This window comes from Apteryx mantelli, chromosome 2 (assembly GCF_036417845.1).
Source record: "Apteryx mantelli isolate bAptMan1 chromosome 2, bAptMan1.hap1, whole genome shotgun sequence".
Lineage (NCBI taxonomy): Eukaryota > Metazoa > Chordata > Aves > Apterygiformes > Apterygidae > Apteryx > Apteryx mantelli.
This window is the reverse complement of record NC_089979.1, coordinates 3,779,258-3,851,346: the sequence shown is the minus strand read 5'-3', so window position 1 is coordinate 3,851,346 and position 72,089 is coordinate 3,779,258.

Sequence of the window (72,089 nt, the reverse complement as noted above, 5' to 3'; positions counted from 1 at the left end):
AAGCTATGGATTAATTTAACATGGTTTTAGGGAATTGCAGATATACCCATGACATTAAATATGTTTTCTTCTTCATAAATTATGTAAAGAAGCTAATACCAACTTTAATGGAGCCATCTCTCCAAAATGAAGTAATTTCAGATCATCAATATTGAGCATGTCCCATCAGCCCAATAGACAGATTTTCTTGTTTGTTGTTTTGTACTATTGCTGTTAGGCCAGAGACCTTTTGAGGCTATGAAATCCATCCTGGCTTTGGATTTGCAAACTATAATGGAAAGTGGAAACTTGCACACACTGTCACTTCAGCATAGTGCAGCACTGGACTGATAATCTGCTTAAAAATTAAATAGGCTAAGCAAATGCAATAGACAAAGTTATGAAACTTGTCACAGTTTTGAGTAATCCACTGTTTTCTTCTGTGTAGTGTAACCGTGTATTTAGGGCTGTGGATAGTGTCCCAGTCCTTCTGAAATGGAGTTTAACCTTAGAACTGATCTTGATTCTACTTTTTTAGCAAAAGACATTCCACTTAACCAGGCAATGCTCAAAAAACTTCTAACATTTGGAGCTGTAAGGACATGCAAATCTATGGTCAGTAAAATAGTTTTTAACTTTTTTTTTGTCACCATAGTCTAAAACTGAGGGACAGGATTTAGGAAGTCTTAGGGATATCACTGGTCTGGACACAAAGGCAGTGTAAATTAAACAAGCAGAACCGTACTGTTGATGCTGTTAGATCATCCGAATGGTCCTTGACTACCTTTGGGCCTCACGTACTTCTGAGTCTGCTAAATAACTGCAAGGCAGAGTTCAAGAATCAGCCAGATCCTGGACTAATGGGTAGTCTGGATATGGCCACTGTGTTGGGAGCTTGGAGAGTTTAATAGCATGAGCATAGTGAGACTGTGTGAGAAGACATCAGAGCTAGAGGGTGGCCCTTGGAGCTGGTCAGTGTAGATGCAACTAAGGGGCAGGATTTAGCTCACCTGATCTTAGCTATTTGGGATGATAAGCGTCTCATTTTACCTGCCTTAGACATCTGCTTTTGAGGGGACTAATCTCCCTCGAAGGGTGCTTGGCTCAGTCAATTGATAACAGAGAGAGCCTAGATAGTTTGCTCAGGCTTGACACTTGTCTTCTAGGCTAAGGATAGAGGCGGTAAGTATTACCTGTGCTGGGATTCCCCGGGTTGTCTCACATAAATCCTTTAGCCTTTCTATTCTTCATTTTACCTAGCTGAAGAAAAGGCATAACGTCTGTCAGATTTTGCAAAGCACTGGGTTGAAAGGGTTGTAAAAGGAGACTTTGCTATCACCATCATTGTTTGGGGAAGTTTGTTTCTGAAAGTCCAAAGTCTACCTGAAAGTAGACTTCTGAAAGTCTACCTCCAGGTAGAGACATTAAAGCCTTTCCACATCTAGTTCATTAGCACTATGCTCTCAGTTCTAAAGACTGTTGCTTCAACAGGGAGGCTATCTTGCCCAGATTTCCCCAAAACAAGATCCTCAAAAACTCCAAAATCTATATGTGGTTACCTAAATATGTGGCCTGATTGTCAAAGTGTTGGACATTCACCACTTCCTTTTAAACGAGATGCTGAACCCTCACTGCCATGGGAAATACAAGCATTGGTTTGGAAGGATTTAAATTGATTGCTAAGTATCAATGAAATCAAGATTTCTGAAAGAAATTAATGATTTTGAATACCTTCATTTGTCAGGTGGGGTATTCAGATAGAGACATGACAAAGGTTTTTTGGTTTTCAAAAGGTACTACATACTGTCCTAAGAAGATAAGACCTTTTCAAGGTGTTCCAAGTTAGACATGTAAAATGAAAGGTCACTTTTGACACTCACCAAAGGTACCCACAGGCAATTATAACATACAGAATTCTACAGTTTAATTAGCAGAGAATGAATCATTCCTTCAAGGGTTAGTTAAAAAAAAAAGAAAAAGAGATGAAGGGGGAAAAATGGAAGTAGATTTCAATAATAGACTAACACTACTTCAGGTCCAGAAAATATAATTACTTGAAATCAGACCCAAAATGAATGACAAGAGCACAATGGAATTTAGTTTTCTATAATGCTTTTCAATCCTAAGGTAACCTGAGGCCCTTTTTTAAAAAAGTAAATACATGAAATGCATCCTAAGCCATCATTAAGTGTTGTAAGAAATATTTATGGATTTATTTGTCAGTTAACAGCAGGGTCTATAGCAATTAATTTTTTTTTTTTATATATTTGCAGTACTCAGCACTGATAATGGACAACTAATAGGCAAGCTTAATTGGCTTTTAAGTACTGGTATCTTGTCATAGTTTTTTCCTCTTTGCCCAATGGCAGCAACATTCCTGAGGATTCCAGTGTGAGTTTAATGTGTTGCTGATTTTTAATTACATTTTTATTGCTTATGCAAATGCATGTTCATTTGTTTGGCAAGCCAGGGGTCAATAACGAGGACAGCTCTAGCATGTTTCTGCACTTGGTGCCTGCACTCGACAGCAGCAAAGTTTCTTCCATTCATTTTTCCTGTGTATGGAAGAAATAACATCTCCTCTTGGCCCCTTCTCCAACTCCCTGCACTAAGTACCCAACTAGCAGAAGAGTTCATGTCAGGAATGCAAACATCCCGACTGGTGGACAGTGATGCAAGCCTGGATTGAATTATCACGGTGAAAATTGTTCTCCTTGCAGGCAGTAGCCATAAAACAAGGTTGGCATCACCTTGAGGTACCTGCTTGTGTTTATGAGCTGACCTTGCTGTTGCTGGCAGATGAGAAAGTGCTGGCCAGGAACAGAGACAGAAACTACCATTGAGACTATATACTTCTGTCCTCAGTCCTGAAGGAGTTGGCAGTATTAGCTTATGGTCTATTACTCTCTCCTTCTCTGTCCCTGCTTTCTTCTAAATAAAAATCTCACTGACTCAAGAACAAAACCAAAACAGCTTCTGAATGAAGTGCTGGTTTGGCCATAGTTGCCAGAGCAAGAGGAACCCGCTTTTTCAGGCAGTAGCCAGTGGAGCCTCCTCCACTGAGATGTCCAGTGAGGCTTGTTCCCAGAGTCTTTTGAAACAAACCAAAAGTCTGGACATATAACTAGAAGGGAGAGGAAATGAAAGTTCAGCATGAGGTAGGACAGATATTTGGTATGCTGAATTAGGGATCTCCATGGACAAGAACAATCATCTTGTGCCAGCAGACTCCCAGTCCCTGAAACATGTACTCTGTTTCCAAGTCAGAAAGTTCTTGGGAGGTCCAGCTTTATTGGTCCTCACTAATTTAAGAGAAATATGACTTCTTTTTATGTCAGTAGATGGCACTGTTTATATGAACTACTGGCACACACACGCAGAAATGCAGATGTATCTTCTTCATATATTTTACACAGGAAAAGAAAAACAAAAACAAAAAACACAAAACCCCAAAATCAAGAGAAAAAAACAATAAAACAAAAAAACACCAAAAAAGCAACAGTAAAATAATATTTTTAAAGTTACAAGGTCAGGTACTGCAATGTTTAAAAATGCCCAGATTAATCTAAGGTTGCTCATGATATCTTCACCTTACCCTTGCAGTGCGTATACAGCATGATACAGTCTTCACCTGTGTGACCACATTGTTGATTTCCAAAGGATCTCTGTCTCAGTTAATGCAATAATTAGGACTGATCTGGGGATAAAACAATTGTATAGGATGAAAAAGAATATTCTTTACGAAATGCCAAGTTATATTGGTCTTGTATATTGAGAAACAGATGAAGGTACCATGTTTCTGTGCAGGAAAGGAAGCTATGGATGTTCACTATGTACTGCATGAAGACCGAACTTGCTGCATCTAACATACTCATGCAATGGCTATTAACTTGGTATGTAGCCACACTGATGGACATTTGGAAATCCTGACCAAATAATCAAATTCCTCATACACTTACTGGGAAAAATTTCTGCACAGAAAAAATGAAGATATGTTCAAAGAAAGGGAGATGCATTGGTATCTCTAACAACGTCACCCAATAAGATCCATCTCAAGGTGTCAGGTGGCATCTGTAAATAAGATTTCTTAGCTCTTTACGATGTCTATGGTATGGCTGATAGGGTTACCTTGTTTATAGTCTTTTAATGCATTTTTAAAACATTTTAAGTAAATTCAGAAATACAATCAGTCAAGCACATTAAATAGCTGTCACCGCTCTCCCTGGTCCATCATCCATTGACTGTAGGGATAATGCATCAACCTTGCTGCTCAAACTAGCAGTTGGCTGGAGCTGGTTGCCAGCCGTGGGGGAGAGCAGCACACAAGTGATGTGCTGCACACACTTTCACAGATTTTTTCTGGCCCCACAGGAAGGCATGGCACTGGACTATTTGAGGTTCCTTCTTGTCTGTGAAGGGGAACAGGTTCAAAAGGTTGCAAACTCTCTCACCTAATCCCATCAGTCTCATTTGCTTCTGCTAAGACATAGTTTTTCGCTCCAGTCTTTCCACTCTTCAGGCCCAGTTTCAGTCTTGCTTTGCCAGATTTACTAGCTGAGTCCCTATCTTCTCTTTTAAACAGCCCTGACCCCTACCTCTGGTTCCAACCCTCTTGCTTTTCCCTGCTGAATCCATTTCTTCATTTTCAGATTCTACTAATCCAGGTTCCAGATACTACTAATCTCTTCCTCTACTCATTGTGTTTTATTGCTCCCCACTCACTTTTCTCAGTTTTTAATTCCCCTATTTCCCTCAAGTTCATCCTCCTTTTAGCCAAGCTATCTCAGTCCCGTTTGTCCTGGCCAGACCCTGTTCTACCCTGATATCCCAGCTCCTTGTCAGACCTGTGATTTTCATCTCGTCTCTTCCAAAATTGGCTCCACTTCCTTTTTTCCAAACATTGGTCTTCCCCACTTCATCCCTTTTTTCCCAAATCGTTTTCTAACCTCAAAGTTCCCCCTACACATCTTGAAACCAGCTGGCTTCACATCTCTGGTCCTAGTCTTGAAAATTAAGCTTGAAATCCCTGTAACTTTGTTCAGTCTGTCCCAGCCTCATCTCCTACCCACCCAGCTGCCGGTCCCTTCCTCAGCAGCCCTTGGTCAGATTTTCTCCAATCCTTTTTTTTTTTTTTTAACCTTTCAGCACATTTTCTGGTTTGATATGCTGTTTGGTCTGTTCATATTTATTCTTCTCAGTCCCTCTCCTCTGCCTTTTGTTCCTTCTATACTCACATCACACAATTTCCTCCGTTCATGTCCTTTCACGTCATGAGAGGGTGGAAGGATGTGTGTCAGGAGAATGTGAGGTGCTCTCACTGATGCCCCTGTTGTTGAAGCAGTGCTTGATACCAAGCAGCCTGCAATAGGTGGGGCAGTGAAAGGAAACCTTGCAGTGTCATGTTCAAATAAGCCCAGTGACCCTGTAAGGATACTGAATGTACCACGAGATCAGCAGTAGCAACAGTGAGGAGAAAGGAAGTGGCAACTGAAGACAGAATATATAAAGACTGTAGAGCTTAACTGGTTGAAGAAAGGTTCTTCAGGACATTGACAAATAACAGTTTCCTCTGTTCCTTGACCAATTCAGGTGAGGCTGGGAAAATTAGAGATGTTGCCTGTTGAATTTCGAGTCCGTTATTGAACAACATGGACGTGCTCTAGTGTTTCAGAGAAAAGGAGGCTTCTATTAGCATGAACAACAATGGTCTCAGAAGTTCATGAACTGTTCTTTTGAAAATATTCTAGGACACCGAAGGCAGATTCCTTGTAAGAAAAACATCGTGCCAAATGAGAAAGTTAGGCAAAGTTGCCAGCAACTTAAAATACAACCTTAAATGCAAAAAGTCAGACAGCCTTATACATAAAGTTATAATTTCCTCTGGGAAATGGTAATTTCCCCTGCATTAACAGCCTTCACAACTTCTTGTGAGAATTTCACGCAAAAAGGGAGGGAGCAAAATCAGAGATGCTGAGAGGACAGATGCTGTGCAAGACAGAAAGACGTACTGCTATGGTCCTTCCTAGAAACAGCTCTTATCCTGCCTGCTATAAGGAGCAGAGTTACTTCAAATTTGACATTAAAACCTGTAAGGTGTCTCATTAAAAATGCCTCTTTGCCTTAACCTGTGGAGTGACAGAAACATGAAGGAAATGAGGCACCTCATCTGTGGGTTTCCAACTCAGTGATATTCAGAGACACTGTTTTTCTAAACTCAGTAGTCTAAGAATATATTGGCAACCGTTTTCTACTTACAAGACTTGCTTTAAAGAGCTGTCAGGTCCCCCGCAGGTGTTTGTGTAAACACTAATGCTGGTCTGGATTGATCCAGACTGTTCTTCACATGCAGGTGGCGGGATGATGTTCTCTGTAACAGTCTGTCTGAAAGTATTCACAACGTTCTGCTGTTGGACCATCTAAAATTGTTTTAATGAGATCATTTTCAGTGAAAAAAAAGGAATAAAAATGTGTTTTTTAAGGAAGCTGAAAGCAAATTTATTTATCTACAAAATGGGAGCAGAACCGCAGTGGCACTGCACAGATTTGCCTTAACTGCTTTGGAGAGGATGCCTTCATCCTGGAGACAGCTGTATAGCCTCCAAACTCAGACGTGACTAGCTGAGTTTGGGGTTCTGAGCAAGTTTACAAAGAGAACCACTGGTGGCCCGCCCTGTAAAGCTGTCCTCCTTTTAATAGCCGAGGAGATATTTTCCAATACCTCTGCTAGAGGCTCAGTGGACCCTTCGGAGAACCTGAACGTGTGCTATTAATCTTATCTGGATGACATGTTCAGAAGCCACCACAGAAAATGAGCTCAACACCAGACGGAAATTACCATCTTGATGAAGTGTCCTAGAAACAGAATGGCTTTGGCTGCAGCAGAGATTGAGCACAGTCTTAGGGACTGAAGCTTGGCTGCTTTTGCATGAGACTCCAGATCTGGGATTTGCTTTCTCACTAAACTCAAGAGAGGTCATTCCTGATATCTAGGAAGTAGTATGGGATTCATCTGTAGTCCAGGGGGGTACAGAATGACAGGGCTGATCTTGATTTATCTGAGACCAAATCCTGCTCCCAAAGTCCTGGCTTTCCATATTTTGTATATGTGACACACAAAAGATTTGGGAGAATGTACTTCCAAAACACCTTACTTTAAACTTGTTTTAAATTATTCTGGGGCTTAAATATGTCCTTCAGTGGTAGTGTAATAAACAAGCTTTGGGGTCATTGTAGCTGAACATTACAGTGGCCTTTTTCATTTTTATAATGGCAGGCTGAAAGAAGGAAATGCTCTCTATTTTCCTCCTTGCAAAGCTCTTTGGAATCTGTGGATTTACAGAGTCATAGAAGAGCTAAGTATTACTATTATCATTGTGGATTGCTACCAGGGAAGATATTGTGGAACTTATCCTTTTTTTAATGGTGTTGGACTCAATTACTGCCTGTTAGTCTTTTTCTTTACTGCAATTTTATTTCTGTATGTTTTTAAAAAGCAGGTGAGGGTCTGGGGAAAGGGAGAGGCATTTTCCCTGGTAAATCAATTAACTTCTCCAATCCAGCAAACTGTGAAAAAATACAATAACTCTCCTTAAATGTTCCATTAGGGCCCAGTAACAGCTCATTAGATTATACAAGGTATGTGTAATTGCCCAGAAAAGATGCACTACCTTCCCGCAATGCTTAATTTAATCTCCACTCTTTACATACAACTATAACCACCCACTAAACAAGATTCATGGCCTCATGCCCAACAGTATGTGTGTACGAGTGTGTGTTTTAAACACAAGAATGTGTTTAAAAGTCAAAATTGGCATGACTTTATTTCCAGTTGGTTGCTGCAGTCTTACAAAACAAGGCTGTGGAGGACAGGCATCGTCCATGCAGAGCGTTTTCAAGTAGGTTGGAGATCACTCACTATGTTTTGTCTTTGCTCCAGAAAGGAGTTATCCAGCCAGCTCTCCGGCCCTAGGTCTGATTGTGTGAGGCCCTGAGAATACTGAGCCCTACAGATGAAAGATATGTGGAGAACATACCTATGAAAATGAGATGCCTGTTGTACGAATCATTGTACTGCTAGAGCTCTAGGTACTAGAGGTCATTTTTTCATCTTAGTTGCCAAGGTAGAACATTCAGAGACATTAGGCTTTCTCACAAAGACTTGGCTTTTGCCCCCTCTGGCTGCCTTTCCTCAAGTTTAAAATGAAGGTCGTTTCAAACTTGAGCAAGGTTTGTGAGGAGAGATGATATTTCCTGTCAGACAAACTGATATAGCTGTAAAAAATAGACAGGCTTTAGACCTGAGTAGAGCTCTTCAGTTCTGGAATAAGTTTGAAGAAGATCTTGCATGCTTGAAGTTTCCTATCCTTCCTCTTCCCCTTCCCCTTCTTCATCAGCAGGCCTGATAGAGAATATCACCTAAATCCCCACAAACTTTGCCTTAAGTGTATCATTTAACCATCACAGCTAGGACAGCAGTACCGTCTTTCCAAACAGAATCTGTCCGAACACAAGAAAATGTCCCAGCTCAGCAGTGCAGGGTGGATGGTGTAAAGTCTGCCACCAGATGATTTCATCTGGAAAGATGTAAAACACTCAGGTGCTGCAGGTGTATATCGGAGGAATTATTTGACATCAGGCTGAACCTGGACTACTCGCACAAACACTGCCATTTCTATCATCTTCTGTATTTTGAAGGGGAGTTGATATCCAAAATGCCTAGTCCACCAACACAACACAGTGCTCTCACGGACAGGTAAGGGGCTTCGGTATGCTAACCCGATATCACAAAACCTATCTAGTCTACGGTTAGGTGAGAGTCCTGTTCCTAGAAATCTCACAGGAAAGCCTGTTTTCCTAAGATCACTCTCATAAAAAAAATGGAGAAACAGCTGCAGTTTAGGAGCCTCTCCAAGCAAGAGCAAAACATTGTATGAATTTTTAACAATAACAAACATATTCCACTAAACAAGCAACTACTTTTTGCCGCATCTCCTTTGTGTTTCCTGGCAAGGAGAGAAAAAAAAAAATCATGTTTCATAAAATCTCATTGGCAAAATTTTGAACGGCCAGAGCTCCAGGTCAGTGCAATGAGATGGTAGTGACACACCTTCGTGTTTCCATTCCCAGTCTTCTGAAAAGTTTCTCCTCTGTTGCTCTGTTTCGTTCCATGTTTTCACCTTACTGATACAAGACCATTTTTCTCTTTGTGCCAGACTGCACAGCACATCAATCCTTATTTGTAACTCTCATGATTTCCAGCCTGTTGGTTTATAACAAACAAATAGAGGTTTCAAGCTCTCCCTGATGCAGAGTCTGTTGGACAGTCATTGATTTTGCTGGGATTAAGAATGGTAAAATGGCACTGGGGCAGAAAATATAGTACTTTTTAAAGTGACACAGTAGACATGTATCAGCCATACAAATGGGGAAGGGAAATTAAACAGGCCAGAGAGTATTGTTTTACTTTCTGCAAAAACAATTCTATAGAAGCTTAAAATCTTCCTACAATTTATCACATAGTGATGGAGGTACCTCGAAATGTTTCTTCTAGATGGTAGAAACTTGCTGAAACAATGCTAGGCACCTATATAGTAATATACACTCCAATTGCATTAAGGGGAAATGGACTCCTCATGTGCCTGCAGTGAAAAAGAGCAATTTCTGAGTCCCTAGCTGTGAATACGTTCAGATACCTTTGACATTTTAATTTACTGACTGTATATTGTGAGGTGACTGAGCACATAAGATGAAGGCTGACTTATAGATCCTCATTATCCTGTCTGGGCATCTCAAAAATTTTAATATAGTTCAGTGAGTATAGACGTTTCGAATTCTCCAGTCAAGCTGAAAAAGTAAGGAAAGTGGAAAATATATTGAAAAGACCCATGAAATGAAAAGACTTGGCTGCTAACTATCTGACAAAATGAGCTTTCTGGTTTCACAAAACCTTTTAGTCTGACTCTTATAGAAACACCTGTTTTAGGTTTGTTTTAGAGTTGAAATGTATTTAAATTTTGAAATGAAAAAATCATTTCACAAATACATTACTGAAAAGCTTAGTTATGAAAATTTCCTGCCTGCCTGCCTGCCTTCTTACCTACCTGTCTTCCTTCCTCCTTCCCTCCCAAGAAAAAAGCAAGGAGGCCCAGTTCTCCCCAGTTCCAGAATCATATTCTGAAAAACATTCCTTCTTTTCTTTTCACTCTTTCTACATATCACAGTACCTGCAGTTAGGGGGCATTCCTAAAATATCTTTCTAAAGGTACATGATTCCTACTTTCCAGCAACTGCAAGAATATTGTTATGGATATCAAATAAGTTTAAAATAAAAATGTTTGTATCGTGGAGCTATTTTCTCCATATTCCTGGAACATTTACCTTTTTAATATCTAAACAGATAAAACATGAACCATATATCTAAGGTGACAACATGGTTCAAAGGCTCTAATACTAATAACAGGCACAAAACTAGCTGGAGGCAGTTCATTAATACCTGTGACACAATTTTGAAAATCAGTCTTTATATGTCTGTTGAGCTAAAATCCTTAATTCATGCCTCATCCCCAGCAAGAAGCCACCAGAGCGCCACATCAGAAGGCTATCAGAGACCTTCTGCAAGTGCCATTGCGGTGGTCTGCTTCTCCAGCTGCACCTCCTCTGAGATGCATCCTGGTACCAAAACTAGATGACTCCTGTTCTCTTGTGATGAAACATCCATGAACATCTATGCTGCAAAATGGAGCATGGTATGGAGACCTGATCTAGTAGTGGCTAAAGTTGTAGAATTCATGCAACAGGGGCGGTGACACATGGTTGGGACTTTCTTGCTTGGATCTGATAGCTTTACAAGGCTTACTAATGGATATGAAGAGACTATAATGTATGCAAATCTGAATTAGTGCATTTCTGTCCCATGTATTTCTGGCCCTGGGAATAGCGAAATAGAATAGATTTCTTTGAACTCTACATTGTAGATATAAACTGATTTAGGAAAGCATCCTCCTTCCAGTCCACATGGAAGCATGTTCTCTAAGGTCAGTGGAATCAAGGAAATGCCTAACTGGTACATTTCTTGAATGAATGGCATGGAAAATGATAGGATTGTTTTTTTTTTTCATACAGTTAAATTATTAATTAGTACTATAATGTAAGCTTCTTCACCAACATATGGATAAGTATGTTTCTACTAATCTAAACTGGTCTAAGTCCCACATGACTTCTTTGTAAGGCCAAGGCTTCTCAGCATAAATCTAGTATCCTGAAACTGATGTTACTGGTGTTACTTCACTCCAAGTCTCTTCAGAGGTAATCAAGCAAAGCAATAGAGAGATTGTTCTCTGTAACATAAGTGACAAGCGATCTCTGAACCAAACTTATATTTCCATGTTTGGTAAAAAAATACACTGATGAAAAAATATATATATATTGGGAGCATAGTGGTGGCAAATTGAACAGCATTAGGAATTAAATGGTGGTGAGAAATGGGAACTGACACAATCAAAATGAAAATTTAAATATGATGTTATGCACTGCAAGAGCTGTTTGAACCTAAATGACTTCTCTCATCCGGCATCCCCTTCCCTCTGAAATTTTTTGATAGTGCTAATTTCCAGCTCTGTGAACATAAAAATACAAAGCTACGTGTGTGGAGGAGAAAGTTTAACACTTGTGTTTGGCTAAAGTCTTCTATAACTGCCTGTGCATATTTATTATTCACCAAACACTGAACAAATGACACTTTCACTTTTTTTTTTCCAAAAAAAAAAAAGTCCAAAACCTGCTGGTGACTTGAAACATTATGTGGCCCAGGATGAACGGCCAGATGAGCAAAGTATCTTGTGGAAGCAGTTTTAGCAATTACTAAAACTTATAACATTTTTTTCATAATAAGCCCTATCATCTACTTCTAATAATGCTAATACAAGCACTTATGATAATAATAACCCAAATTTAATAAGAAGGCAGTGATATTAGTTTGCTGTGCATGTGTGTTCAAACCACTTTACATACATTATAAAGTCATGGATCATTTGAGAGTGCCTCTGGGAAAATAATGTGGTAAATGTTGTATAAGCATTATCTCAAAATGTTGAACCCCTTCGCTGCATGCCTGCGCTGCTTTCAGTTCATATTCCAGCTTAACTGGTAAAAAAAAATAAATACAAGAACAATGAATTTTAAGTGGGACTTTCATTACTTTGACTGGGTGTGCATTCGCAATCCGCACACCTAATCAAGGAGCAGCTATGCCACAAGTGACCCTTGTCTCATCAGAAATTCAGGCATCACGATGTTGAATGCGAAACCTTTGCAGTATTACTCCCAAATGAGCCAAGTACCGTACTACAAATCTTACTAAAGCGCATTGTTCCAAATGTAGAATACCTTTGAGACAATTAAATCACCATTTGTGATGAGAGGAAAGAATAAAGCTAAACATCAAATAAACTGTTTGAACGGGTGCTTCTTGATTTGCTCGGTGTAGGTAACCTGTTGCACAGGTGGGGGAGCTCAGGCATAACGAAGAGGCTGGCAGCCCTTCCAGGGCTGTGCTTAGGTGACAGCCCCAAAATGAGATCAGCTGAGGACTCCCTAAGAAATAAGGACAACCCGAGCTTTTTCATTTTAGCAGCAGCGGGGAGCAGGGAGTTAAATCTCTAAGTAATTTCAAGAACACGGACCAGGTCTCCCAGCCCCATGCTCAGTACATCAATCACAAGAACTAAATACTTAAGTCAGTCCAATTATTTCCATTGATGTCCTTGAGCTTGATTAAGAACTGAGTTATGGCTTTACATATTGTAGGCTCAGTGAGGGATCATTCAAACCATCAAGACTGGGCTGGGAGAGCAAACAGAAGTTATCACGAAAGCGGAGACCAGCTCCCAGTGCCTGGGGGAGTGCTCTAACCACCACTCCACACCAGATAAATACCCAGTGGGCACTGACGCTCTGAAAATTCCTCCAAAGAGACAGAGATTCAAAGGGGAGAAATCACAACATTTTCCATCTTGGTTGTTAAATGCTTCTGGGGTGGGTGATACAGGTTTGAAGCCCAAGAGGTACCAACTGAGCTTAGCAGGGAGCGTGGGGGAGCGCCCTAGCACAAAGCTGTTCTGGCAGCAGGGATATTGCCTTTGGCTGTGTTTTAAAAATAAAGCAGCTATCACTGAATTTGGTGAGAAGCCTGGTCCTCACTGTGTCCTACATGTGTTCAGAGAAATTTCTGAGGTGCCCAACTCCTGCTTGGGATCTGATCCTTTCCCTTTCAACTCATCCCCATGAATAATCTTTTCCCCTCTCTCCTAAACTGAAAAGAGCAATATTTTTCTTCCTTTTATTCCATGTATCATTCCCCTCTTCTTCTTTTTTTTTTTTTCCATATTTCCACCTTGAGGATAACCATACTGAAATAAACCTTCTCAAGCAAGATGTTGATGGACAGCCTCGTCTGATGTAAACTGATATATCTTCAGAGACCATCTTAATTACCTCAATGGTCATCAGACACAGAAGACCAGCTTGTTCTGTAGTGTAAAGAAGAGCATGGCCAGTGAGGGCAGTGAGGCTTTGACACGATGTTGAAATGGAGAGAGCTAAATGCCTACTAGCTGTGGTTCAGCGAACATTGTTTTTCTTAGAAACATCTGTCAACATAAAGGAAGAAATCAAGTTTTGACCGGTCCAGGCCACACAACATGACTATTTTATATTATTAAATTAGAAGGACAGAAGGGCACACATTCTGGGGCAAAGAACAACGCTGGGGCAGTGGTTGCTGCTACCACAAGACACCTCAGTTTGATAAATAGATACTCCAATGACTGCTGTAAGGGGATTTACACAAAGGAATCTGAGCAATACAGTAAGCAGGAGTCAACCTTTCATTGATAGAGAAAAAATTAAGTGATGTGACTAGCTACAAAACCTACAGGTTTAGTTATTTTCAAAGTATAATAATAATAGCAGTAGGAGGAGGAGAAGGCTTTGTGGCTTATTGCATTTGCTTTTTCGAGGTGACTTGATGAATTCAGAATACAGGGAAAAATGCCAAATCTTAATCCCTGGTACAAAACAAATGGCTCTCTTTTGCATGCTTCGTGAAGCTTGAGCACTATGATTCATAACGTATTTCAGCACCTGGGAGAGAAGGGAGGCTTTCAGATGGAAACCTTCCCAATGCCAACAGAGGCTGTGGGCACTTCTTCAGGGCACAGCCATATTCCTCCCTGAACATCATTATAGAGAGTTAAGCAATGTACAAACTTGCACTATGAATTATACTAGTATCTACTGTTCCCAAAGAGGGCATCTGGGAAAGGATTGTAGAGAATCAGTGCAGGGGATAACCTGAGCCATGTGTTCCACCTTAGCCTTCAGGGCTCAGGGTCAGGGCCAGGAGTTTCACCTGCTAGTCTGAAGTGGGAACATGCATGCTAGCTTTAACAGCTTGGTCTACAGCGCCAGGTAGAGAGCAGGACCAAGAGTGGGCTGACACATGCTGTTCCTGCTGCACCAAACATCTCTGGTCCATCCTGCTGGCCACAGCTCAACCTCAGGGTGAATCCTGTGTTTAGGAAGAACCAAACTGAGTATATGAACTCTCTTCAGCTTGTTCCCCTTCTAGCCAGACTGCATGAACCACAACGTGTCTCTGGTCTGTCGGAGCTGCATAGGACATACATCTAGTGAATCCCACCACTTGGCTATGTAAGACGCCCATCTGAAAGGTGGCTAAAGTGAGATGCTGAGGAACAGCTTTGTTCCCTGAAAACCAAATAGCAAATGCAATGGTGAGCAGATTTTTTTTCTTGTTTTTTTTTTTCCTCTGACTCTTCCCATCTTAGTGCACTTAAATATACAACACTTAACTTTATTAAAACTGTCTTGGCACAAATACTGCCTTCAGAGTCTGGCCTGCCACCTCACTGCACATTTGTGCAATAGCTGTGATCACTGACTTGCTGTGGGATAGGATGCAGGGTCATAGGGTCTAACCATTACATGAACATGGCCTTTTTTTTAGCAAAAATGAACATTATTGCTAGAGCATGAAATATTTATCTATTATATTAAGAGCAGCTAGCAGTGAAGACTTGACTATATAGGATTGTTGGGGAGCAGAATGGTGAGGGGAGGTTCCCCCATATACATGTTTTTTTCCTCCTTGTCTCCTGGGCAGGAACTTTTTGTGAGGCAAAGCAAAAGCAGCCAGAGATGAAGAGAAGGAACGGAGGGAATGTTCTTGGAAATGCCACAACCACTTAGGATGACAAGGTCAGGCTAGATGTGCTCCCTTTCTTCTGTTTGTGCTCTGATCTAATCAGCTGGATCTAGGCGAGGGGAGGGAGAGCATCCCTGCCACAACCACTCAATCCGCAAACTCCTCCGTTTTCTCTCAGCCGGCGGAGAGCACGATCAGAACTGATAGGGACTTTTCCAGCTGCCAGGATGCATGTTGTCATTCAGAGGCTTTAGTTTTCAATGGTCTGTGTGGGGGAGAGAGGAGAATGGGTCAGAATGAGTGGAAATATGTTCCGGATAAGGAATGCCCCGTGTGAGCTCTCCGTCCCTGACTTTATAATTTTGTTAATCAAGGGGGAGAAGAGATTGAGGTTTCTGTTCACGTCATGGCAAAATGGATCTTGCTCCTGTTTTCACCTCTATAAAGCACAGATTTCTACAGAGCCTCAGGTCTGGCCATTAGAAGTGGCCTAGATTCATTTATTTCAAGCTGTTCACAGAAGTTTTTGTCCTGGTGACACATAGCAGAATTAATATATTTTCCCTTTTATGTCCAGCAGAAGTAGGGTTGTGTCGTTTTCCTGGGGAGACCATGAAGAACTACAAGCCTGGTACTTACTACCTTGGCTCAGTCATAACTGGACTAAAATCAATATATTCAGGGTTGAACTACGGCAAAGATTTTACCATTTTGCAGGCACCTATTTATATAAGGTCCATAAGTAAACTGGAGAGGAAGTCTCAGACCTATTCCCCTTCCTTCAGGTGAGCATTGATTGTACCACTTCACATACCTTAATAACCCAGCATGCAGTATCATTGGCATCCTTTTTTTCTTTTTTTGTATTTGGAAAAAAAAACAACTTTTTTTTTGATTAATCAGTTAGATTGATCTTGATGATTTCTTGAGGCTCAGAGGAGATCTAGGGTAAGTGCTATGCAGTCTGGAGGTAACTGTCTATAGGATCTAGATCACTCGGCCTTGGATGCTAGGGATCTCTTCCTCACTTTAGCAGTGAAAATCTACTTTTACTGAGTATGGTTTCAAATCTTCACATGAGGATCAGTCATACAGTTATTTCCCCCGGTGTCTTTTCCCCATGTGCAAACTGGGTTGTTAAATATTCCCTTTCTGACAACTTGGGATCTTTGAACCTTTTGAAATCCTCTCTTTGAATCACAGATAATATTTTAGGACATTATCTACACTGTGATGATAGCTGATGGCAGTGAAGTCCAAGGGTAAATGGAGAGCTGTTAGAAGAAAACTGAAGATAGTCTCATGGTGAATTCAGGAACTAACGTATAAATGGATTTTGCTTGTTGAAAGAAAAGCTATCTTTCTGCTCATGAAGAATTCCACTACAGCTCCTGTAAGATCAGGTTCTGTAATTTCCTGAGGAATGCTGTTCTTTTTTTGTGTGTGTGTGCTATTTCTCCTACTTTAGAGATATAGAATTAGTAATTATTCTCCTTAGCTTGAAAGGGACCTCTGGACGTGAGCTAGGCCATGGCCAACTTTGAACTTACACTACGCTGCTCAGGGCTTATCCAGTCAATATTTTGAAAATATCTCCAAGTCAAGAAAGAATAAATATGTGCAGACACTAACACCTTGATTAGGGGCTCTTCTTGGGAGAGCTTTTCGCCTAAGGCAGGAAAGCCATCAGATTATGGTAAGGACGTGACAAGAATTAATCACGGAAAGCAAAGCTGGGAAAGAGAAATGGGAGGTTGCTCTAAATGATTCTCTTCTCCTCAGTTAATTTCTGAATAGCTCATCCTCTCAGAGACAAACAGCTTAATGAAAGATGACAACACTGTGCCCAAACCACTGGAGCAAGAGGTAGAACACGTGGCAAGTTTGCAAGAAACAATTGGGCAGCTGTAAAGTCAGCTTTACAGCCGAGCTCCAAAGTATGAGAATCTGAAAAAGTTTGGTGCAAAAAAAGTTGCTCACCTACTGGGTGAGGTGAAGAACATTGGAAACAGCTGAGCTGATGAAGAAGGAACTCTAATAAAAGCAGGAGTGGCGTTCATCTCTGACTTCAGATGTGAGATTCATCCGGTTTAATGAGGGTGCTGACAGCACAGAGTTGAACAAATCAACCTGGGCTCCCTTTATAGCCAATGAGAGTCTAGTGAGCAGAGTAAATGGGCTTAAGGGCACTATTTGTGTCATCTTACAAAGTATCTATGTTTGGTCAGCTGGATTAAACCCTAAATGACACAGAGTCTACCACCAAGCTTGGGAATGACTATAATGGAAACGTAGACACCTACCTCAGAGACAGACACCTATACTGAGCACTAATAAAACATTTTGATTAAATTATTTCATCAGTGGATAGACTATCAAGAAATTCCTTGGTCTATAAATAAGCTGTGTTCCCTTTCTGCCCATAACAAAATTTCTAGCTTCACATACTGTAAGAAAGCTTTGCTGCTCTTCTGCCGCTCCTCCTTTCTCACATAACTCCTCTCAAACAACTGCTGAAAACATCTGTCTTGTTCATTGCCCCAATCTCACTGAATCTTAAAATGTCTTTCAGACTCCTTTACTGGTTTCATCTTAATCTCCCAAGCTCTTTGCAGTTCAGCCTACTTCATTCTTCTCTGTTTTACTCATGGCCTCTCCACAGTGTGTTTTGTCAGTGTAGTTCATGTTATGTCAACCTTTCCCATTTTTTCTGATGCCCCTCTCTCAGCCTGAGTGTTTTCTTTTCTATTTGGCATCGTAACAAGGATCGTAGTCCTGAGCTCCTAGTCAAGAAATGAGTCCCGTCTACTGGATTTTCACTGTTCCAAGGTGCATATAGTACAATTGAATAGGGCAATTAAAAATTACATAGGGATTTGTGTTAGCCATTCTAAGTCATCATAAATATGTTACTTCCATTCATAGTTTTAAGTTTCAGGGGCATTGTTGTCATTTCTCCTTTGTCTCACTGATACACCTCTGGACCTCATTTGAGATTAATGCCTCTATATGTGTAACGCAAACATGGAATTACCGTCCTTGTTTAGTATTGCAATTGTCATACTTTCTTGGAGCCAGAGCCTTGGACCATAGCTCCCATTCTGCTGCACAAACAGAGAAGAAAAGAAAAAAATAGCCACCACTGCTGTGATGGGATCCCCTCACACTGAAGGCAAGCTGATGTCCACAAACATTGAGACACAGTAAATGAGACATACTTGTGCCAAGCACCTTGTATGTGGAATAAGAATAACAAAGATTTATCGGGGAACAGCAACAACCTATAAGAAGCGTATCGGGAACCGGGAAACATCAGGATCTTGCAAGTTGAATTCATATCCTTTGCTGCTCTACTAGAAGGTTATGTTGCTTTGGCCCTATGAAGCTAGAAGAGACCTAAACTGAAGAGATGCTCAGCCTGCTCCCTACAAAGAAAGAGACTTCCAGACAGTTCAGGGGATAAACAGGGCCATATTTTGAGCTCTGTGCTAGCCCCAAAGACACTGAAATCTATTTAAAAGACAGTGAGGCACCCGTGATATAGGCTGATGCTAGCAGCACAAGGCAATAAAAAGATGGTATTGATCAACTCAACAGAGAAGAGAGGCTCTATTCTATTGTATTAGAGTGACGCTACTAGGAATAGATGGAATGGACAAAGGAAAAGGACTTCCCTAAAGTCATGCTTCATAGTGACTGAAAGGCAGTGACATGCTGTCAATTTGGGAGTCACATTTAGCACAGTGGAGCGGAAAGGAATGGCATTCCCCATGCCGTTTGTGTATTTGCAGCTCTCCTCCACCATACTTAAATTTTCTGCCTGAATAAATCATTTTGGAAGTCCCAACAGCAGGAAAGTGATGAATGGGAAGGCAGAATTTGAGTGAAAATGAGCTAATCTCCCCAACACATTAGAATAATAATTCTTTGTCAGGCCTAACATTCAGTGAAAAATGACTCTTGCCAACACATTAGTCTAGAGAAGGAGGTTTTGATAATACAGTAGTGTAAAGCTAAGACATTCATCTTTGAATTGAAGGAAAGCGGGAGGATTAGAGGATCACTTAGAATAATTCAGATTCAATGAAATACAGTTCACGGCAAGAGCTAACACAATAGCCCCAATCAAATATGATTTAGGCACAGCTAGAAGTAGTACTCTAATTACTGGCAATTGATTTAACTAAAGAGTTTCCTGCAACTCTGTTACAGAGTGATTTTTTTTTTTTTTTTTTTTGATGAGAAGCATGCTTTTCCAACAGTTTCTTGGTGCCAGAGAAGAGAACTAATAGTTCAACTGGGAGGCTTTTAAGGAATACATCAAAGATGTTTTGCCATCAGTAAACTATCTGTCACAGAAATTCATTTACTAGGAAGTGACTTGGGATGGTATGTGTACAAGCGTGTCCTCAAATGCCAAATCAGTGTTACAACGGAGAAAATATATGGAGGACCTTGCCTGTTTTTAACCACTTCAGAGCCTTTTTTAGGTAATATAGCATAATGAAACCAGTTTAGGTGTTGTGACTGCTTTCCAGAAGTTAAGTGATGTGAGTGGGGAGTTTATCATTGCTGACACATAGTGCTGTGGGATTTAGGAATTCCTCCAGGAAATATAAAATATCTGCAAGGAGACAAGCAAGAAGAGTGGAGGCCTAATTCTCCTCTTGTGTATCCAGTTTAAAGTAACATGTCTTCCTCAATTTATGGAAGCCAGTCTGATGTTCCTGCATGTCCTCACTATGAAGAAAAAAGTGTGTCTTTTCAGAAATGGACCAGTTAGCAGAGGGAGATGCGAGACCTGCACCTCCATCCCATTACATGTAAATACACAGCATATTTTATGATCTTCTAAAGTGTGCAATCCAGAAAATGACAGTCAGAGTTTACCACGGTGTCCTTGTCAAAAATGACTCTCCAAAATATACACAATACAAATATGTGATGGCCTAGAGATAGGTTATGCCCTTCATGATGTTGAGTTCAGACACATTCAAACTTCATAACAGCAAGGGACATGTTCAGATACACGTTAAGGTACACATTGGTGTAACTCTTACTTTTCCCCCTAGAGCTGGCAGTGGTGAATGTGAATGATATGAACGTATTCCAGCTAGAAGCAGCCACTTTGAAAAAAGCATTAGCTAGGGCGACTTGGTATTGCTAAGCTGAGATTAAGTGACTTGGGAGAGTTGTGCATGTTTGTGGTCAAAGGGAAGGAACATGTATTTTGAGGGATACTGGGCACTCCGTTGCAGCACTCGCTAGTAGGAAAGCCTGGTGGTCTCTTCCCAAAGAATACAGTCAGTAGGACTTGAAAGGGTTTAATAACGATGAGGAAGTAAAGCAACAGTGATGCATAGTGCTCATTATTGTGAAACATTTGCAAAGAGGAGCAAAAAAATTAAGAAACATAGTGTCCTTCCTGTGGAGTGAGCTAAGAGAGCATGATAATACTTCTATACAGGTGTAAACAAGCTAGAGGATAGGTGCTATGGGTACATTAGCTCATGGTACTAAGGAGTTAGAGTTCAGGAGATGTCTAACTGAACGCTTTATCTTCATGATTATCAACAGGTGTTTGTGTTTTGCTGAGCTCATCCTTTGGGAAGGGCACTTGGCACCACTCATCAGGAGTCACTCTAGATTAGCCAAGTTTTCCTTGTCATTGAAAATAGTTACAGCCAATTTAAGTTCATCAGTAGCCTTTTCAAAGATATCCTTCCAGATAATTCAGCTGCCAGAAGCCAGGCATAAACGGCAATCATTTTAAGGCTTATAGTTACCTTAAGTGCTTCCTTTTAAATAAGCAGGAAGGTGGCTAGAAAAGGTGGGCACCTCTACTTTAAGCACGAGATGAAGTAAAGATCAAGATAATTTCTAAATTGTTCTAATTTCATGCCTCAGTGCTTTAAAGGAGCCTTTTAGAGTAAATTTACTCTTTGACCATCGACTAAAATCTGATAACTTTGGTGGCAAATGAGGCATGAAATGCTGTCAAAAGCACCTCAATAATACATTGTGTGGTACTAAACATTTTCATCTCTCTGGCAAGCATGTGGAAAGCAAGCTGCGAGTTTTCTATTGACGGCTTTGGAAACCAGTGATCTTTTACAGTGAAAGTTATTTGCAGCAACAACCATGCCTCAGATTCTGAGTCTAAATAAAGGAAAAACCCTACATGATGACAAACAGACTGATGGACTGTTATTAATCCTTTAATTTTTTGCTTGTCTTCCAGAACTGTATATGTGATCTGTAACAAAAGCAATGACAGCACTTTGCAAACATAGTCTGCTGTTTACCTAAGGACTTACAGAGAGACTTTAAGAGTTGATATTAATATTACATCTTTTTTTGTTGCTTTTGCTTTGTTTTTCATCCTGAATAAAATATTAAGTATTTTCTTTTCAAAGGAGTAGTAATTGACTGTAGGTAGTGGAATCCCAGAGCTGGTTTCCAGGTTTTGTTCTAGAGCTAGAATTATCCCTTGGGGACAAGGCAGAGAATGTGTATGTCAGCTGGCATGTAACATGGATAGAAGATTGATTTTTGTATTCAGCAGTCCTGCGTTCTTTATTCAACTTTTTCTACAAATTTAATCTGCGACTTAGCACATTTTGTGACATATGCAGTATTCCAAATTCTGAAATCTGAAGAATGACAATGTCTGTCTGGCTGTGTTGCTTTGTGAATGAATTGAATGATAATTATAAACAGAGATGGTTGCAGGTTTTCAACCGGTTAGTGTCTCAAAACTGAAATCTTCATCAAAGTCCTTTAATTTTATAAAATTGCTTTTTAATGATAAAATGAAATCACATTTTTAATTTTCTTTTCCTCTGAACTGTAATCCTCTCTTTTTTCTCAGGAACAAAAAAAAAAATAAGATTCCAAATTTACTTCCATTTCTCCTCTTGTCTTCCTTTTATATTTCCCTTTCTTTTATACAGGACATCAGTACTTTATATCTATTTCTGAATTACTATAAGAACTTTGAATGTAAAGCACAGCATAAGCATGAAATACCAGCTCATCTATATTACAATTATAGCATCAGGCAGAACTCAGTAAGCAGAGGGCATACCTGATAATGCCTTGTATTCTGACAGAATATGGAAAAAATACATGATAAAAAATCTTAGAAGGGACCCACAGGGTAAATAATAACTTATAATAAATCTGGATTTTTTTCCCAGTAGAAAAATAATGAATTAAAGAGAAAGATGAGGAGAAATTAAATAAAAAGTTGTCTCATTAAATATTTAGAGAAACTAGTTCACTTTGTGCTGAAAAACACAGGAGCTCTTAATAGGACCAGCATTTTAATCTATCTTTGGTTTCTATTCAGATAACACCAGGAATTACACGACGAACAGATGCCATATTTCTGCACCTTTGTCAGCAAAAGCAACAAAAATTTTGCAAATGAGTTTGAAATATAACTGTTTTTTTTCCTCTTTCCTCCATATCTGCAAGAATATAAATAGTATAAAAAAAATTGAATAATACATTTATTTTTACATTGAACATGATCAAATGTATCTATTGAAATTGCTTTCTTCTAATCCGATAACATGCAGAAGATTGAATTCCCCTGTGTCGCTCAGATGTCTTAACCGTATCCAAAGATTGAAAGGTGACGGGCCAGCTGTTCTCAGAAAAGCTTAAGAAACTAGCAGCAGCTTTTGCTGTTGGATAAAAAGAAAAAAAAAATCCTATCATAAAACTTCCAAGAATATGATAAGCATCATATACCCTTAGAGAGGAACTGGTATAAGACCGGTCCTGAAGGCCGTGAGAAGCACAAATAGTGAAGTGCCCATAGTGTCTTGGGGAAATAGCAGAGGCAGGTCTTCAATTCTGCTCAGTAATAAAGTTCTTGTTTCTCTTCCCTACAAAGAGAGCTCTGGGGAGTGTAAACAGATGCACTGCAGTGGTGCAGGAAGAACCAAGAAGTTAAATGTTTATATTTCTCTTTGACATGAAATTCACCCATGGAAAATGTATTTCTTTCCCTGAGTCCTTCTCCACTTCCCAGTTCTTCTTTTTTTGTGCCTGAAAACTGTTAGTGTGTGTGATAATGGTGAAGAGGGGTCACAGGTGGTTCCATGAGCCCACCCAAAACTGCAAGGGTCTTTTACACCCATGCATCCATCCCGGTTTCCCTTACGTGCAGCAAAAGCTCTGCCTAACTTCAAAAGGTATGGAGCAGGGGAACCAGGAATAAGTGAAGGTTGGAACAGCTTCCATAAGAGGAACAACTGAGTAGCCCAGTGCTTTTCAGCTAGGAAAAGAGGTGATTGAGGCAGGAGATTATACAAATGAGCATAGATATTAGCAGCACGTAGAAAGTGATTGCAACATAAATGTTCTCTGCATCTTCTTCGTAAGAACTTAATAGAATCAAACAAAATGTGGAGATAGCAAGTAAAAGATCCTTTTTTTCATAGAATAAATACCTAACCTGTGAAATTCCTTGCTACAAGATACTGTAAATTTTAAAGCTTTACATGGATTCAAAAAAGCAAGGGGATAAATCAATGGAAGAAAAAATCATCAAGTGTGTTAAATCAGAAGATGCAACAGCTGGTTTAGGAAGTCCAGCATCTGCAGCTTACTGGATGCTGGGAAAGTAATCTTGGGATGCTTTTCCTGCTTTCATGCTTTTTTTCCTCAATATTCACTGGAAACAGGATTGAGAGCTGAATGGATCCACGGTCAGACCCCATACAGCCATTATTTTGCTCTTAACTGCTTCCTTCTGCCAGTATATCTCTGTACCGGGTTCTTACATTGGGAATATGGTCTCAGACTTCACAGCAGCCAGAACTCACTAGGTACAAGAACATGCTGATCTAGTGATGGGGACATGTCCCACCTATGGACACTGGGTGAGTTTAAAAACGCTTCAAGCATTGTGGAACCGGCTGCATCTGCAAGAAACCTTATGCCTGAATTCCTGGAAGCACTGTTCAAAATCAGATATTTGCCTAAAAAACAGAAAGATGGTTATGCTCAATGCAAAAATGTAACTCTGTGGACTACCATTACACACCACCCGACTTCACTGACACAGCGTGCCATTCAGTGCAAAGATAGCTCAAGCTGACTTGACAAACAGGAGAGGCACAACTGGATGAAAAACCCTGTTAAGCCTTACAGTTAATATCATTATGGAGGAGGAAGGCATACTGGGCTAAGCACACTGTCATGCAGATGCTGCTAATATTGCTCCCAGTATCCAAGGCAGCACAGAAGAAGGTGGCTGTAGCACTGCTGCATAGACCCGTTAGTCATTTTGCACTTTGTATTTCAGTTCATGATAATGGCTCCCAGCTTTCATTCCTTTTTGTCATTCCTACTCACATCACCTTGAAATGTGGTTTCAGCATTTTTCCATCTCTATTATTAGTGCATTTTGAGATTGATTCAGCTCATGCTTTGCTATGGAGAAGCTGGCAAGTCTATTACAAAGATCCATAGTTGCACTAGACAGAAAAGACCCTTTCGGTCAGGCTGCCCCTTTCCTATCACCTTCTAGTTGTTCCCCAGAGCAAGACCTCTCCCATTTAAGTTTCTCAAGTGGTAACATTGCCACTGCTTCCCCAGTGAAGATGTTTTACAGTCTGTCAGATCTTACCAGCTGGGAACTATTCCTAAAATTTAGATGTCATTTTCTCTGTTATAAATTCATTCAGTTGTTCCAGATTCCTACTTTTAATGCATGGATTTTTTTTTCTAATATAGTCAAAACCATTTTTGTCCGTCTCTGGTATATTCCCCTTTCAACTGAGTCCTTTTGAACAACTAATCTATTACATAGATTCAGCTTGTGACCCTGCTAATCAGCTAAGCTGATGCTTACATATAAGAACATAAATAATTGCCAGATGTGGAATTATGATACAGTTTCATCTCAGACTATGTTAAAATATTTACCTGGGTAAGGATTATTTATTTCATGTTTTCTCAAAAAGACAACCTATATTGCTGTTTGATCAGTTTTTTTTCTTTTTTTCCTCCACAGTCCCTTTTTCTTGATGTAGTCTTTGTAGGAAGGTGGTAAGCAGTTTTGTAATAAGCAGTTTGCCTGTGAGATCCCTACCTCCAACCAGGAAACTTCTTCCCTTTCTTGCAATACATTAAAGATTTCATAAAGTGATCCCCTCCTGTGTTAGATCAAAAATAAGACCTAAAAAACCAAAACAAGGAATTCATGCCATCTAGCAGCGGAGGGAGGATCTATTAACTCTATATGAATGTTAACTGATCCTTATTTTTGTGCTGCCTCAAAGGGTTATAAATTTCCGTGTGTTTGCTTTCGCTTCTCAACCTTCTGAATTCCTTGGTGGGGCATCTGTTCTGATGAAAACTATATGTTCAACTTTTGTATACCCATAGAACAATGAAATTGCAAGGTTTACTCTTCCTGACAAAGTGAAATGCAGTGGGACCCAGCAGAAACAGAAATGTGTGCACTGTTCAGTAAATGCCTCCTCAGAATCCGATGCACTGGATAGTAGCAGGTGCCAGTGAGAAAGCACTTTTGAATATAAGGTAGTAATGAGACTTTATTAAGCATGAAATATGACTACTTATCATGCGTCTCTCATGCATTAGTATGTGCTTGGACAATTCCCTTTCTTTGAATAATTCAGTCATATCTCAAATAGACATTTAGTCATCCGGTCATGCGTTACATCCTATCATTCATATCTGTCATTTGGTGGTTGGTCACTTTTTGAAGGTCTCCTGAGGAAAAAAAAAAAAAAATGTCCAGCATAGCATTTTATTATGTTATGATTTTATTTTTGCTTTACCTGTTTGCACTGCTCAGTTTCTTTCACAAAGATGTGCCGGAGAAAAGAGATACTATAATTTACTGTGCAACTGATTCCACTTTTCTGATATTTCTCTCCTTTTGTAAACCTGTCCACCTCATGAGAGCATATCGTGGTGAGCTATGACGGGTTTTATTTCCTGGGGAGTATAATTACATTATCTTATCAGTTTCTCTAGAAAGCTCTGTCTCTTCTCTTTTGAGATTAACTCTTGAAACAGAGAGATCTGTTTTAACAGGGGTGAGAGTTATTGACTGGCTTAGTTACAGGAAGTTATCTGTGTACAGTCTAAGGACTTAAATTTGGACGTGCAATTTCTTAAATGTCTTTGCAAACAGAACCAGCCATAGGTGGTGCAGGCTGTGCCATCTGTTTTCCAGAACAGACACAGCTTAAAGGAACTGGCCAGTTTTCCTGCAAAGATGAACTCTTAAGTAAAGATCTTTTCCCTGAAAGAAAAACAGGGAGTAGCTGTTAAGTTTATGTCCCCAAAACAACAGCTTGGGACATTCCAGAAAACCTGGAAAGACTCTCCAAAGCTGCTTTCCAACAGGTCGGCCCCCAGCATGTACTGATTCTGAGATTTGTTTTGTCTATACTTGTGCTAGTTCTCGTATGAGAAGATGGGTATCTGGAATCTGTACAAAGTTCAGATGTTTATTCGACTCAGCTATGGCTGGTGAAGAAGCGCAACTCCAGAGAGCCTACGAGGTCTTAGAAAATGGCATCTAAGCTGGAAGAAACAGTTGAGACTGGTCCCAACTTGTCAGAGGAATCATTGGCAATGGGAAGAATCACAGAATCACAGAATAATTTATACTGGAGGGGATGACAAGAGGTCTCTAGTCCAGCTTCCTGCTCAAAGCAGGGTCAACTTTGAAGTCAGACCAGGCTGCTCAGGACTGTATCCAGTTGAACCTCTCTTGTTTCAATTTATGCCCATTGTCACTTGTCCTCCCACCATATACCTCTGTGAGACCATGCACACTATGTATCTTTCTTCTTGATGTCCTTCCTGTAGGTACCAGGGGCTGCTGTTAGCTCTCCCAAAGCTGTCTCTTTTACAGGCTGCCCAGATCCCTCAGCCTCTCTTTGTACGACAAGTACTCTAGCCCCCACCATCTTTGTGGCCCTCCACTGTAGTCACTGCAGTGTATCGATGTTCTTTCCTGTTTTGGGGGACTCTACTATGGATACAGTAGAAGGTGGTACCAAGAAATTCACTGGTGAGTCAAGGAAAGAGATATGTAAACCACTCAGGCTAGAAAGACTTAGTACATGTAACCAATGATGGAGGAATCCTACTACATTTGACCTGCACAACTGTTGCTGCTCTTTTAGACTTGCCTATCATGTCATCACTTCCAGATGACATGTATAGACACACATCCAGCTTTGACTGGGCTATAAAGAGTCCGAGAAACAATGTCATAGACCACCTGCATCACTTGCTCTTTAGCAAAATATCTGTGTACAGAGTAGAAGAGAGGTTTGACATCTTCACAATAGCCTGTGTTTCTAGACCAATGTTTAAGTTTCAGTTAGGAGTGAACTTTTGAGGAGGATCTCACAACAATCTCCATCTATTATACTTTGGTGACGAAGGATGCAGAGAAGGCAGAGTTGCTGAATGCCTTCTTTGCTTCAGTCTTTACTGCTCAGGCCAGCCCTCAGGAACCCCAGACCCTGGAGGCAAGAGAGAAAGTCTGGAGAAAGGAAGACTTTCCCTTGGTGGAGGAGGATCAGGTTAGAAATCATTTAGGCAAGCTTGACACCCACAAATCCATGGGCCCTGATGGGATGCACCCACGAGTGCTGAGGGAGCTGGCGGATGTTATTGCTAGGCCACTCTCCATCATCTTTGAAAGGTCATGGAGAACAGGAGAGGTGCCTGAAGACTGGAAGAAAGCCAATGTCACCCCAGTCTTCAAAAAAGGCAAGAAGGAGGACCCAGGGAACTACAGGCCAGTCAGCCTCACCTCCATCCCTGGAAAGGTGATGGAGCAGCTCATCCTGGAGGCCATCTCTAAGCATGTGGAGGACAAGAAAGTGATCAGGAGCAGTCAGCATGGCTTCACCAAGGAGAAATCATGCTTAACCAATCTGATAGCCTTCTAGGATGGAATGACTGGCTGGGTAGATGAGGGGAGAGCAGTGGGTGTTGTCTACCTTGACCTCAGCAAGGCTTTTGACACTGTCTCCCATAACATCCTTACAGACAAGCTCAGGAAGTGTGGGCTAGATGAGTGGACAGTGAGGTGGCTTGAAAACTGGCTGAATGGCAGAGCTCAGAGGGTTGTGATCAGTGGTGCAGTCTAGTTGGAGGCCTGTAGCTAGCAGTGTCCCCAGGGGTCAGTCCTGGGTCCAGTCTTGTTCAACTTCTTCATCAATGACCTGGATGAAGGCACAGAGTGCCCCCTCAGCAAGTTTGCTGATGATACAAAACTGGGAGGAGTGGCCGATACACCAGAGGGCTGTGCTGCCATTCACGGAGACCTGGCCAGGCTGGAGGGGTGGGCGGAGAGGAACTTCCTGAAGTTCAACAAAGGCAAGTGCAGGGTCCTGCACCTGGGGAGGAATAACCCCATGCAGCAGTGCAGGTTGTGGGTTGACCTGCTGGAAAGCAGCTCTGCGGAGAAGGACCTGGGAGTGCTGGTGGACACCAAGATAAGCATGAGGCAGCAATGTGGCCTTGTGGCCAAGAAGGCCAATGGTCTGCTGGGGTGCATCAGGAAGAGTGTTGCCAGCAGGTGGAGGGAGGTGATCCTGCCCCTCTACTCAGCCCTGGTGAGGCCCCATCTGGAGTACTGCGTCCAGTTCTGGGCTCCCCAGTACAAGAGAGATGTGGCACTACTGGAACAAGTCCAGCGAAGGGCTACAAAGATGATTAGGGGACTGGAGCATCTCTCTTATGAGGAAAGACTGACAGAGCTGGGCCTGTTTAGCCTGGAGAAGAGAAGGCTGAGAGGAGATCTTATCAACGTGTACAAGTATCTGAAGGGAGGGTGTCGAGAGGATGGGACCAGACTCTTTTCAGTGGTGCCCAGCGACAGGATGCGAGGCAACGGGCACAAACTGAAACACAGACGCTTCCATCTGAACATGAGAAAATACTTCTTCACTGTGAGGATGATAGAGCACTGGAACAGGTTGCCCAGAAAGGTTGTGGAGTCTCCATCCTTGGAGATATTCAAAACCCGCCTGGACGCGATCCTGTGCAATGTGCTCTAGGTGACCCTGCTTGAGCAGGGGGTTGGACTAGATGATCTCCAGAGGTTCTTTCCAATCTCAACCATTCTGTGATTCTGTGATTTTCCAGGGGATTCTAAGTATAAATTCCTTAAGCACATTGAAATCTCATCTTCTAAAGTCCAGAGCCCTAACTCTGCTGTTTGCCTTCCTGGCCTTCCTGAACTCAATCATCTCATGGTCATTCCAGTACAAGGGTCTTTTGCCACTAGTTCTTCCTAGTTTGTGAGCAGCAGCTCAAAGACAGCAATCCCTCTGGTTGGCCCCTCTAGCACTTTGTTAGCAGATTGTTACCAAAGCAGTTCAGAAAATTCCCGGACTGCTCACGCATTGCCATGTTGCTCTCTGAAGCATATGGCTAGACAGGTGAAGTCCTCCATGTTGACCTACTTGAAAAGAGGTTTTCTCTCCTTGATTCACGTCCTTTTCTAGGTGCTTCACATTGAACAGATGTCGCAGATGAGTGATGCACTTCACTCATAAGAGAGAAGCAGCAATATGTTTTATTGATATAAGACAGTGATTTAACAAAGTTCAATGGTAAATAAGACAGTGGTTTAACAAGATTCGATGGCAAAGTTCACTCGGTTATTTACTGCGTAGAGGACAGGGTCAGGAGAAATCATCAAGGAGATCCTCCCATTGAGTCATGAGGTTCAGAACGGACCCCCTTGCTTTCCAAACTCCTTTTCAGAGGAGTCTGGGTGCGGCTGGATCCAATCTTAGTCCCAGACTTGGTCAATGGTTTATGTCTAAAGGATTATGTGCACAATCAATCCAAGATGCAACTTAGCAAAGTTTGCAAAGTTTCAGCTTGCTATTAGTCACTTACCAAGGATCTGTCATGGGTAAGGGATCTCTCAACCTCGAGGAGTAATCTTGAGAGGTGTCCCTACTCAAGGGGAGATCCTGGCATGCAGCCCTCTGCCATGCAGGAGAGCTCAGCGGGCTCTGGGCTGTCCCCTATTTATGGGGGGGGAGATGATTGACTCATAGTCATATTTGCATGCCAGCCATATTTCTGCTGGTGCATGCTCAATTAGCCCTTGACTATTGTGCTGTTATCCGTCTCCCCAGAGTCCAATTTGAGCTGGATGTATCCATCACAATGAGATGCAGCCATCATAACCGCTGCTGGCGGTTTATTGCCTCAGCAGGGTTATGGGTGGAAGGCCAGGTTGGGGGTGGGGGGAAGCACACCATCACAACAGACTATGTCTAAGGAGGAGACAGACTGGGAATCAGAAGTTAATGCTCTGAGAAGGGCCAAGGAATATTTCCCAATAAGTCAGGCAGAAAAGTGACAAATGAGGCATCTTTCACGGGTGCTTTGAGATGCCCAGACAGAGCCGTGGAACCACTAGGGAAGTGGTATATCTTTGATAAACTTCAGCCATGCCAGGGCTTCATATTTGCCTCTCTCTGTTCCCAGACAGCTGGGTATTTTCAAAATAACACAACATATCAATCATGAAACTTGAGCTTGAAAAACACAAAACAAACAGGTTTCTGAGAATGTTTTAAGTGTCTCCAAAATGATATCTGTATTGCAATACTTGGAAGCTGAGTAGCATGTTGCCCATGCAAACTTTTTCATGAAATCTTCTGTCAAATACTCTCTCTTTGACCTCTGCCTTATCTGAAAGCATTTTAAGCTGGAGTTATTTGGAAGGGGAAAATATCACTGTTACGACTTCAGTGATCTAAATTACTGTTTTGCCATAGGGATAAAGAAAAGAGGAACTATTTTTAAAGAGGCAATGGGAGCAGGATAGAAACATTGTTGCTCTGCCAGCAATAGTTGATCATTTTCACCAAATGCTTAAAGAAAAGAAGAAATTCCATTGAAATAAAAAGAAAGAAAAATGAAAAGAAAATGCCACAAGGCTTAATTTGATTTTCAGCATTGTAAAGCAAAAAGAAAGAATGAGCAGGCAAAATTATGTTAATTTTATCAAACTCGGTAGTAATAATGAGGCCCCACAGGTTTGGTCTCTAGAAAGTAGTGCATGTACATCTGTCCTGCGCATGCAGTCAAGCATGGGGTCTTCATTTCTTTAGCTGAGATTTGGCAGTGCCTATATATGTTGAACTCCAAATAGCATTAGGACACATAGTTACTCTGAATATTACTGCTTGCTAACTACCTTGAAATTTTCTTGATCAAAGATATTTTGTAAATACGGCACAATCTCTCTATTCAAAAGAATAATGAAGTAATAAATATTTACTTTTCCTGTATTCATTTCTTTTTTTATATATATGGAATTTTAATGTTAGGTTTTTTTTTCTTTCTATATTAAAAAAACCCACCACTTTTATTTGTCAATATTTTCAGGCTTTATATTCCAGCAACTTTTGATTCCTTCTGTGCACAGTACATGTGCAGAAGTGGCCAGAAATCTATTTGACACAGTTCTGTTTGCATTAGGTGTTGGTCAAATTCTCTTCATTTAGCTAAGTTTTTGTATAAATAGAGTGTAGGAGATTAAATTGCTGATACAGTGGAGCAAAGCAGGAGAAGGTACTAAATATTTAATGCACTGACAGCAGGACTTGGGTAGCATTTGCCTCACTGAACAAACTGACTGTCTCTCACCATATATAATCTGGCACGCAATTGTTTCTGAAAAATGTGTGCTAGTTGCTAAATTCAGATCAGCTGGTTAGCTCTATGAAGGAGCTACTGGGGAAGTCTAGGGGAACCTAGTCTAGGTTAGGTAGAAGTGTGGCTTCATTCTCACGTCTGGAAGAAACCCTTGTGCTTATGAAAATCACGATCAAAGGAACTTCTAAAAGCTGTCCACAGTCCTACTTAAATGAAATGGCATTTGCCCTTCAGGTCTACCCTGCCACACTAGCGGTCCGGAGGGACAGCCTGGGAGATGCTACGTGAGAGCACATCATATCGGGGACCCCAAATTTTCCCTGTGAGCTCACTTCAGAGCTGGGACATTAAAGCCTCCTCAATATGATGTTAGTCCTTCTGAGAGTCCACACATCCTGAGGAACACGTGTTCAAGGCTCAAATGCTTCATATAACACAATATTGTTCAAGCCCTATAGCAGCACGTATCCATTGACCTTAGAAGCAAAGTAATGAACTACTAGTCTGATCAAGACATAGACACAGCCGGAAACCATTTAGATATTTCTATGGAAAGTACAAAAAAACACTTCTGACTGACATTTTAACATTATGGCTCTGAAACAGTGAGACAGAGTCCTGTGGGAATTGTAATGCAGCCTCCCCACGTTCATCCCACCCTGTGTACTGACTAACCCAGCCAGACTGAACTTTCCGTAATACCTTAATGCTTCTTCATGAAGTACGTCACTGGAATCCAAGAGCTGTTCTGCACCCAGACACAATCTTGTTGGAATGCTTTTAGTAGCTTCTAGCAATGTGACAATTTCCATGTTTGTCTGAGCACCTGGGCTGAGACCTTGTCAATTTTACTGGTTTTGACTTTTTTTTTATTTTTTATCAATTATTATCATTTAGTAATAAGCACGTGTATATTCAGACAGCTTGCTTTCTCTTAGTATTATCTTGTTCCCCTAAATATACATTACTCAGCCCTGCCAGAAACAGGAATCCTGGGCTGGATGAATATTTAGTCTGACCTAATACATATGATGTTATATGATGTTATACTTCTGAAGCTGCACAAATCTTGACATCTGAACATCTCTCCAAAATTGACAAAGTCAGATGATTAACATGGCTCAGGTGTTTTATTTGCTCTGGACCCCTTCCCAGAGGAGTAAGTAAGAGTGTTCTGTTTTGGATAGGCTTATTTTTTGGCACTGATTTTTGTTAATTTATATGTGAGAGGGAGAGACGTGTTTCATTTGGACAAAATGTCATGAGTTTCATGTTTGTTCGCTGCCACCACCACGCATCCCTGAAGAAAAGAACCACAATTACAGAATTCCCTCAAGGCTGGATCTCTGGGAAAGGATATGAAAAAAAGATCCTTATCTTGAGGGAGGCCCACACTGAGCGTGCCAGTCCTTGATGTTACCAAGAAAAAAGTTGGTCTTGTGTTATTGTCACCTACTCAGATTAGAAAGTTTAAGATTCATAAAGCCGTAGTGCCAAAATGGGAATGTAATTCTACGCTCAGGTGTACATCTCATGGTGTATGCCAATGAGGATATTGATATGGTCTCTTTCCTCAGAGTTTTACCTAATGCTTTAGGTATCTTGGGCCAAGGCTATTAAATATCTTGCAGATGATGAAAATGATCTCCAACTTGGCTTAGGATTTATGGAAACCAATGTAGGCTGTTGATGATGGGATGTCAGGTGCTATGGGAAGATGCAAGGCTGAGAAGATAATCAGCGCTTTTATCAGCTTCCTAAGCACTGATGAAAGGCTTTCAGGAACTAAGGACCACTTGTTAGCCAGAGTGTGACAGTCCCAGAGTACCATCACTCACAAACAAGACAGAGGAGGCATTTACAGCACTTGAATTGACATTTGAGCTAAGCTATTGTTCAGAATGAGTCCTCTGGAGGACCTAATCCTTCTCCATTAGGTACTTAGGGACATGAGCCACCTATCCAACATAGTTAAATTGGACACATAAAACTAGACAGGATGCTCTATTACGAAAACATCAGAATCAGTACTTCTAAACCACAGACTTCTGTAAACACTCTTATTCTGAAGTCAAAGTGGCTTTTTATTTTTTCAGTTCTATTTCACCTCTTTCCAAACTGATATAAATTAAATACCCCCCCAAAAAAAACAAAAAAAAAACCCCAAACCCACTTTTGCACAAAAATGGAGCTGCCACCAATATAATTATTCTGCTTTCCTATGAAAACAAGGACTGAAAGGAAGAATGCAGTGTCAAAAAGACATAGAAAAATTATCAGCCGTGGATTTGGGGGTATTAATGCTCTTTCTCATTGCAGGCAGGTGAAAGTGCTTCCCTAAACAATAGCAATGGGTAGGCCTGAGAATAATTTGTGTTCAAATGTTTTTCCCTTCAAAGCTTTTTGCATAGAGGATTATGCAAAATGAATCTGCGCCCATTCTTCACTCAGTTAATAGCTTATATAAAATCTCAGTGATATTTCACTATGCATCCCATTTTGCTGACCAGTCATGTTTAAACATACATATATATTATATATATATGTAAATAAAAATATTTCCTTGGAACTGGTCTGAATAAAATGTCATCCAAAATAAATTCTGCTTTGCCAGGAGCAGACAGCAGAGGAATATTTTCTTCCTTTTCAGCTATCTAAACAGGGGGAAGAAAACCCCAGTTATTTGTAATGCTTCATCCAAACTAGGGCAGTAAGAGAACTTGACATTTCTTGCTGCCTAGCTTTTGCACTAGGGGTTAGAATTGAAACGAATCTTTCTGCATGTAACTTCACAATAAATTGATCCAATGGCTTGACATATAAAACTTGGATTAAAACAGAGCTTCAAAAACTTTTGAAAGATAATCTGTACTTGAGAAATAGAAAAATGAATCCCAGCTCCACTCCCAAGCTGATCATGCCCTATTAAGACCTTACTCCTCGAGAGCAATCAGACTGACCTGAGATGAACCTTACTTTACTGTGCAATATTTCTGGTCTTTCCTAAATCACTTAATCACTGTGAGACAAAATAGTTAATATTTTGACCTTTAACACCTCATTTTCAGTCGTCGATTCAGTATCTGTGCAGAGGTATAGGATAGTTTTGCTTTCTGGCTAGTGTTTCAGCCTCTCTGAAAACTCAGATGTTTCTACACTGGATACTCGCTGTTCAGGTTTTCAAAACGTGCTTTGTGGTCGCAATGATGAGAACCGACTTGGTTTTCAAAGAAAAGCCAAGAATCTCTCAGGGGCAGGACTGGGTGGGGGCATGGCCTGGTGCGATATTCATCTGCGAAACCAGCTGATGCAAGGGGAGGAGAAGAGCTGTGCAGAAGAGCTTTATGCACCTGGTTGCAATGGGCGCACCACAGTGGATGCTGCAGGATGTTGCCCCCGAGTCAAAGCTGGGAACATCCCTGTGCTGGGACCTGCATGAACGCGGTGTGCAAACACAAGCGCAAGGGAGAGGCTAGCTTTTGGAGCACTTCCACAGCAGATAAATGACCTGAGGCTTAATTTTAGACTTAATTTCCCAGATTTTCTTAATTTTCTTAATTTTTCTAGAGAAGGATACTCCTCAGTTTCTCACTCTATGTGAAGCACCGCAGGCAGCAGGAAAGATGAGCTGAGAGCCAGGAGTTGAGCCAATGCTCAAAACGATTTTAGAAAACACTGTTTGGACTTCTGAGCCGTGGCTGCAGTTCCTGGCCCTGCCGTAGACTTCCCATGTGACCTTGGGCAAGTTAATATATACTCTTCATGTCTTACTGCTGTAGCTTAAAATGGAGCATCAACACTTTGTTTCCTCACTGTTTGTCTTCCTTACCTCCACAGAACTGAAAAAAACTTCTACAGTCCTCTTCTACAAGGTCTAATGAGGAGATTAAGGCCTTTCATGGAGCCTGTATTTCTCCCTGTGTTATGAATCATAAGCAATAAATATGCAAGACTGTTATTTGAAAGAATAAGCTATATCTGTCATACTATGTTGCCATTTAGAAGTTTCTATTGCCACTTCCACTGGAAACAGCAGGCATCAGTTTTCATCCTAAGCTGTGGATAGGATCTTCTTTGCATCCTGTGATTCTGTGATATACGCGACATGCCAGAGCCGTCTGCAGTTTCTGACTGGTAAATGGCCTGAGATGTGCACAGATACTTTGTAAAACACTCTCCTGCCTGTTAGGATAACTATGTTCGAGAGGGGTGTTAAAGCTGAGGCTCAGATGAATTCTCCAGCACTCCCAGCTTAACGGCAGCGTTCCTCTTTCTTTCCTTCCCTGTGCCAGCAGTACTTTTGTATCTAACTGCTGAGGTGTTTATGCTGTCGAACAATTGCCATCAAGCGATTCTTAAAAAAAAAGAACATTGTAGTAGGGGTAGGTTTTTATTATTTATTTATTTATCCTCTCCCTCCCTTGAGACAGTCATAATTAATAGGATACCACAACTGCAAACAGTGAATTCCCCCACCAGGATCTTCCAGCTGGAAGAGATGGCAGCAAGACGCATGGCTTTCGCTTGGAGGACACGGCCCTGCAATTCTAGGTCTAGATCCCTCTGCGTCCTCTCCTCACTCACGCGGCACTTGCTCATGTTTTCTGCGCAATCCCTCCCCCCTCCCAGTGTAATTTAAAGACTTGAGAAGTTTTAAGTGAACGTTACTATAAACCCTTCCACTGCTCAAACTATCAATTAGTTTTCTCTCAGACCTGAGCCTAGACAGAGGTGTTTGGAAACATGGAGCCACACAAGGCTGTAAGTCTTTCACATGCAGAACTGAACACAGTGGGAAAGCAGAGGAGCCATTCGTTGTAGCTTTGGCCATATCGAGTTCACTGAGGAATTATGTATTTTATGTGGTTTACATAGCAGCTCCCAGGTGCTCTTAGTTCCTCTGCATATGCTTTTTAATAAATGCACCAGAAATTTCCATGATAAAACTGGGAAAAAGTAGCCACATCTAGTTTGACCTTGCTTTGAACAGAGGTTGTCTCACCCCAGCAGTTAATACTGATGTTATATGTGTGTGTGTGTGTTCTGAAAATCTGTGGATCAGTATAGGATGAAGTGGGCATGAAGTACTTTCCACACTTGTTCAGGAGGAACTGGGTGCAACTCTTGGTTCTGCCACTGGTCTTGGGGGTAAGCTTGAGCAAATGAGTTTAGGCTCAATAAAAATTATATTATATTATGTAAAACACCTAATTTTACATTACATTTAAGTTACAAAATAATTTTGAGCTATATAATTACAAACTAATGAAATATTCTGTTACATGATATGTACCTAAGCGCAGGTATCTAGAGCCACCTGAAATACTCTAGAGGAAGCCATGTGGATTCCAGTTACAGCTCCAGAAATGTGTACCTCTCCAACAGGACCTATGCGGTATCTGCCAGCTCCATGGGATGTCTCAGGTAGCTTGAGGCATCTCAGATCACACTGGGTGCATATGTAAGTAGGCATTTGAATTGAGCTCTTCATCTCTATTTTCCCTGCTAGCCCTTGTCTGATCAGCATAATGCTGACAACTACAAAATCCTACTGTAATGCACATAACAAGAAAAAGAATCATATACATTTCTTCAGAAAAGAGAAAAAGCTGTATGCATTAAGCTATCAAAACAGCTTTTTTCTCTATCCTTTTAGGATTAATTATTCTCTTTTGTTTACTTGTCAACGTTGCATACAGGAATATTTTCATTTAAAATGTAAGGACATAACCACCTCACCTCTTTCCTTCTGTTCATACTCAAAGCCTTTCCATCCCCTCAGACTGCAGAACACAAAATTAATGTCACAGCATCTGGATTCAGTAGTTAGGAGTGACAACATGCTCTGCTCTTCTTTCCAGTCAGTAGCTCCCTGACAATGCAAAATAACACAGTTTCTGGAGAAGGGCAAAGGCAGCTAGTCTGAACATGAAGCAAAATGTGCTCATAAAAGAACAAACCCACTGGATGATTGTACCTTTTCAAAGAAAGGATGCAATTAGGCCAAAAAAAGCATTTTTTTCTTTTTTTTCCAAGAATGCTTTAAGGGGAGAGAGAGAATCAAAGCTGCAACGGGAACTAAATCCTAGACTCCTGTTTTGGTCTCCACTAAAGCAAACGCATACAGGTATGTATTCTGTGTCTGGTTTTGTATGTTTGAGAGAACTGTGGTCTGTCTTCCAAAGTTCTTTGACATCTTCAGTGAATAGGTCTACACAACCAATAAGGTTTTCAAAAAAGAAGTTCCCCCCCCACCCAGATCCAATCAAAACAAATAATACTTTGTGTTAATGTATCCATTTCAACCTGTTTTTACAAGAAGGTGACTGAATATGACCAGGGGTCACCTTACTTTCCTAGCATCTTGCTTTCAGGTCTGTGAAAGACCCTGAGCCTTCTAGCTGCCCAGATCCAGACCAGTCCCATGGTGTAGACTGTCACTGCACTGGAGATGCTAGGGCTTATTGGATCAGTAGCCTTGGGAAGGACTTACTTTTCAGAATATCCTGGGGCTCCCAGGGCTTCCACGCATCCTGCTGGGGACCTTAGAAACAAGATACCCAAGAAATGCCAGCATGAGATAGAGCTCTCAGGGCTTACAAAGGACTTTTCTTTGTCCAAAGGACTCCCTGGATCTGGACATTCCCTGGTCTCAGTGTCCCAGGATATTTCTTCATTGTCCTTCATATTTGGGATATTACTTGTCTCACTTAGAAAAAAAATGTTGTTTTTTTTTCCATTATTTTTCATGGACATATTGGCCGGGGGAAGGGCAATTTGGAGAATTTGTTCCATTGAGAATTCACCTTATTTTGAAAACAGGGAGATGAAGCCTTCTTGGAAAATGAAACGTGTCTCATAAGGCTGACATTTCCCCTGCAAACCACCTACCAAATGGGAATTAGCTGAAGTGTGTTGGCAATATGGATCCTAAATGTAGCTGTGGAAACCAAGCAGCATCATGAGACAATGCAGGAGGGGGAGAGGCTTTGAGCTAGTTTCTCCTGTGACTCTCTACAGCTTTGCTTTGGGGAGGAAGCGTTTGGGTATGAATGGGCTGGAACGCACTGGCAAACCCTCTTACTCCTGTACTGCAGACAGCTTTTCTGCATGACATAACATGTCTTCTAACACCCTCTCAGATCTTTTGGACTGCTTTAAGCCATGTAAAAGCTGTTCAAGGACACATAGACTGTTATTCATCCAGGTTTTATATTTTCCACATCATCATGTGACAGCCTTCCAATTCATTTTTTCCTTAGTGGGAGTTATATTCAAGAAGTACCTAAACTTGTTGCCAAAACACGGTTTCATCTTGTCCAAAGGGCCTACGTCTAATTTCACTGACGTTGTTGGCAAAACCTCTTGACATGGGGGAGGGGATCTTGACATGCGTGATGGTCTGAGACACTGCAATTAAATTCTGGTGAAAGCAGACAGTCTATTCTGCAACTCCTGTTGCTCATGTCTACCTTCAGATAAAGGTTATTAAGAGAAGCAAAACGAGTCTCCAAAGGAAACAACCTACCCTACACTGAGACCTCAAAGCGCTTCCTAGCAGTTCTCTTTTCTTTCTCTTGAGTTTAAGTAGCTCATATTCTTCCAATTTGTTCCCTTGATACCTGGTTTTCTCAGTAGTCTTTTGGGGACTAGGACCTTCCCACTGAACAGTACCCCTCTAACAGCTTTCCTCAGATTAGTGTAGAGAGCAACCATTCATGAGTGTACATGAATGGATTCAGTGGCCCAGAATATCCTTTGCCACTTCATCCTTTCAAAAAGGCAAAAACTTGCATGATAGCTAATTGCCAAGGAAATATTCTGCTTTTCCAGTCTTTCTCACCCATGTCTCCTGATTTTTTTAAATGTTTTTATTAACACTAGAACAATGTAAAATCCCTCAGAAATATGGATTGCTCTCCTAATTGTTTCTGTAACTGGCAAGTGCTTCTGTATAACATATTTCTGGGTCATAAAGTGTAAGTATTGTAAATATTACAAACTGACAATTGAAAATCTGTGTTGAAAAGTGTGGTAAACCACAGTTGCTTCCCACAGAAGAAGACTGGATTCAGATGATTCAGGATATTCCTTCCTATCCTATGTTCATATCTCCTACAAGTTTTTTAGACTCTATGGGTTCCTCCAATGAGTTCATTATGCAATTTACGTTAAAATATAGGAGAGAAGGTTACTTCTAGTTCCAGACAAGGGTCAACATGCAAATACAGTGAGAAGAAAGGAAAACAACAAGACTTTTTGCTTCTGGGACATATCACCAGTATTGATTTGTGGTTTCAAAATTAAAGATTGTGCATTTCCAGGGATAGCCTGTCTTCCAGCCTAACATCCAAGTACAGTTTGTCCTACTGCTACTCAAAAAGTCCACAATAGTGGAGGTAGTGTGGACAGACTGTTAAGGCACTAGATTTATTCACTGTGGAGCTGGAATGAAACCCATGAAGCTCTTAACCTACCTGATGACTATGGGTGGTGGAAGGGCTGGAGCCCTGACCTCCCCCAAGCTGAGTGAACAATCACTGGAATATTAAATGAAAGCTCTTCTCTCCGTGTTATTTTGCATAAGGAATGACAAGTTTGTCAGTTTGAAGAACATCCAGAAGGTGAGCCCTAAAGACTTTGGATGGGAAGGAAAGAGTGGTTTTGGCAGGACTGATGGAAACTAAGTGCTCACAAGGTTTAGGTAGCTCTGAACCTGCAGAAGAACAGACGTTGCAGCATGCACAAAACATCTCAGGTGAAACCTGAGGGAAACCAGTTCCTTTCACCTAACTTCAGGCATATCCAGTGAGCTTGTCATATTTAATCTCTGTGCAAGAAAAGGACTATAGTCATTAAGTTCTTCTAGACAAGATTCACTTCACATAAAGAGTTTGAAATAAATCAGATGAATCACCCCCTAAATGTGCTTATTTCCACTGATTAGAAAGATAATTTGGGCAACCGACTCAGAAGCAGACTTCTTACATAATAAACCTCTTAACTGAGAGAAGGTGTGCCCTGCTCCTCATGGCTTTGAAAGCTTTAAGAGCTCTCATGGTTACTCAAAGACAAATCGTAAGTTATGAGAATCTTAATTCTGCTTCCAGGTATGTAAAATGGCAATTCCACAGCAGGTGATTTCCCCAGTCCTTTCACGTGCTTAGCTACTAGTCTTTCTGGGCTCAAGCCTTCATTTATAAAATAAAAATAATAATATCGTCCAGCCCCAGACAGATGCTGTGAAGATAAATACATTAAAAATTATGAGGTAATACAATGCTACATAAATGGTACCATCACTGGCATGTTTTAGATCATCAGTAAATAATCAATTCACCAAAATTATTTTTATGATGTCCTGGGAACTACTCAAAGGAATCTAAAATGTGACATTTCTCTTGTGTCTGTCAGCCTCTCTATTTTAAAGACTACGTATGCTCTGCTTGTTCTCTCCATCACCTTTTGTCTGAACATAGAGCGTAAAAGATAATTAACACTGTTGATGAGGCTGATGAGTGAACTACTTTATTCTTGCCTGCCTGCACCATCATGGTGAACTGGAAAAATAAACTGGAAGGCTGTCCCATAATAATATGGAAAATGTGAAACTTGGATGAATAACAGTGTATGTGTCCTTGGACAACTTTTACACAGCTTAAAGCAGTCCAAAGGTCCATTTCTGATCCAAACTCACTCTTATTCAGGGTCAATCCTTAATTACTTTATGCACCCTGGAATTGCCCAGTGGAAATACAATATTGAATCACGCCATTGAGCCAGAAATTCTGCTTTAAATGTGATATGTCTTACAGGAAGTAAGGAGAAGTCTGGAGGGAGATTTAGGGGAAAAGAAAGGAGAAGAGAAAAAAAGAAATGCATCTGGCCAATTCTGCAATACTGTATACGAAAAGAAATTAGAAGAGCTCTCTACTGGTAAAGAAGGGAATGTGAGAGAGAGGATGTGTACGGTTTCATTAGCTTTTGTCCGTCATTAGCGCTGTGTTAAGTTCCTCTTTTATCTTTGCGTTAGCTATTTGCTACTCCCTTAACTCTGCCAACTGTGGCAGTTGATGATGGACAGGCATCCTGCTTACTTTGGAGACACCTATGCTTCTCTCCCATTAGATTAATTTTTTCAAGTCATATTGCAACAAAGTAATAACCTTCAGTCTGCTGGTAGTTTTTACAGGTTTTAAGTAATTTTTCAGCCTTGTCAAGACATCAAATTAACATTGTAAAGGAGAAACTTAATGCCCATGAAGTATTTAGTCAGAGAAACTGATAAATCATGTCTAATCAGTCCTGGTGGTTCACTAATTTCATTAATTCATATGCTCTCAGTTCCAGATACTTAGTGCTGTCAATAATGTATTTTCTTTTCAGATAACAAACAAATTCATTAGCTCTGTTATTTTACCTGTTCCAGGAACTTTGAACCCTGCAAATTACCCTTCTCTGAGAAATGCGAGATGAACCATTTCATTTCTGGTCGAATGCTTCACCCACCACTTTTAGGACTCTTAGTCGAGTTACAATGCTCATTAGTGAATGCAAACCAATACATCTTGATAGTCAAAACAAATTGGTGAATCATCCCTGCTTAGTAACTTTGCTTTCAATATATAAGTGGCATTGTTGGAGGCTTACAACTGTGTGGCAAAATTGGGTCCCAGTAATTTAGGAACTTGAGGGATCTCTCAGTTGCCTGAGAAGACATTGCTCCCACATCTTGATGAGGATAGATGTTGGAAGACCAAAACGGAAGCAAAAAGCTGTTCTTCCTCATTTATAAACAATGTCTGAAGTGATCTTCTGGATGCACCAGAACTTATGCTATTCACAACTTCTCTAGATAACAAAATCCTCTCACAGCCAGTTGGATTTTTTTTCATTTTTGTGCATTTATTGGTTCTTCAGTTGTCTGTTTCTTCCCTTGAATAATATCTTTATTCTCCTCATTCTTTTCAAGGCCATCTGAAGGTTGTATCAACTAATACAAGAAATAGACTCATTCCTTTTTATTAGTTTCCTCAAAAATAGACAGACCTAAACTACCACTTCCAGAAATCCACTTGTCCCTTCTCTAACTCAGACTGAGAAGCAGACTTGCTCAACAGATAGCCCCAATTTATGTCTATCATTCACGGTGTATGGTAGTTGTCAGTGTAAGCGAATAGGATATAATACAGCTCTGTATGCTCTGTTTTCTGAGCTCTAGGGGCCTTTTTGTGGTGCTATTGACCTTGGCAGAACTGAGAATTTTTATTTAGTGTTGCTGTTTTCTTCACTGAGGTTTACATATTTTAACTGGCTTGAAAGATGTGTGTGTGTTTCAGACAATAAATGACTTCAGGCATTCTGATTCTATCAGTCAGTGAGATATATCCTCCCCTGCTCTGAAGGCTACTACATTTTACAGTGAAACAGTTGAAGATATTATATACCGGCTATACTATTCAGCAGATGCATGTTGCCAGGCAAAATTGAAAATTCATATTTCTTCAACTTCTTTTTTTTATAAAAAGGATTTTAATATTTCATTGATACTTTGAAAAGCCTGTGTTCTACCCAGAAAATATTACATTTGTTCTATGCACAAGTAGATGACTAGTTCTTAAAAACAATGTTCTGATTTTTATTTAAGTAGTGAGAGGTTTGTTAAAATAAATACCTAAACCATAATTAGTTTCCTTTTTAAAGATTACAAAAAATTAAAAAAAAAATACAGAAAAAGAAGAACCTGTCAGTAATGTTTTACGGAAGAGCATTCCTACAATAGCAAACCACTGAATGCCAAAAGCAACTTGATAAATAATACCACCACCTCCAGGAAAATACCCGCAAGATTCAGCCGATAAGCACTATTTGGCAGCAGTGTGCAATCGTACAGTAACTTTAGGAATTTGAACAGAAATGGAGATGTAAATATGTAAAAATAAGGACCTACCTAAGTAAATAAGTGAGTAGTAGCAGTAATGTCTGGTTATCATCGCTGAGAAGAAATTTCCTAGTCTAAGACAGTTACCCACAGATCTTGGGCATATTTCTACAAAATTTGCTGTGCGTTTAGGAATCAGATCAGTGCTTGATCAAGTACTGAACATAGCATATCTGTAATAACTTTGGGAAAGGAGTTTTTAGTTGAAACAGGAATGTGACTGAATTAACCTTTCTGAATGAAGAAGGGCTTATGTGACTAATTTCCCTAGAGCTGTCTGGAAATTGTAACCTCCCAAGCTGTTTACAGACTATGACATGGACAAACAAAACAATCAGGAAATTCAGAGAGGAACAGAGCATTTCCTCTGCTTTCTCTGTGGTTTTCCCCAGGGACATGTTTGGGGTGCTGAGATGTTAGTCACAAAGTGAACAAATAAGGACGAGCATTTACAGGCACTCATTTTCCAGTGCAAAAACGGTTTCAGGTTTGTCCGTGCCCTCAATTACAGTGAGCTTATTCAAAATGGTCTGAAGTAAATGTGAAAGAAGACAGGTAGCATCAGTCTTTGCAGAAATATCACCTCCCCCAGATTTTTGAGCAGGATATTCACTTCCAGCTATCATGATTTCTGAAGAGGAAAGGTGGCAAAGATATTGCAAGGAAATGCAACAGTTCTGACACTTCCTTTTTCAGGTGCAATAGTGGTCTTTCTGTAGCTGTGTACAGAGGTGAGGCAAGGTCAGTAGAAATAGGAAATACCTTCTGTGATAGCCTTGAAAAAAGCATAGAAGTTTTGAGGCCCCTTTCTTCAGATCTCAAATATAAGCAGCAGCCTTCAAACTACAATCTAGCCTGAAAACAACCATCCTGAATTTCACTTCGTCTTTTGTTCCTCAATGTCTCTGAGGTTTTCCTGTATAACTGTATAGCATATCTGGAGATGTGCATGATAATCAATATTTTTTTGATTGTAAAAACCTTGGGGTGAATATTTATTTCTCTTCTGAAACCCAGGGCAAATGACATATTTTTTCACTGCTTGAATCTTCCTCTTTCTCCTGTCTTTAGCTGTCTCTGTCTACAGTAATTCTGAAAATACATCTTTCCTCAATTTGGACTTCTAGCAAGTTAATGTTTTCATTAGAGCTTAATCTTCCTTAGAGTCAAAGCAGAAAGAACAGGACTTCTAGGCAACAAGTCTCCTGACTTAAAAGTCTGTTTTAGAGTGAAATGAGTCACACCTGATCATTCTCATTTCTCCCCACTTATTGTAAAGGCAGTCCAGAAGACACCATCAGATATAGGTGTCTAGATGGAAAAAAAGAAGACTGCCACACCAGGCTGCTTAGGGAAATACTCCTCTCTCCATATTTATGTGTGCAGTGCTTGTTCAGTGATTGGAACAGAGGACTCAAGAAGTCAGTGTTATGCAAATAACGTTCACATTTCTCTTTCAGGAGTGGGGAGAACAATATATATATTTTTTTTTTCCCCCAGATTTTACTTGTAACTGTGGGACAGATGATAAAGATGATTTCATTGGCTACTTAAAGCGTGCCCAGAAGTCTGAGTTAATAGTAGGCATCAGACAGATCCCGTTCAAAGGAGACTTTAAAGAGCTGAGCTCTCTCTGTGGGACCAGTGATCTTTGCAGCTACTTTGCCGAGTAATCTCAGCACTGTCCTGTGGATCATTCCATATACTACTGGAAAACCAGAACAGTGATGCAGCTGAAGGACTTACCATGATGCCATCCAAATATATTTCCTTTCTTTCTCCCTTTCATATCATTGGTATTTCTCAGCGTCTGGTGACTCACTTGTCCATTGTATGCTGTAGCATAATCCTGTGGCATTCAAGGGTTAGACAGACTCACCTATACTTTAGATTACTATATTTGCATTTAAAAGGAACCATTATCACCATCAGTGTGGTTAAAATTCAGGCCAGGTTTCAGAGCCCTCCACAATGGGTGGCAATGGTGGGAACAAGAAGATCAGTGTTGGGTCACTTGTATGTAGGTGTGTCTCTTACCTCCAGCCCCAAGCCTTTATTCCATGAGGATCTGGTGATAACAGTAACTTTCAGGTTTGGACCAGACTACTAGTGAGCACTGGAGGAGATGCCTTGCTATTAGGGCTGCATTTGCTGCCTAAACGCCTGTTCCCAGCTTTCCTGGGGAAAGGACAGTGGACCAGGTGGAAACATCTTGTTGGTTGCATCTGGCCCACATACAGTTTATTGTCCGTCCCGTTCCCCCCCTATACTGAACTGAGACAACCCCCCCCAAAATTTCAATCAGCAGCTCATGGGCTAAAAGCAGGAGCCTGTAATTGGACTACAATCTAGCTTTAAAGCCACAGTAGTAGTGAAACCACCAACCCCCTCAGTCCCAGTTCCATAAGTTCTGGAGATGAAAAATATTCCATCTTTTGTAAGGATTTTGTTCTTCTAGCTAGTTTACTTTCACTGTTTACTTCCCCACACATATGGAAATAAAAATCAACTTCATGAATTTTGCTGGCTTTGACTCCCTGCAGTGGAGTTTTGTAACGTTGTTGTCTGTTAGGTTAACGAGCCCTGCGGCACCATTTTGGAGAATCTCTTCCTAGATTCAGGGGTTGCTGTAAATCTTTAAAACTGCACATAGCAATGACATGCTTCATTCCAGATTTAAGCAGTCCACTATCTCGATGTTATGCTTTAATTGAACTGAAATTACATTCAGGCAGAGCTTGAAATTCCTGATTTGTTCAGATGCCATTGTTTTCATACACAAAGCACTTGCTCTGTACTTTTTTTTCCTCACCTCTTCCCCCTTGAATTATTTAGCATGTGGAAAGCTGAGCTTTGCCACTTTTATTTCCCTCCCCTGTTTTATTACCATCTAAGTGATTTACAAATCAAGCCTTGCATCTAATGGTACTGTGTACTTCCATTTCCAGTGCTCTTCTTTACTGTCGGCTCTTGTTGGTTGGATGGGGCAAACCTCAGACACAAATAACTGAAATTAATGTCAAAATGCATCATGTGCAGCTTGAATTTCAATTATGAGATCCAAGGAAAAATGTGTGTTTTCAGCAAACAGCAATAACACTGTGAAGCTCCCGGCCCCAGACTGCATATTGCTAGAAAGCATCTTACTTGAGACAAAGATGCAACATTTCAAAATCTTAAAGCAAATCTGCCTGGCATTTAGTTAGGGCCAATATGCAATGAGAACAAGTAGTCATTCAAGCTTTCACCTTTTGTATCCACTGACCCATGGGATGTCTGTGGTTGTTTAGAGCCTGAACCTCTACTATTTTCTTCCTGAATAATGTGAAGTGAACAGAGATGAATCCAGCCCCTAAAGCCAAATGCTAATGTTTCCTAAATCTGCGGAAGTTTGCATCCAAGTTTTTTGGCTCAGCACATCTCCAGAAAAGATAATTCTGTATTCACTGAACAGCACAGTTGAAGCCCGTGTATGTGAAGGCACAGTGGGAGACTCATTTCTCTAGTCATTATAAGTGGGATTCATCTGGTGATACAAGGATGCCAACTTTAGAGTTAGTTGTCTAGGCTTCTGTTATAGTCAGTAGAAAAAAATAGGTACTTTTAGAACACATCCATATTCTCTCCATGCAGATGCCTAAATGGGTTGAATAGATCACGTTCTTACATGCCCATTCCTCTCCCTTGTCTCCAAAGTGTGTTGAGGCACAAGGTTATGTTTAGAGTCTGCAAAGTGCAGTGCCCCCTTACTGCTGAAATTTGTGTGGCTTCAGAAACATCTGCCAGCTGAATGACCCACAAATCCTTTCCAAACAGGGATGTTGCAATGCAGTCGCACCTTTTGCCCCTTTAAATTCCCAAAGAAACAAATACCCTTCCACTAGGGACTTGCTGACATTTTTTGGTATGGTACTTAGGAGAAAAAAAGACTTCCTCTTGCACACCCATTGCTCTGTGAGCACTGCCTTCCAAAGGGAGAGAAAATACGTTTCTATTAGCAGAATAAGCAGCTTTGTCTCAATGACACATGATCACATGAGGCTAGAAGAAGGTGTCCAGGCATCACTTTAAAATATCAGCTATGACCACACTTATTTGTGTAATTATCAGTTAGAACCTGATGTCCTGGATAAACTGACAGCAATTTAGAAAGCTAGAAAACTCTTATAAATTATAAAACTAGGAAACAGTTATAAATTATAAAACAGTTATAATCTGATGCACATCTGGCTGTCACAGTCAGCTCTAAACAGACACTGAATAGCCACCCAGACAGAGAACATTTAGTCAAGTGAACTTTAACAGTGTTATTACTTAAAAACACAGGGAGATTGTAAAAAGACTTTTAATAGGGACAGGGATGTGGGTTTGTCTTAGACTGTCAGTCATTAAATCTTCCCTTTATCTGCATAACAGAAAGAAGAACAAAGCCAGATTTCTTTAATTATTGCTCTGAAAATGTATTTTAGTCTCAGGAAAGAGATAGCAAGCCAGCTTTTTCTGAGTCTTTCGGCTCCCAGCTTAGGACATTAGCTGGAAGAATCCCTCTGGTTGGCCAGCCAGATACCCTGATCCAAATTGAGGCCACGAACTCCATTCGTATGCCCCATCAGATGCTTACACAACTTAATTGTCACTTGGGGACATAGGACTGGAAGGGAGGAGCTGAGCCTAGGCTCTCACTCCCTGTAGGCACCATGTCACATAGACCCCGTCTTCCCCACGCTCCGATATTTCTGTGCACATTAGGGGTTCCCACTACTCATGAGAAATGATTGCATCCCCACCCCCTTCCTTGCAGGGCACTCAGACTGCTTTGAATTAACTTGGATAAGCTTCAGCTGTTACTGTGAGGGTTATGTGTCAGGAATGGGATTGTTTTCATTCATTTTAACTGCCTAAGAGTTATATGCCCTGGTCTAAGCTGGAAATGCCACCAGACAGACGGCATCAGCGCTGGAAGGTGCCTCATCCCGTACTGAAACAGAATTGAGAGGTCACATACAGAAATCTTAGACAACTAGTTCAGATTAAGTATTCAGTTTTTAGATAGCTGAGTGAGGTGAAAGCAAATTCACCCTCAGTGAGAGCAAGCAAAATTGCTGAAACCAAAATTAAGCATGTTAAAAGCAAAACATGCAGCCATAGCAAAATTACTTTTTTTCTGGAAGTGTTCCCACAGAAAGAACTACAAGGTATGGTCCTTTACAGGGGAAAGTGGGAAGGGAGGGGGAAAAAGCAATATTTAAGAGCTCTTTTCCATCTCACATTGCCAAATAAAAGCCAATGTCAAGGGCAATACAAGCCATCTATCTTTCCACCAGGTTCCCTGGTTTATCGTGGGGCAAGAGCTTCTGAAAGTCAGCAGAAAGATCATCAGCAGGATGGACATTTGATTAAAAATATTTAGACTGCCTTTTATTACCAAATGTAAATGGAAACCAATTAGATAATCATATTAAATGTAGGCAGAGGGATGACATTAGCACTCCCAGAATATAATGATCATTACCAAGAAAGTGTATTGTCCAGTTACTTGCCTTTATAGAGAGGGGGAAAAATCAATTATGTTTCACCTTTTAATTGCCTTTTAAAAGCCTTGCAAATTTGATTTCATACAACATCAAGGATACAGGGATAAAATAGGAAGGACAGTAAAGTGAAAGGTGGATAACAGACAAATGATGATGTACAGCACCCATAAATGTTGGTCTGAGAAAAAAAAAACAAGCTACTTTTCTATGTGGGAAGATCATCAGAGGGGGCAAATTGGCACTGCTCTATTACAACGATGAATGCAATGGCAATTCATTGCAGCAGTGCCATCTATCTGTGGGATATGTGGTTCACTTCCCCCAGCATAGTTTCCTGCTGAAAACCTTCTGTGGAAGATTTGGCCTTTGGGAGGCAAAGCAAGTGAGATGGCAAGAATCTCGTCATCTTGACTTTTATCTTGCTAAGCTCTCATCTCCGACCAAAAGCAATGAGCATCTTCAACTCTTGGCCAAGTGAGGGAGTGATGACAGCAGTTGGCGTATCATAAGAATGTGATACACCTGCAACAGCTATGCACCTTGGGTTCATCCTCTGGTTATCCCTGTTGCCTCCTGCGTGTTGTGAAGCCACACATGTTAGAGGTAACCAAATTCGGTGGGATTTGTGACCCAGGTGGATTCCTCCTGTCCCAGGAGGATAGATGTAAGACTGCTCCGGCTCTGTGTCCCCAGGTCCAGCCCGTAGCGAGGGTGAGCACTTATTCCCAATAGACCCACATGCACGCGTGCATGCACACACACACACGCACACACACACACACACACACACAATGCAATCGTGAGATAACAGCGTCTTTTCCAGCACTCCCATAAGCGCTCACCGCACTCACATAAACATGAACACCATGGACGATCCCACTCTCTTCCTCCTCTCCTGCTGATCAGGACTGAAGTTGCCGCTGAAATACGCACACACACGTTATGTGTCTCTCCAGTAGCTGGTCTTGGACAGTCTAACCGGTAGCTGGCTCCAAGATCCCAGTCCCCTCCAGTTGCTGATGCCAGGACTCCCGAGCCCCTGAGGCTGGTGGTCCCAATCTGGCAGCTGGCACTTAGACCTCTTACCCTGCTCACCAGCTAGCGTTCACATGCAGTGCACAATAGCGAGTGCACAGCTAGTAACAGGATTTAATAAGAAGATAGGACAGATGATGGTGATCAAGTGCAGGACTCAGCCAGACAAGCAACTGGCTCCTTTTCCCCTTTTCCCTCACTTTTTTCTCGTTGATCCCTCTGTTTCCCTGCCTTTGGTCCCTCCTCTAAACATCTCATCTTCAGTCTCTCATGTTCCCACAATCCTCTTAAAACCTCCCACAATAGCTTCTTCTCCTCTGTGTCCCATAAATCCTATGCCCCTTTAAGCAATAAACCCTCTAGTTTGCACGGCATTTTTGAGAAGGAGTTTCTTTGGCTGACTCATCTCATGGGTTTCCTACCATGGACAATCATCAAATTGTTCTCCTTCCATAGCCCAATAAGGAGCATACTGGTCAGCTCATACTGTGGACTTTCTCCCTGTGGCATGGGTCATCGCCACATCCAGTTGTGTCTCTTCAGCCTAAGAAGTAATGTCATTAGCCAGTATATATGGCAAGTTATTATGTTCTAGTGGATCAGCTAGTATTTCTCATGAGTAGTATCAGATAACATGATCTATCTCCAGGCTCCTTTATAGCACAAAGTTATTTTTTTTGCACACTCTTTACACCAAAGACCACCTGGCTGTGACTTGGAAACCAAAGGAAATGTATGATGACTGTGGAAGTATTTCTGATGACTGTAACTCATTTAGCTGGGGACACATACTAATGAAAGCAGCAGGGTTAGGGAGAACTGAGTGAAATGCCTCAGGCTTTTTTGTATGGAACAGCGAGATCGCTTCAGACCCTAAACTCTGTTTTTATAAACCGCTAACACATCAGCAAGGCAGCTTGCTTAGCCCAGACCCCAAATGAACTTCCAGCTTTTCCTAAATGTCGGGAAGGGTTAATAAAATGTCAATCCTTACTTTGTTGTGATTTGGAGCCTGATCTGGTCCTCAGACCAGGATAATCTGTTCCACTCTATTAAAAGAAATGGAAAATCCATTCCATCTCTACTAATCTGTTCCATCTCTATTAAAAGAAGTGGAAAATGGTTCAACAATAAGATTTTTGTCCCTGTCTGAGGTCATATTCGTAGACAAGCTGAATACTGGGACTAGGGAAAGCAAGCCAAAACAAGGAATCTTTTCACTTTCACTCTCCATTCTCCCTTTACCCTAGTGCTATCACTACATTTAAATATTTTAACAGTAACAGCATATTACTGATGGCGGGGAAGAATATGAGGCATAGTTCCAGTAATGCTATAAATCATGAAAGTTCTGTTTAAATAAATTATTATCTTTTAACACAAAATCATCTGTAAGGGTAGCTATGGTGCCTTGAACAAATGTCAAAAGCAAACCCAGCTAGCTTGAAACCCAGATAGGAAATAAGTTTGAAGAAAGTACAAGGCTATTCCTTTCTTAATATCTATAACTTGCATTATAGGGCACCTGAAAGGTACTGGTCTAGCTCTCCAACCCAAAGGAGTCTTACGTATTTTAAATATTTTCATTTGTATAAGGCTATTTAATTTTGCCAAAAAGTCCTGTAAAATTGCTACAAGCCAGAAGATTTTCCCAAATGAAAAGACACTTCATTCCTACCTGTTCCGTCCAGGACTCACCAACATTTCCCATGTATTTCTCCTGAACTTTCAGCCTAAATGGAAATAAATCAAGTTAGTCCCATTGTCTTCAGCTTACAGGGACTTCATCCCCGCCATTGAACTTTGCCTCTTACTCCTTTAAGAACTTAACATACAAACATCACTTTGTTTTGTTCTCATATCATCACATGCTGCATTCTTTACACAACAGTTGGCACCCTCAGGGCAGTTAAAATACAAATGCTGAATATTTTCCTGCAACCCCTTTTATTTTCCTGGAGACAGTAAAACATAGCTACAGCCCAAAGGCTAAAGAGAATTCATTACCGTGCATGTTGTTATCCCCTAGTGTCACCATAAATTAGTTTTTCCTCCCAAGCTAAAGATCAAAGAGATCCTTTGAGGTTAAAGTTTTGTTACAACAAGAAAATGTCCTCAAAGCATCCTCTCTTTTGGAGACTCTGCAGGCTCGGAAATACTCATATGTTGCATGTCTCTATTTGGAGTCTTGCACATTTCCTTAGGCACTGGTGAAAATTAGTAATACTGAAGACTTTCTTTCTCACCTTCATTTTAAGTCTTTTCTTATAGATCAATATTTGCAGAGCTCTTCTTTCTATGTCAATTACTCATCCATTATAATGTTTTGCAATAGTTTAATACTACTACTAATAATAATTCCAGTGTAAACACTTTTTGCTGAAAGAGTGAATGGGAAGAGAAGAATATAACCAAATTTACTTAGCAGTGTATCACCAGGCTGCCCTGCAGTTTTCTAGACTGAATTTTTATCCCATTCTTAGTTTCAAGACCACTGCGACAAATATAAAAAGATCTTAAGCTTCATGTTTGGGAGAAGGAGAGCAACAGCACATTAAAAGTTCGTAAAGAACACATGGCTCTAAATTTTAATTAAACCTTCTGAAAAAAAAAAAGTCTTCCTATTATACACAGGCTGCAAACTGCAGTCACCTGCTGTTTCAGATTTCTTGCACTGTCTTATTCACTCAGTCAATGTTGTTATTTAGAATTTCTGTTACATTAGGACACACAGACCCATCCAAGAGAAGAAGTTTCATTGTGTTAGGTTCTGTGAAATATGTAATAACATAAAATCTTTAATCTTAAAGGCAGATCATCTAAAAAGACAAGCATTAGAAAAAGACAGGATGGCCATTCCCAGGAGCTGGGGATCATGAAAGGCTCAGAGCTCACCTGGTGCTATTTGATGCATAGTAAGGTGTCCCACCTGACCTCCAGTTGCTGCTCCAGAAAGGAATGGTTCTCCTGTAGGTTCTTTGTCATAGCAGTGTGTCTAAAAGACTAGCGTGTCTAAAAAAAAGCACGAGACAGTTAATATTAAGCAGTGGAATAGAGACCCTGTGGTGGGATGCAGTTCCATATTGCGACACATAAATGCAGTTGTATACGCACAGTTGTCTCCATTTATGTTAGGTGTCCAGCCTCCCATTACAGCTAATGAAGATCTAGCCTGTTACAACCCATGTGACCTACAGACCAATTCAGCTGACAAACCTGTAATTATTTGCTTAAGAGTAAATGCAATTTTCTTTAGGATCCATTGATTATAGGTATAAGAGGCTCAATTCCACTGCTGACACATGGATATGTAGTGACATTCAAGATGCTTTGGCATATCCTGTCTGTTCTCCAGCTCTTCTCCAGTTGAGTTTTGGTTCCTGCAGGTCCTTTTTCATATCTGCTAGCCCTGCGTAAATGTCTCAGATACTCTAGGATGTCCGTAACGGCTTTAGATACATGTGACTACTACATTGAACCCCAAATCAGTATGGACTTAGATACCACGGGCACAAGCAATCTCACGCAGAGACTAGAGTAGAAAAAGGGATTCATATCTCCTGATCACCGTGCCCTAACCATGAGGCTTCCTTCTCCAATGTAATGACATCTCTAGTAAGTTAGAGCAAAGATTCATCTAAACTGTTATTCTGTTACTGCCAGTAGTCCATAACACATACCCAGAGAAAACTGTGAGCGTGGCAGTGATGTATGGTAGTACTTCCCAAAATACTCTCCCAGTGTCCTACAATTTCTGGCTCAAGCTGTTGATGATTCAGAACTGTTGTTTTTGTATTTAATGGCCTTTTTACGGGTTTATCAGAGGTGCTTTGATTCCATGTAAATTTTTGGCATCGATCACTTTCTGCAGTAATTTATGCAACGCTTTTATGGATTTCTCATATTATTTTTGTCTAATTACTATTATTTATTTTTCAAATCACTACTCTACTCATCTAAGTCTATGTCTCATATCTCACACTGGAAATGGGTAATTTTCAAACCTACCATTTCAATTGCACTATCTAGTATATCTTTTGAGTCATTATGCCATCCATTAAACGTACTCAAAATATACATATTTTTTAGGTACTTAACCAAAGCTCATTCAAGTGAAAGGATGTCTCTTTGCCAAAAATAGCATTATATCAATTGTGTATGTGAAGGTCATGTTCAAGATTTTCAAAAGACTTTTGATTTGTTGTGCTTCTGTTTTTTTAATTTAATTTTATTTTTATTTGGTGCCTGATGTAAGCCAATTTAGAAAAGTCTGATTTTCAGAAAGAGTGTGAAATCCATCCATCAAAGAGAGAGCTCTTCAAATCGGGCAGCCAGTATTATCTTGCTAATACCTTGGATGGGGCTTGCATTGAAAAAGGCACTGAAAGAGTTTTTCAGGTTTTCCATTTCCTGAGGTAGTACAGCATTCAGTCATTCTAAAAAGTGTTTCTGTTCTGATTTAAGATCTTTTGCCTAGGTTTTCAGATAATATGTCCCACTGAAAATAATTTCATACCCAAGAAAATGCCTTCAGGATTACAGTTTCAGATCAGGAAATAATAACGAAAATAGTCAACTGAAAGAACAAAGATGAGTTTTCTACAGCTGTTCCTATCAAACATGCAAGTATATTTCTTCTGGACTCTGATATTGGGGAACCATTTAAGTGCCTCATGAGTTTTGCTTCTTGTAACACCCCTATATTTTTACTCTCCTATTATAGAAAAAATCAAGTGATTTGACTAAGTTCACACAATGAATCTGTCCAGATTATGGTCCAAAGATCAGGCTTCCAAACCCAAGCATATTAACTACAGGGTCTGGAAGAAAAATCTATGAAAATACATTAAACACCAGCAAACTTCTTGTGGCTAAAGAAGCTGCTGAGCCACAAACCATGAGAGGCTGATTATTTCACTTCATGCTTACCATATCCTTTCACTCCTCCCTAGATACCTTGTCCTGGCCTCTGTTAGAGAGAATACAGAGGCAGACAGGCGTCAGGTCTGTCATGTTACGGCTCTTCTTAAATTCTTTTTCACCTTCTTTGAACACAGGGACCTTCAACACAGTCCCCACATGATCTGCAGCAGATACGAGTCAAGCCACAGTGAATGCCAGGAATATTTTTCCTATCAAAATATTTAGTCCTCTAAACACCAATCAGCTTTTTCAATCCACCCAAGCCTACCTGAGATTTGGTGATGCTGTGGGAAAAGGGTGTTCTGTACAGGCAGCCTTCTGTGGACCTCTGAGCTGGGGCATGTGGGAGTGGATTTACCAGGCAAAGGATCCAGATTTTAGCAGGAATGTTCACTAGCCCCTCTCTAGTGGTCCACAGACAAGGTCACATGAATGAGAAAAATCTGGATCAGTCGATCAAGTTTCCAGCCTTGACTGTGGTGCAGTTTCTGATGATCCACAAAGATCTACCAGCTCTACCAGCCCTATTTGCATCTTTATTCTTTCTTTAGCTCGTCAAGAGAGAGAACCAGTAGCCAACAACTCTGCTCCCCTTAATATGATTTCCCCCCTTCAGGGTCGGAATGCTCCCACGGGTTGTCTACGAGGTGGAAAACAGATTTCAGAGCCTTAAAATCCCATCACAATTGATAGTAAGATGTTTTCTTATTTCACAGATAATATTTGCAAACCATAAGAATATAACACCAAGCAAAAAGCTTTGCTGGATCTATCTAGCCCACTCCAGCCTTGAACAGCATAAGGTGTGACAAAACCCTCCTTTTGTTTGCTTTGAAGTCCATGTACTTAGAACAAGAACCAAGGACACTGTCTTTTGCTTGTCATCCTCATTTTTGTTTTTTAAGTTCATTTGGCTCCAAAGCATTACCTGGCTCCATGGATGGAGCATCATAACAAAGAAACTCCAAGGATCTGAATGTGCTCTGCAGGGAGAAAGGTCCTTCCACAGGAATCGATTTCCTTGTAGATTATTAAACTATATTTGCTTAGACAACAGCTTTCCAAGTTAGTAAAAATGCAATATGTTACAGTTCTCATTCTCTTCCAGTGCTGTAAACACAAGCCAGGTGGTTGAACAAAACAGGTCCCTTGTTTGTGACTGGAAGAGCATCCCTTTATTCTGCCACTGTTAGGTGGTCCCTGTCCCACTATGCCCATTCTGTCTTGTTTAGGAAGGAGGTGGTGTCTTTTACTGTATACTTGGGTAGGACTGGTTTCTCAAGCATTAGCAATAGGAACAATGACTATGAACAGTCACCACAGTTATGTATAAGGTCAGAGAAAGAATCAGTTATGAGAGTCACGTCAAATCTTTCCTGAAGCAGAAGACAGTTGGGTTTGTTTAGTTATTTTTGTTACATCCTTTGCTTTCTTTCTGTGCTTTCAGTTAGAGATCAGAAAGTGGGTGGCTTGCCTTGAACTTGGAAAAAATGATTCCCATGAAGGCAAATTCTACTTTTTTTTCTTTTTTTTCTTTCCTTCTTTCTTTCCTCTCCCTCTAAAGCTGTGTGAAATACAATACATCAGAATAGACTTCTAGAACAGTGATTTTTTTTTTCCCTTTCACAGACTGAAATACTGATAGGGTAGGTGGCATGCATACTTAGCTCCTGTGTGTTTCTAAAAATCATTGGTACTGTTCCATGACAACACACATCTTACCTACCAGACATGCACAAAAAGCAAGAGAGGATAAATACTTTTTATTCAAAGTGTAAAGACCAGGCAGATCTCGGTCATGCTTATTCTGCTCTTTACTGCTCTCATGCTTAAGTTAGGTAATTTTCTTATCATGAGATTATTCCCAGTTTATGTTCTGAAGATGATTTCTGGTTACTAAAGTGATTTAAGTAAAATGAATCCATTACTATTTTCTGATAACTATATCCCTGAAGTAATTAGTTTCATATTGCTTTCAGCATTTTTTTCTACAAAAGAGGTGTTACCCAATTATTTCTGCACTTTGCATCTTTTTTTTTTTATTATTATTATATAAGATCTCACTGCAATCACTGACTTTAGTATCATGTATTTAAATACATTGGCCCCCCAAATCCACCCTCAGGCACCAAAAATATTACTTTCATGGTGCCTGGCTACTGATGATCTCGCTCTTACTACCCACAGTTCAGATGTCTCTATAATATTAGAAAGAACTTATCAGAAACTTGTTCCACTTTCTTTCCTACCTCACCTCATTCATATTGGCAATGTATATGATGAAAGACTGATACGCTTTGTGGAAGCCAGAGATTCAGTCCTGTTCCGAAGTCTGGTAAGAACGTCTTCTATTTTTTTCTAGAATACTTTATTACACAGAGTATTTCAACCCAACAGCTTCTGAAAACTTGATGACTTCATTATTGCCATATTTTGAAAAGAAAACAACACATTAATTTCTCAATAAGGCAAAAGTTCCTGTATAATCATCAGGAATGTCATTCTTCTGAGTAAATGCAGTTTTATACTTCTGAGCTACAGAACCAGACTTTTTTCAAAATTAAAGGAATCAACAGAAAGAAACAGACATTTCTAAGGTGTGATACATCTAACTCTAAAGTAGACATCTAAAATAGATCAGATGTGCTGTGTCTATTCCTATCCACTGGTTCCATAAAAAGAACTGATGTTGATTAGTTTAGATGTAGATTTCTGCATTGCAGGATCTATCTCATCTAACTGAAGTTTTGTAATTAGTTTTGAGACTAAGATATATACATGTCTACATGTGCTTTAGGGGCTTGCAGTGCCATAGCATGGTAAAGTTGAATGTGCAGGAAGAAGGGAGTTGTTCATTAGAACAACAGATGTAGGGGGAAAAGACAAACAAGATTGTGTGCAAGTTCCCTTTTTTAGGCTTTAAGCAGAAGCAGCAAACTTCAGGCTAAGGATAAATTGCTGTGACAACTTAATTCTGTTAATCAATTAGACAATTCAAGAGAAAAAAAAAAGTGATTACTGAAAGCTGACAATGTGCTGCCTGCAGAGGAAGACGTAAAAGCAAGCAAACAAACAATCATGCCTGCCAATTAGCCTGGAGGGAACACTCACATTCTCTTCTGACCCCAAATCTAACTAGCAGTTGAACTTTGAACATAGCAACAAGTCACATCAACCGGCTTTTTTCAATTCTGGACGGGATTTCACTGTCCAGCCTCCTGTCTCTAGCCTGAAAGACATGAGGATGTGCTTCCAGCAGCCTTTCATCAATCTCTCTGCTCTACTGCAAGGATAGACACAGTGCTGAAGATGTATATATACATATATATATATATATATATATTTTATTCTATACCTACCCAAAATAGAGAGGATAAATGAGCTTTGATCTGCATTCAGTCTGCCAACCCACTAACCTGGAACATAATTTTGAGGGTGAGCGTGGGTTATGGGATAGTGTGTTTCAGATGGTGTTTACCAGATGATAGAAGCCATTGTAGAAAGAGGAAATTCTGAGTGGCTCTTTTCTGACAGCTAATCTTTGGCAAACTGTCAGGTGCAAACTGCGTTGAGTGCTTCCAGAGCATGTGAGCAGGCCGCAATGACAGTTCGATGAACTGTTCTAAGTATATTACTCTGCAAAAGCCTGACCTGCAGGGCAGTCTCCTATTGACTAATCTGATGTGTACTAATTGTGTACCAAAAATAATAAATTAGCAAGGGAATCATCTTCCATTTGCTTTTCCTCCTTCTCTCTCTCTCATTTTTTTTTCTAATTTGCTGGAATCATGCACTCAAGAGGAATTTTTAGACTAGGAAGCTTGTTAACAAAAATATACTTCTTCATTCACTTGATTTCATCTTCCAAGAGCCTCAAGCACAAGTGCAAGTAAGGACAGATTAAGGGGTAATAATTAGAGCATTTTGTGATTATTTTTCTTAAAAATAACTTATGTTATAACCAAAATGATTTTATTGCTATTTACCTTTCATGTTGGAAATCAGAAAGACATGATTCTAGAACTGCTGATCTCAGCTGTATGAAGACAGAAGATCCTTCTACTTAGTGGATGGTTCCCTGACATGTGAATGAAATAATTTTACTGTAGACCCTTCTTCAGATTGTTGTACCTGCATTAGTGAGACATAAGTTCCTGTGGACTTGATGCAGCAGTCAGAGATTTAGAACCTTTTGCATCTTCTCTAGAATAAATCAGGAGATGTACAATGAAGTCAATAGAGAAATGCCAATGTTACGTCACAGTGTATATGGAGTGTCTGTGAAGTTTCAAGTGACTTTCCTCGTTTTGTTGTCTTTCTTAGCTGAAATACCAGATGGATATGGATTCTCCCAAAAGGTAAAGAAAATTCAGTGGAAAAAAGGACATTAGAGTTAAGGAAAACAAATATATAGTATTGTAAAAAATGTATCAAGAAAGACACAGGAGGAAAAATTGAACTCATGTGTTTCAACAAACTTCCTCACACTCAATGATTCACAGTCTCTACACCTATGGGGAAAGAGTAATGCTGAATGCTCTATTTTGTCTTGTAAGAAAAATAGAAGAAAGAGGTAGAGTCAGAAGAGAAGAATCATTCTATTGATATTCTATTTATCTTGACTACCTCATATCTGGTGAGACACTTGAGGTAAGCAAAGCCTGGAATACTTTAAGCACAAATATTTTCAGTTCTACAGAAAACAGACATAAAACAGAAGCATGTTTCTGAGCTGCAAGAACCTTATTTGAAAAATAGTTATGTTGCTCATCTTCGTGAGGGGTTTCACCCATCCAGCCCTCCAACAGAAGGGCAGTTTGGCTCTGTATGAACAGCCCAGGAAATTTCTAGATGGCACTGGTCAGAGTTTATTAATACAAATGCTAGAGGAACCAACCAGGGGCAGTGCTCTCTGGGACCTGCTGCTCACGAACAGTAAGTGACAGTAAGAAGGGGCTCTACCAGTATGCTTGTAGCAAAAAGAAGCTCAGATGAAATGGTGCATTGATGAATAGAGACTATGGAAAAGTAATGTGTAATATGGCAAAGGTAATACAACTTTTTTTCTCAGTCTTCACAGGCAAAGCCTGGTCCTCTGCTCATAGTAGCATGGTTTGGGAAGGAGCTACCATTGGGAAGCAATAGATTAGGGACTACTTAGAGAAGCTGGATGCATTCAGAGCCATGGGGCTGTATGGGATATACCTGAGAGTGCTGAAAATGTTGCCAATGTGATTATGAGGCTAGTGTGTATAATATATAGAAGATTGCTGTGACTGGAGGAAGTCTTTGATGACTGGAAAAAAGCTAACATTACACCCATCTTTAATATGGAGGAACCAGGGAACTGAAAGGTGGTCTGCCTCAGCTCAGTCTCTGGAAAAACCACAAGGCAAATGCTCTTTGAATCCATTTTCAAGCATGCGAAGGAGAAGATGATAATCAGAAACAGTCAGCATGGATTTACAAGGACAGATCATGCTTGACCAAATGATTTCCTTCTACAATTGAATAAGTAGCTACGTGAATGAAGGGAGGATGGTCGCTGTAAGTACCTTGACTTCATAAGGCTTTTAATGCCATCTCCTACACTGTTCTCATTTGGAAGCTGAAGAAAAGGGTGCCAGAAGACTGCAAAATGGGTTGCAGGTTGGCTGGGCCGATGGGCATGAGAGGGAATTGCTGATAGGTGAATGTCCCAGTGGTGGCAGGTAACAAACACAGTGGCCAGGGATTGTTACTGGGTCTGATATTGTTTAATATCTGCATAAATTATATGGGTAATGATGCCGAATGTAACCCCAGCAACCCCATAGATGATGCTAAATAAATTAGGGCACGTGACTGACTTGCTGACCAGTACAGCTACAATCCAGACAGACCTTGAGAAGGCCAGCAGAAACCTTAAGAAGTTCAAGAAGGAAGAATGAAAAATTGTATAGTAACCCCATGCACCAGCACAGGCGTGACTGACTGAGTAGCAACCATGCTGAAAAGGACTTTGGGATTATGGTAGACATGAGGTTGACTATAAACGAACACTGTGCTTTCATTCTGAGGAAGACAAACTGCATATTGTGCTGCAATAAGAGGAATATTACCAGAAGATGGTTGGAAAGCATTATCCCCCTCTGCTTGGCGCTGATGAAATCTCAGAGGCAATAAACGATCTCATTTTTGACTCCCTTGCTCAAGAAGGATACTGAGAAACCAAAGAAGGCCCAACAGATGGCTACCAGGATGGTTGAGGCCTGGGGTTATGTCTTATGAGGAGAAGTGAAGGGAATGAGGCTAAGTGTGTGTGTGTGGGGGGGAATCTAGTTGCATCCTTCAGCTACCTGAAGGGGAGTTAAAGAGAAAAGGGAAACAAATTCCTCTTGTTAGTGACAGAAAGTAGAACAAGAGACAATAACCCAAAACTGCATCTTGGGAGGTTCAGAATGGGCATTAGACGAAAACTTTCCCAGGAAGGAGGGTGGTGAAGCCCTGGAGCAGGTCATCTGGAGAGGCTGTGGAACATCCGTCCTTGGAGGTTTTCAAGGCTTTGCTAGACAAAATCACCTCTGTCCACATCCAGTGTTGGCAATAGTCACACTTCAAGTGGGAAGTTAGACTAAAGACCTCCACAGGTCCACAGGTAGGAACTTCTGTGAAGATGAGATGCTCTTGCTTTTCAAATACTGCTGGTGATAGTGACTGCAACAATTCAGCATGGAAAAGTAGGAAGACATCCAGAGAATTTAGTCTGTATTTTCACTCTTCTATGGAACATTAGGTGACTAGCTTGTTGGCTTCATAGCTACGAAAAATAAATATGTAAACATTTCAGCCAGACAAAAATATATATCCATCTTTTTCCTGCTTCCTCCTTTCCTGCTTTCCTGGAAGTATAGCGTAAACCTGAAAACCCAGTGCGTATCTCAGGCCTTAGAGGGGTCAGTCAAGTTTCTGTTTTATCTGCATAACAAAGATTGTCATCGCACCTGGAATTCTTGTTGCCATGCCAGCAGACAATTATTTGGTTCAACAAACGCTTGTTAGGTTAGACACAGGAAAAAAAACTTTCTACCAGTAAGGATAGTTACATACTGCACTATGTATGCTTTTGTGAGCATGAAATCTCCTTCTGCCCCCACTGCAGTTTTTAAGAATGGACTAGTCAATCATATGTCAAGAATGATTTAGATAAAGTTTGACCCTGCCTGAGGTCAGAAAGATGGAAGAGATGGGCTCTTGAGTTGTCCTCCAGAGAGCTGCATCTATGAATCTAAAGTTTTGCTATTGGATTTCTATGATTTTCTATGAATATTAAACTGCTGTCTAGGTCCAAGGTAAATTTAGAGAAAAAATGACATTCCTGGAGGGTGATTCAGTCCATCCTAAACAGAGGTGAGCATTTTACTAAAGGAAGTGGGGAGAGGGTGAATAGATCTGAAAAAGATTCCCCAGAAAATTGAATTCTCAGTTCATTTTCTTAGTAAGAAGCCATGAAGGTGGATTGAATCGTTGGGATAAGTTATTTGTTTTGAGGTCGCAAGTGTTTTGACATAGTGGAGATAACAAAGCCATATTGCAACTAAGAAACTTTTCCTAAAAGGCTGAATTCTCAGACGTCAGGGAAGCTGAGAGCAGTGCATAAAACAGTTTGTCATTTTCAAAATTAGGAAATAGTAAGTTTGTGACATTAAAATTACATATTAGCATGAATATGTTGGAAACTAATGTTCTGTACTCACTCTGTGAATCTTAATAATTTGTCTAAAGTTCTATCTAGATGTCCATGATAATGCTACATTTGAGATTCCTCTTCACGGAGGAATTCTGCTTCTGACTCTTTTTTTTAATCTAAATCACTTATGCCATGTAATAATACAACAGAAAGGAGTAAACATCATGTGACACAGACACATGCGGTTGCATGTCACATAGTAATTTTTTTTTTTTTACAATGAAAGGGAAAGTCACATTCTGACACCATAAAAGAGAAGTTATATGTAAGAGTAGGAAATGTGCAGTGAGTGTCTTGATCACACCTAGGACTCCCACCAAATCTTAGTAAAATTTCTGTAAAAATTTCCACTGTCTTCATCAAACTTTGGATAAAAAGGATGATACTCTTAAATGATTCTCCTTCAAGACTAAAGGCTTAGATTAATTCAGGTAAAAGCAATTTTCAAATAAACCGACCCATGATGTCATCACATCATGGTTCAGGCTAGGTTTAGCCATCTTTTGCACTGCGGTTGAGGGCTGCTGCCGTTCACCAGTCAGGTCAACCCATAAAGGGAATACATTCAGTCTGCTCACCATTGGTTTCTTGAAGAGATGGACAAGGAAACACCTGCCATGTTAGTAGAAAGGGATTCTTGTTTGCTATGACATTGCAAAGCACAAATAGAGGGTCATACTATTTTACCAGTCATTCAGTGTACCAACAACTGCATTGAATTAATTGAACATCTACCACAACTATGCAAAGCTTTGGTTAAGAGAGTCTTGATCAGAATTTATGCATTGAAGTAGGGAATTCCAAGTTTTTGTGTTGTTTCTTGTGACCTTGTGCTGTTCCTGGATGTTGTTAGATCAGGGCCATCTTTTCCTTTCTTCTGCACACCTCTGTCTCCATCAGTTACTTTTTATATGCTCCTGGTTTCTACAGAGAGCTCATTTCTTCCACTGCATCAGAGACTTTATCACATCTGCCGGCGAGAGTGCTGTGCCAAAGGTAATAATCCTCCCTGGAAGTCAAAGTAATGTTAGGTCAAGCCCAGCCACCACACCAAACCATCTGACCGCAGGAGGCTTGTGTCTGGCTGGATCAGCATGTCGTCAGCAAACGTTCCAGTCTTTGCATTTTCTGTGCAATAACGCGTCTTGCCAGCCGGTAAGCCAGAAGTGTTTAGAGAAGATGAATGGCTACACTCAAAGAAAAGCATATAAACTGTGCATAACTGCTGGTAGACTAAAAAGCAGTGATTCTAAGCAAATAGACATCACTAAAATATAAATCCTTGGGGGTCAAAGTGCGTAATTGTATAAACTTGATTTTCCATGTAATACTTTGTAAAAATGGTACGTAATACCATGCTCCACACACACACCCTTACCAACTCCCCCCCCCCCCAAAAAAAAGCATTGCCTCGCCAATGCCTTGGGAATTTGAAATAGGGAAAGGGAAATTATATCATTTGGGTATATGGCATGAGAAAGTCTATTCCTGGAATATTCAGTCCAGCTCAGGATCTGTGCTGTCAAAGGATGTAAGATGACAGAATCAGGCAAAAACAAAAGGAAAAGCCCTCAAAATGTCTTCTGTTGCATCTCCCCATGCACAGCAAATTCAGACATACTTTGGTCTTTTTTTTTTTTGTCTGTTTGTTTGTTTTTTCATCATGAAGAAAAGTTGGCAGGAAAACTTTATTTGAAAATGAAGTTACACAATCTGTCTGAAGTTCTCATAGCAGTAATGAGCACTTCAAGGAGGTGTTCACACTACCAACTGCAGGTACCTAACTTTGGTAATGTTCTTCAGAGGTGCCAGAGAAGCTGGTAGAGCCCAGCTATCTTTACAGAAAACAGAAATAACACAGCTGAGAAAAGGAATCAAAGAATAAACAGCTGGAAACTGAAGGTGAAAACCAAACAAAATGGAATGGAAATAAACACTTTTAACCGGGAGGGAAATCAGTCATTGAAATAATATGCCATGGGATGGCATAAAACCTTAACAGCTTAGGGGTTTTCAGATGAGGACTGAACTGCATAGCCCTTTTCTGAATCTCTCCAGTCCTCATGTTTTTGAGGGTGATACTGGAGGTTAACGTTTTAAATGCAATGGAGGAGGCTAGACTATGTGGTTGCCCTTTGGGTCTCAGAAATCTATGAATAAACTCTTGATGCATAATGACTCCCAAAGAGGGATATTCCTTGCCAGCTGTAGATATATAGAAGTTGTCCCTGTAGTCAGTGCAGAGATATACGTCCATCCAGCAGCTGAACCTGTCATTCCCCAAAAAGCAGCCAGCATAGGTGGGGGTGAATAGCTGAACTATATGACAGTGTAAAGTCAGTTCAGAAGAACCCCAGCTTTGGCCCTAGTTGCACGCAGACTGTGTCTATCAAGGACCAGGTGAAACTGAGACAAGCTAGATCTGAATACTTGTAAATAGAGATGCGCCATTTATGCATTAACTTCAGGTTCCTTGTGTTCTGGGGTTGGTAAACACCCCTGAAACAAATTCCCTTCTTAAACACTAATCCCTGGCATTATTTTCCTTGTATTATCTTGTCTTTAAGAAAAATCTGAAGTGTTGAGCTCAATCCTCTTTTTTTTTCTCCCCACTTTGAGAATATCATTAATGTTAATTGTGAACTTGGCTGTGATTGCATATTGCTTAGTTTGATGCTAATGAATTTGAATAGTAATTTGTACTATATTGAATTAGCATCATATCTCAGAGACCATGGAGAATTGAACCCTAAAGCTTTCATCATCCCTTTCTTCTCTTTTTACCAGCCAGGCTGCAGCTTTTCTGCTATTTGTAAATCATTTAACAGTCTACTTACTGCCCAGCTACCTGTGATGAGATGATCACTGCTGACAAGAGCACCATAATATCTTATTACCAACTAAATAGAAAGATCCTTGTTGAAAAATCAGAACAAGTTAACTTTAAGTGTTATTTTTTGGAATATCTTCATGTATTATTTATTTATGGTTTGAAATTGTTAGGTTAAATTAATGTATGGTGCAGAAAATGCAACGTCCTTGAAGCCCACTTATTGCACAGTATCAAAGGGGTATGTTTTTAGGGTCACAGTTGAGAAGAAAATTATCCACTTGCTTTTTAGATCATACACAGGACTTAAACACATCCCATTTCCTCTGGGATGAATTAAGCAAATGAAAAATTCAATTTGTATAACATAAGAACAAAATCTATGCAAACACATTAGCCGGTGAGGGAATGTGACTTTTATGCACATATCAGCATTAACAGAACTTACATGCTCAGGCTAGAATATTTAAAAGCAGATGGAAAATAAGTAATTTGGGAAATTAAAGGTTTTCTTCAATGTTTTGAAACCTCTGTGGCTGTAGGAAACAAAAAGATCAGTCACTGAGGCCCATGACCTTCTATACATCCAGGCAGAGAGATAAACCAGCAAAAAGTGAGAATATGCAGAAATTACATCGGGAGCTGACAAACAGTTTTCAAAAGCACACTACATTTCAGACTCCGCAAGTTGTCTCTGCAGCAGCAAGCCCTAGCAACAATATTTTTCAGGCTCCTAAGGAAGGGGAGCTAATTATTTGCAAATACACTTATGAGATCATAAGTGATTGAATTGTCATAAGATCTTTTGTTTGAGCCATGGTAACTGAGTGTAGACATCTTTATTAACTTTTGCAAATGCAAAATAAACTTGGACTGTAAATAAATAAATTAGAAAAAATTGCTGCTTTATTACTTTCTTGCCTGAATTATCGAAATAATATATTTCACATCCACCTAAAATATTTTGTACCAACCAGATCGAAACATTTTGTTATCTCTCTATGTAATATTAAAAATAAGAAAATAATATTCGAAGTGTAACTTTACAGCTTTTCAGAAGAAACTAATTTTGTTGTTTCTAAATAAGAAGGGTAACAAAAAGCTATCAAAACCCACTGTATTTTCAGCTACAATTGTTTAGAACATTGAACTCAAACTTTCAAATTGCTTCTTTCCTTCTAGAACTGTATTTTCAGAGGAATTTGCTGCTTTCCAAAAAAAAAAAAAGAAAAAGAAAAAAAAGAAACAGCCCCCCTCCCCAATAAATTGGATTGCTTCCCTCAGGATCTGGAAGAGATAGCTTTAAAATGGTGATAGACCCTCCCCGAAGGACTCTGCTTCTAGTGTCCCCAGGTCTCACAGTCATCCTTGAGACTGATCTGCTCCCTGTTGTCTTTGCACTCAGAGATGCGAACATTTTTCATTCCTTCCTTCCTCACTGTGGCCTCTGAGCAATGCATCATTTCAAGGATGCACAATTGTAGGTCTTACTCTGATGTCCCAGAAAAGATTGTTTTTTTTTTTCTTTTTCTTTTTGGCTGCAAATAAAGTATTGGAACTTACCAAGTGGTTAAAGCTATTGCTAGATCACAGGTGTGTGTTTGTGTGTGTGTGCCTGTAGGCGTGTATATAATTTTCTTTAGTAATGAGAAGATCAGGGAACAACCTATGGGCAAAGAATGATTCCATGCTCATTCCTTTGTCAAAAATAAGTTGTTCACCTGAGAATCTGTCTCTTTTAACCGACTTCAGTGATAAAACTTCCATCTTTTCTCCTAGGATGTCATTTCTCAGCTTAAGTTACCTTATGGGATATTCACCCTGATATTCATTCTACATTCCCCCATTGCGACTTCCGCGCCTGACTCCTTGTTTTATAACCTTGAACTAGTCTAAACACTCCTCTGACAATCTCATCAGTGCTTCATGATTGTTGCAACAGAAGCAGAAACACTAGTTAAATTAAAAGGCTAAATTTAATATGTGTGATATTTTTCTAGCCTGAATCCCAGCTTTAGGCTCAGCAAAACAAAAACCAAACCAAAACAAAAAAAATTTTGAAAGATTTATTTTTGATAAAACTTCCACTAAATCTTCTGAATTAAATAGTGGGGTTCAATATATGACCAAAATGTCTGTGATGTTACTGTACCAATTTTAAATGACTTCTGTCATGAATGAATGCAATTCGTTGAATTAAATTCTCAGAGACTGAAACTAAATTATACCAAAGATCTTAGCTACATAGCCCATGCCAGCTCAGATGTCCTTTTCAAAAAAACAAAATAGAATTCTGCTCTTTTAATCATATTATAACAAATATTTCCTTCTGCTACTGTAGACACGAAAACTGAGTAGGACACTTCGGGGAGGGGGGAAGACAGTTTGGAGAAGAAAGGAATATCAAGACAATCTGTTCAAAAGCTATAAAGGAAGGGGCTCCTCAGAGAGGTCTGACATCAAGAACACGGCCCCAGGCTATTCCAGATGAAAAGAGTCTAGAAGAACTGTGTGAAGTCTCAGTGACCTAAAACATTATATTTTGAGTGACGTGGGTGGCTTGCATAATGGAAGCACCTGTGGGAAAAATGAATTTGCAATGCAGCAAATTCCAGGTAAGAGGCGGGAGGTGGGGAACAGGACAGGCTCCTCAAGCTCTGCTTCTGCTCTGTGCATGTTTCAGACCACCTCTTCACGGAGGGTTTGGCTAAGTCTGAGCTGTTGTATAGACAGCCAACCCGCAACAGATCCTGAGTTCCTTGTTCTCATGTTCTCATACCATGATCCCCTCCCCTCCCACACTGCCAGATTTGTTTCCCAGGGACTTAGGGCACCTGTGAGAGGGATGGGAGAGCAGACAAGGTGTGCCCGGGTCCAGCCCAGGAGCGTTAGGCTGAGACATGCCCCCATGCAAAACTCAGAGAGCTCCTGAGTCCCACAGCTCAGGTACCATTTTTGTATGATGGATGGTACCATCCATTACTGCTTTCCCCATCTCTACTCTTTCCCTTTCATGGCTATTTAGCACTCTAGATTTGGAGAAACATATGTCAATTCTTCAATGTAGACCTGCCTGAGTCATGTATACCCAAATCTTTGAAAATAATGTCTTTTATCTACTTAAATGCCTTTCAAGGATTAAGCTTCTTTTTCAGTCTGTTTTTATCTTCTTCTGTCCTGGTAAAAAGGAATAACAGCATTGCCTTACTTCACAGAACTGTCACGAAGGTCACTAAGCTGAAGCGTGTGAGGACATATTTATTGTATCATAGATGTGTTCAAAACATATTGAAACAAGATGTGCTAAAACAGGATTGGGGACTTAACTTGAAATGCAGAGCACATCTGCTTTGCCCTATTCTTCGGTATGCAATGTGGAGATAAATATAATCACTGAAGAAATAGCTATTAGTGACACAAAGATAATATGTGACATCAGTGAAAACACTTCTAAAATCCACCCTGCAAAAAAGAAATTAGATAACTGGAAAGGGCTTAGAAAACAGTAATTTAGCTTCAGTTAGAGTATGAAATTCATTGAACATGTTGAAAAAGAGATTAGCAAGTAACTTGATCAAGGTCTACAAGTATGTGCTAAGGTTTCCTTCCCTAGTATGAGAAAAGACTGATGATAGATGATGGCTTGATATCTTGCAGGAACTGAGATCCAATGAAATAAGTGGATGCAAGAGCCGGTATTTGAAACAAGACAAATTTTGAGTGTAAATAAAGAACAAATATTCAACACACAAAGTAATTAATCACATGCAGAGACGCAATGAACTGACCTTTACACTAAGAAAAGAGATCTTCCTTAGAGAAATGTAATATTACAAATGCTCAGGAACAGAAATAACCGAACGTAAGTATAACAGCTTGTGCTATGCAAGAAAACAACTTAGATCACAATGAACCTGTCTGGTTTGAAAATCTAAATATGTATCACCTATAAATCTGTAATTTGAAATACTGTTATATACGGTATTTACAAATACCAGGAACGAACTATGGCTTAATTTCACCAGCATGACCATCTTTTACCATCTGTAATATAGAACTATGCAGAAACCCTATTCAAAATTTGGGTTCCTTTATGCTAGGCAAGAACCACACCCATAGCAATGTTTCTACTGCCAAAAAACACACCTTTTGAGTAGTATCTTTAATCCTAATGACATTTGCAGCTACAGATCTTCTTCCTCTGACAGCACAAAATTCCTCTCTGATACATTTCAGATCCAAACATGAAATTAATCTTAGCTGAATTTACATCTGCAGGCATATTTCAGCGATTTTACTGTATATGCCTTTTGTCAAATGCATTTGTCATAAAATGGTATTTTCCAAAAAAATTTACAGAATAAACAAAACATTTTGTTTACAGAAATAGCCAGGGGTTTAAAGTAGAAAAAATACCCTGATACTTTCATTTTTCAATACATTTTTGGCAAAAAAAGAAAAAAAACCATAAGAATTAAAACATTTCTATGGAAACATATTCTTAAAACTATTAAAAGAGTCAATGAAACCTTGTTAATTGTGCTTTGGAATAACATTTTACAAAAATTTAGAAATCCAAGCCATGAAGAATTGTTTCCGTCTTCATTCACAGTCTCAATTACCAGCATAACACTAACTCTGTCCAAGAACAGAAAAGAAAACCAAGTTCTTCTATATAATGAGAAGAATAATGAACATTATTAAAAGATACAAAATATGAAAAGGATATGAAAGGAAATAGAAAATAATAGGGTGGAATATGCCTGTGGAAACAGCTCTTCCTTCTGTATCAAAGGCAAAGTTTCATCAGGGTCTAGGTGGCCTAAAACAGCAAACTGCACCATTTCTTACATGAAGGAAGTGGTGAAGCCATCTGTTTCTGATTCCCAGGGTGCCACTGAGAGATACAAAGACTATAGCTGGTCTTTGATACTCATCTAGTGCAAAGTTTAAACTCATGTTTCAGCATTTCTTCTGAGATGGCTTAATGCTTCCTCAAACATATCCCTTATTTTCAACATAGCCGTAGTGTGTTAATATCACAGAGGAGGATTCCTGCCTTTGCATTCATTTGTCACATGCCCATACTCAACAACCCACTTGTCATTGTGTCCATAAGGGGAAAGAAAAGCGCTAACTCTTTCAAATTCAAATCAAAGGTATTCTCTACTCTTTTCTCCCCAAGTTGTGTGCTTAAACATGAAAGCACCATGTACTCTTAGTTAATAAATTATAGCTAACTTCATTTTTCCATAGAGTGTATTACAATATTAAAATGTTCCTTAGAAACATATAGTTCAAATACATCAGTTTGTAGCTAAGTCATATATCATTACCAAAATCGATGATGGAGTGCTGTCTCTATTCAATAGATGTCCAAGATTTTAGATGTTCATTGTCATGTTCCATGGACTTTATTATGATGGTAGAGCATATATCAACAACAAAAAACACTTTCACATGGACTTCAAGGCTAGGCATTCACAAGCAAGAAGTGGCTCATAAATCAGTTTAAAAATATTATTATTCTTCCCTAAACTAATTTTTTTTCCTGAAATGTATCCAGGGAACTCACTGACTTTCTTAGCCAAAGCAACAAAAGAAATATTACACGCTCTTTTCTCAAACTAAAGGCACAAGTTTCGTAGGAGAGACTTAAAGCCAGGATGGTGCCCTCTTTATGATTACGGATTTTTGAACCCCAAGACGTATTCCTCCTACCCAGCATCATATGCAGTACTGACAAATGCTTCAAGGAAAAAGAGTGAGAGGATTCATACTTTGGATGATTATAGAATAGAATGTACAGTCTAACAGATGTAGATAAAGAACCGTTAGGGGGAAAAAAAGAGTCTAAAAATAAGAAGTGATAAACTTGAGGTCAGACAGCAAGTCAGTGGCAAAACCAAAATAAGACTCAAGACTTCCAAGACTTGATACAGTATCTTTTCCACTAGACTTCTCTTTTTTCCAGTGTAATGTCACCATGAATACTCCAATGTGACTATCAATCTCTGTTATACCCTTGAACTCATTTATATCTTTTAGCTTCTATGTCAAGGAGATTCTGGGAACTAAACAGCCGGTAAACCTCAGCACTCTACCTAGCACGTTGGCTGAAATAATCATTAAAAAGAGAAAAACGAATGCATTAAAAAGTATAACATAATTTGCTTATCAGTCAAGGGCAATGG